At 52.3% G+C, this 60741-nt stretch overlaps 1 protein-coding gene across 3 annotated transcripts; it reads left to right on the top strand.

Annotated features, from left to right (window-relative positions):
- The first annotated feature begins 13909 nt into the window (after positions 1-13909).
- On the top strand, positions 13910-48032 carry SYNGR1 (synaptogyrin 1). Of its 3 annotated transcripts, none has more exons than XM_055254243.2 (4): positions 13910-14076; positions 36785-37022; positions 38521-38666; positions 42380-42509. In XM_055254243.2, the coding sequence occupies exons 1-4, from the start codon at positions 13978-13980 to the stop codon at positions 42494-42496; spliced, it is 600 nt and encodes a 199-aa protein (XP_055110218.1). In that variant the 5' UTR covers positions 13910-13977; the 3' UTR covers positions 42497-42509. The 3 variants fall into 3 exon arrangements, with proteins under 3 accessions (XP_055110218.1, XP_055110219.1, XP_055110217.1); XM_055254244.2 differs by lacking the exon at positions 42380-42509 and adding an exon at positions 40084-42213 and having other exon boundaries at positions 13913-14076; XM_055254242.2 differs by lacking the exon at positions 42380-42509 and adding an exon at positions 44167-48032 and having other exon boundaries at positions 13918-14076.
- The last annotated feature ends 12709 nt before the right edge of the window (positions 48033-60741 follow it).

The raw sequence follows: 60741 nt of genomic DNA, 5'->3' as shown, positions 1-60741 counted from the left end.
TCGGCCTCCCAAAGTGCTGGGATTACAAGCGTGAGCCACCGCGCCCGGCCAAGAAATAAAAATTTAAAAATTAACCAGGCACAGTGGCACGTGCCTATGATCCCAGCTACTCAGGTGGCTGAGACAAGAGGATTGATTGAGCCCAGGAGGTTGAGGCTGCAGTGAGCTGTGATAGCACCACTGCACTCCAGCCTGGGTGACAGAATAAGATGCGACTCTAAGAACAAAAAGAAAAAAAAAGTTAAAATGGAGAAAATTGTAAAGCCACAGTTTGGCTATCAGTTGTTCTTTCAAATAAAAATGATGTTACATTTGACTGGGCGCAGTGGCTCACACTTGTAATCCCAGATACTGTGCCTGTGGTCCCAGATACTTGGGAGGCTGAGGCAGGAGGATCACTTGAGCCCAGGGAGGTCGTGGCTACAGTGAGCTGTGATTGTGCCACTGCACTCCAGCCTGGGCAACAGAGCGAGACTCCATCTCAAAAAAACAAAAAAAACAGCCTGGCATGGTGGCATGTACCTGTAATCCCAGCTACTGAGGAGGCTGAGGCAGAAGAATCGCTTGAACCCGGGAGGTGGAGGTTGCAGTGAGCCGAGATTGTGCCACTGCACTCTAGTCTGGGTGACAGAGCAAGATCCATCTCAAAAAAAGACCCATTCCCAAGGTTGAGATTTAACTAATAATTTTTATTGTTATATCAAGGACATCACCTCCATTTAATTTTTAATTTTTCTTTTTTATTTTTTTAACACACAGGGCGTTGCTTTGTTGCCCAGGCTGGAGTGCAGTGGTGCAAACACAGCTGACAGCAGCCTCAAACCCTGAGCTCAAGCAATCCTTTCCACCTCAGCTTCCCAAGAAGCTGGGACTACAGGCGTGTGACACCATGCCCAGCTATTTTTTTTTTTTACTTTTAAAATTTTTTTGTAGAAATGGGAGTCTCACTATATTGCTTAGGCTGGTCTCGAATTCTTGGGCTTAAGCAATCCTCCTGCCTCGGCCTCCCAAAGTTGTGGGATTATAGATGTGACCACTGCAGCCAGCTTTAATTTCTAATATGGTAAGTATTGATAGCTCTTTGGGGATGCTCAATAATTTTTTTCTTCTTTTTTTTTTTTTGAGACAGGGTCTAGCACTGTCACCCAGACTGGAGTGCAATGGCATGATTTCAGTTCACTGCAACCTCTGCCTCTTGGGTTCAAGAGATTCTCCTGCCTCAGCCTCCTGAGTAGTAGCTGGGACTACAGGCACCTGCCACCACATCCGGCTAATTTTTTGTATTTTTAGTAGAGATAGGGTTTCACTAGGTTGGCCAGGCTGGTCTCGAACTCCTGACCTCGTGATCTGCCTGCCTCAGCCTCCCAAAATGCTGGGATTATAGGTGTGAGCCACCGTGCCCGGCAATAATTTTTTAAGGTATAAAAATGTCCAGAGACCAAAAAGCTCAAGAACCACTGCTTCAAATACATAAATGATATCAAACTATATTATTTCAAAATTACTTTTTAAAAAATTCAACACAGAGCATAAGCTCCATGAAGCAGAGGTTTTTCTTTTTGTTTTATTCATTGTGGAAACTAAGTCCCTAGAACAATGCCTGGAACATAGTGGGTGTTCAATAAATACTGATTAAATGAATAAAGAATTATATATTTGGGTCCATTCTGATACATGGACCTCAAACTCATTCTACTGTTCAGTATTCTATTATTCCCGAAGATGAAAAATCACAATAACAATTCTATTAATGAACATTAATGAACATTTGTTCATAATTTTTCATGGACGTTTTTATACACAGGTTAAGAGTTTCTCCAGGGTATATACCTAAGAATGAAACTGTAGTAAATAAATCTTCTGGCCAGGCATGGTGGCTCATGCCTGTAATCTCAGCACTTTGGGAGGCCGAGGCGGGTGGATCACAAGGTCAAGGGATCAAGACCATCCTGGACAACACGGTGAAACCCTGTCTCTACTAAAAATACAAAAATTAGCCAGGTGTGGGGGCGTGCGCCTGTAGTCCCAGCTACTCAGGAGGCTGAGGCAGAAGAATCGTTTGAACCTGGGAGGTGGAGGTTGCAGTGAGCCAAGATCACACCACTGCACTCCAGCCTGGGTGACAGAGCAAGACTCCATCTCACAAAAACAAAACAAAACAAAACAAAACAACACTAGTCTTCATGTTGTTCTTTTCTACCAGCAGAGTTTGAAAGCTTCTCTTGCTCTACAGCCTCAGAATCTAGCATTTTCACCCATATGGTGGATATAAAATGGTATCTCATGGTGGTTTTATTTTTTATTTGCCTGACTACTAATAAGATTGAACACTTCGTCATGTGTTTACTGGCCATTCTTAGGCCCTCTGTTCTGAAATGCCTGTTCATTGGCCAGGCGCGGTGGCTCATGCCTGTAATCCCAGCACTTTGGGAGGCCGAGGCAGGCAGATTACTTGAGGACTGGAGTTTGAGACCAGCCTGACCAATATGGTGAAACCCTGTCTCTATTAAAAATAAATAAATAAATACAAAAATTAGCCAGGCGTGGTGGCGGGCGCCTGTAGTCCCAGCTACTCAGGAGGCTGAGACAGGAGAATTGCCTGAACCCAGAGGCAGAGGTTGCAGTGAGCTGAGATCGGGCCACTGCACTCCAGCCTAGGCGACAGAGCAAGAGCCTGTCTTAACAACAACAACAAAAAGATTTGCACTCAATTTTGTGTCTTCTCTATTCTCTATCACGTGACCCTTCCTTATCCCCAAATCATAAAAATATTCTATTATTCCCTCTCCTCTCTCTCCTTTCCTTTCTCTCTTTCTTTGTTCACAGTAACGTATCTCAACGCATTACATCACTCTGATTACCCAGCTCATTCTTCAGCTCTATCCATCTTACTGTTTTCTCCTCCTATTGCATTCTTTATTTCAATGTTTATATTTTCCATTCTTAATATTTCTACTTGATTCTCTTTTATTATTTCATGTTCTTTTATTTATTTATTTAGAGACAGAGTCTTGCTCTGTTGCCCAGGCTGGAGCGCAATGGCGTGGTCTCAGCTCACTGCAACCTCCATCTCCTGGGTTCAAGCAATTCTCCTGCCTCAGCCTCCTGAATAGCTGGGACTACAGGTGCCCGCCACCATGCCCAGCTAATTTTTTTTATTTTGGTTTTATTTATTTATTTATTTTTTTGAGACAAAGTCTCACTCTGCTGCCCAGGCTGGAGTGCAGTGGCAGGATCTCGGCTCACTGCAACCTCTGCCTCCCAGGTTCAGGTGATTCTCCTGCCTCAGCCTCCCAAGTAGCTGGGATTACAGGTGCATGCCACCACACCCGGCTAATTTTTTGTATTTTTAGTAGCGACGGGGTTTCACCATGTTGGCCAAGCTGGTCTTGAACTCCTGACCTCAGGTAATCTGCCTGCCTCGGCCTCCCACAGTGCTGGGATTAGAGGCATGAGCCACTGTGCCTGGCCTTCTCTATTTGGAATGTTTTTAATGTTTCCATTGAGCATATTCATTCTGCAGGAATTTTGTAGATAATCTTTATTAAGCTGAGGATTTTTTTTAGCATAGTAAGAGCTTTTATATTGAGTGTACTGATTTTTCTATGTACTTTTACTGCATTTACTAAGATCATCATATAGTTTTTCCCTTCTAATCTATTCATATGATAAATTATATTTATAGATTTCCTAATAATGAACCAAACTGCATTTCTAGGATAAACCCAATTTGTTTATAATGTATTTTATTTTTATACATTCCAGGATTAAGTTTGTTAATATTTCCTCAGCATTGTTTGCACTGACATTCATGAGTGAGATTGGTCTGAACTTTTTCTTAAACTAAGATAAAACTAGGAAAATATTCCCTTTTTTTTTTTTTCTTTTGAGACAGGGGTCTCACTTTGTTGTTTAGGCTGGTTTCAAACTCCTGGGCTCAACTGATCCTCCCACCTCGGCCTCCCAAAGTGCTGGGATTATAGGCATCCACCATGCCATGCCAAGGCTATTAAAATTTCAAGGTACTAGGGAGCAACAGTTGTTAGGGAAGCTGTGCCTTCAGGGCTCACTCATTTGTCTGGGTTCATGCTTTCCTTCCTTTTTGTGCTTTTTGTTGTCCATTCATTTTTCTCCCCTAGCATTTAAAGTTTTCAGCTATCTAGACTTCCATATGGCTAGTCTTGTTCTTTTTTTTTCTTCATAAAGATTCTTTCTTTGAGGATTCCAAACATTTATTTTAGTCTTTTATCTTTCTATAAATTCATCTCATCTGCAGTTACTTCATTTTCTTTTCCTTTTTTCTTTTTCTTTTCTTTTTCTTTTTTTTTTTTTTTGAGACGGAGTTTTGCTCTATCGCCCAGGCTGGAGTGCAGTGGCACAATCTCGGCTCACTGCAAGCTCCGCTCCTGGGTTCACGCCATTCTCCTGCCTCAGCCTCTCCTAGTAGCTGGGACTACAGGCGCCCGCCACCACGCCCGGCTAATTTTTTGTATTTTTTAGTAGAGACGGGGTTTCACTGTGTTAACCAGGATGGCCTCGATCTCCTGACCTTGTGATCCACCCGCCTCGGCCTCCCAAAGTGCTGGGATTACAAGCGTGAGCCACCGCGCCCGGCCTTCTTTTTCTTTTCTTTTCTTCCTTTTTTTTTTTTTGAGGCGGAGTTTTACTCTGTCACCCAGGTTGGAGTCCAGTGGCGTGGTCTAGGCTCACTGCAACCTCGGCCTCCTGGGTTCAAGCGATTCTCCTGCCTCAGGCTTCCGAGTAGCTGGGACTGCAGGTGCCTGCCACCACACCCGCCTAATTTTTGTATTTTTAGTAGAGATGGGGTTTCATCATGTTGCCCAGGCTGGTCTCAAACTCCTGACCCCAGGTGATCCGCCTGCCTTGGCCTCCCAAAGTGCTGGGATTACAGGCGTGAGCCACCATGCCAGGCCTGCGGTTACTTCGTTTTCTGCTTGTTGTGATTGGTGAATTTGCTGCCTCTCAATTTCAACAAGGCTTCTGAAGTTTGGGTTGCAGCCTCATCTGCAATGGGAGGATTTTGTTTTTCTTTATCCTTTCCCTTCCCTGTGTGCTCACCCTCCCTCTCCAGCAGAGTTACTCCTGCTTCCACCCGGCTTCCAGAAACCCATCTCACAATGATGTCTAGGGCCCCTTCCCATAGATACACTGGGGACACTGCAGCCTCAGTGGCAGATTCAGAGGGAGGTTTCTTTCAGCATCCTGTGGGCCGCCGAAATCTGTCTTTCCCTCCCTGAACCAAGCACTTTGTCTAAGTCAGATTCCCAGGCAGAGATCCCCTGCAGTTTTATTTTTTGCTTCCATTCCCAATAGTGAAGCGCCACCCCTGTTGCTGGCTTCAGGCAGGAGGCTAACTTGGCTTCTGTCTCTTGTGGAGCATTTTAATCTCATTACCCTAAAAAAGCTGAAGATTTGGTGGCTGTGTGGACCCAGTGCCCAAGTGCCCATGGCTTCAGCCATTTCCCTGCTTTCACCTCCACAGAGTTGCTCATTTTTGAGCATGGCTTGGTCTGTTTAGTTTTGCCTTATGTTTTATCTGCAATTGCTTTGGGTAACACGCAGACGTTTCTGTTGACTTATTAGGCTTGTTATGTATTCCATTGCAAATGACAAATTAACACTTAGTGGCTCAAAACAACAGTCATTTTTTATATATATATATATATATATTTTTTTTTTTAAAGGCAGAGTCTCACTCTGTCACCTAGGCTGGAGTGCAGTGTCATGATCTTGGCTCACTGCAATCTCTGCCTCCCAGGTTCTAGCAATTCTCCTGTCTCAGCCTCCTGAGTAGCTGGGACTACAGGTCCCGCCACCATGCCCAGCTAATTTTTTGTATTTTTGGTAGAGACAGGGTTTCACCATATTGGCCAGACTGGTCTCAAACTCCTGACCTCAAATGACCCACTGGCCTCAGCCTCCCAAAGTGCTGGGATTACAGGCATGAGCCACCGTGCCCGGCCTGTATATTATATTACATGATATTCTATTCTATTATAGTCATGATGTGCTTCATCTGGGGAAGTCTCAGCTGGGTGATTCTTATTTTCAAAGTGGCATCAACTGAGGTCACTTTTTGGTATTCAGTTGGTTACACAAGTTAGTCTCGGGACCTCAAGATGCTGGTGGTGATGGCTAGAAGGCTGGAATCCCCTGGGCCTCTTGGCTAGAGTATTTACACGAGGTCTTGGTGGTCTCAAGATTTCTTTCATGACAGCTCAGGACTGAGAGTGTTCCAAGAGATGAAAATTTAAAGCAAATATTTTCTTAATGCCTGGGCCAGGAAAACGGCCCAAAGTTGCTCTGCTAATCAATCACAAGCCTCCCCATATTCAAAGAGAGCGGCTTCAAGGAATTTGTGGCCATATTTCACCTGCTACCCTTGCTTATTATTATCCCCCCGCCCCCGCCCAGGACTTTGAGATCCTTTAGGGCAGAGATCATGTGTAATGTCACTGTTGGATCCCAGGGATCTTCAACAACCTGGCTCACAGTGATGTCACATAGGCTTGCCGCCAACTACATCCTGTGTGTACTCCCTTCTTCCCTTCTTTGAAAAAAGAATAGGATTGCTGGGTCAAATGGCACATTCTTCAGTCAGTTGAAACACACTACCAAGCAGCTCTCCAACTGGGTATCTCTGGTCAATGTTTGTTATTATTATTTTTGTTTGTTTGTTTTTTTGAAAGGGAGTCTCGCTCTGTCGCCCAGGCTGGAGTGCAGTGGTACAATCTCGGCTCACTGCAACCTCCGCCCCCCAGGTTCAAGTGATTCTCTTGCCTCAGCCTCCCAAGTAGCTGGGACTAAGGTGCGCACCACCACACCCAGCTAATTTTTGTATTTTTAGTAGAGATGGGGTTTCACCATGTTGGCTAGGCTGGTCTTGAACTCCTGACCTCAGGTGATCCGCCCACCTCGGCTTCCCAAAGGGTTGGGATTACAGGCGTGAGCCATCATGCCCAGTCCCACTGGTCAATTTTTAAGATTATCTTCATGCTGGGTGTGGTAGCTTACTTCTCTAATCCCAGCACTTTGGGAGGCTGAAGAGGGCAAAACCCTTGAACTCAGGAATTCAAGACCAGCCTGGGCAACATGGCGAGACCCCATCTCTACAAAAAATAAAAAGAAAAAAATTAGCTGGGTGTAGTGGTACACACCTGTAGTCCCAGCTACTTGGGAGACAGAGGTGGGAGGATCACTAGAGCCTAGAAGGTTGAGGCTCCATTGAGCTGTGATAGCACCACTGCACTCCAGTCTGGGCGACATCGAGATATGGTCTCAAAAAACAAAATAAAAGAAAACAAAAAGATTATAATCATGCTGTGGCCCATGCACTAAAATACAGTGAATGCATCTCCCTTCTGTTCAGGCAACTCAAACTTCACATACAGAAAGCAGAACTAGCACCCTGGATGCCAAACCAGCCTCAAGAGGGCAGGAGAGAGGGAGCAAAGGCCCATTGCAGTTCAGCTGGGGCTAGGAATTTGAACTACCGGGCATGGTGCAGGCAGCTCTGTGTCTGCAAAAGCTTGTCCTGCAAAGACCAGCCTGACTTTCTCCTTTGGCCTCAACGCTAACACAGAACACATAAATCCAGATGGTAGAGGAGGATGTTTCTACAATTTGCAATGACATAAAGTATATTTATATACTTCGCAATGGTATAAAGTAGAGGTTCACGGGTGAGCCTGAGAACCTACCCACCATTCATAGCTTTGTGTTTCTAAGAAAATGCCTACATACCTTGTTATACTGTTACAGAAAAAATTATTCAACGATATGTGTTAAAGCATGATCAGAAAGACTCTACCCAAGACCATCGTTATAGACACAGGAACCACTGCAATGAAGTCTTGCAATGGGAGCGAGAGATTGGGCTTAACTCCAAACATGGCCAAGTGTGGGGGCCAGTGGATGGGAAATTACTAAGAGGAAGCATCAGTGGTAAGGCGGATTCTGGCTAAACTGACCTAACGGGATTCTTGCTGAAGACAAGCCTGGGTAATCAGACACCACCAGGAGTGGAGGATGAGAAACCTGATCAGATATGGAGGTGATCCCATGTGGAGGATGAGGGGTTCTTGCTAAACTGACTTAGGAGGGTTCCTTGCTAAAACTGGATTTTACAAGGAAGTGCATAGGGGGGCTTAATAGAAGATCCAGAAGCCTGACTAAAGTTTGGCAATGCAAAGAATCTTTGTCAGTACATACCCACCTTGAAAACCAGCCATGATGGTGCAGCTAATAACATTTACTGATCCCATTGTTTGTATCAGGCACCATTCTAAGCATCTCTTACGCATTCTCTCAGTTAATCTTGACAATAATCCTCCGAGGTAGGTACTATGCTTATTTCTGTTTTCCAGATGAGGGAATAGGCTCAGAAAAGTGAAGCCATTTGTCCAAGGTTACACAGTGAGTGAGGATAAGGAAAGCCAAGGCTTCTATCTGCCCCCCAAAATATTTGAATCTGAAATTCAGGATGCTAAACACCATGCTTTCTGAGATTTAATGTATTAGTACGATCAAATCTTAGGGGCAGAGGGTTAAGGACAGTCCAGTTATTCAGTCATATACCCCTATGACTAAGACAAAGCCTAATGTGGGGTGGACTTCGAATAAAGGTGTATTGAATTAATAAATGAAGGAGGCTGGGCGTGGTGGCTCACACCTGTAATCCCAGCACACTGGGAAGCCAAGGCGGGTGAATCATAAGGTCAGGAGCTCGAGACCAGTCTGGCCAACATAGTGAAACCCTGTCTCTACTAAAAATGCAAAAAATTAGCCAGGTGTGGTGGTGTGCGCCTGTAATCCCAACTACTCGGGAGGCTGAGGCAGGAGAATCGTGTGAACCTGCGAAGCAGAGGTTGCAGTGAGCTGAGATTGTGCCATTGCACTCCAGCCTGGGCGACAGTGTGAGACTGCATCTCAAAAAATAAATAAATAAATAAATAAATAAATAAATGGAGGAATATTGTCACTGAAAGACCAGTCTGAGCAACATAGTGAGACTTCATCTCTACAAAAAAAAAATTAAGTAAGCTCAGTGGCACGAGGGCACAAGTCTGTAGTCCCAGCTACTGGGGAAGCTGAGGCAGGAAGATGGCTTGAGCCCAGGAGTTCGAGGCTTCAGTGAGCTATGATTGCATCACTGCACCTAGCCTGGACAACAGAGCAAGACCCTGTCTCCAAAAAAAATGATGTAACTTAATGCAATGAAAATCACCTCTTGTATGGATAGTTCTTCAAGGTTTGTTTGTTTGTTTGTTTGGAGACAGAATCTCACTCAGTCACCCAGGCTGGAGTGCAGTGGCGCGATTTCGGCTTACTACAACCTGTGCCTCCCGGTCAGTTTAGGCGATTCTTGTGCCTCAGCCTTCTGAGTAGCTGGAATTATAGGCACACACCACCACGCCTGGCTAATTTTTGTATTTTTTGTAGAGATAGGGTTTCATCATGTTGGTGAGGCTAGTCTCCAACTCCTCAAGTGATTTACCTGCCTTGGCCTCCCAAAATGGTGGGATTACAGCATGAGCCACCGTGCCTGGCCTGTTCTGCAAGTTTTGATAAACAATTTTTTTTTTTTGAGACGGAGTCTTGCTCTGTCACCAGGCTGGAGTGCAGTGGCGCGATCTCAGCTCACTGCAACCTCTGCCTCCTGGGGTTCAAGTGATTCCCCTGTCTCAGCCTCTTGAGTAGCTGGGACTACAGGTGTACGCCACCATGCCTAGCTAATTTTTTTTTTTTTTTTTTTTTTGAGACGGAGTCTCACTCTGTCACCCGGGCTGGAATGCAGTGGTTCGATCTCGGCTGACTGCAACCTCCGCCTCCTGGGTTCAAGCGATTCTCCTGCCTCAGCCTCCCGAGTAGCTGGGATTACAGGCCAGGCTTGTCTTGAACTCTTGACCTTGTGATTCACCTGCCTCAGCCTCCCAAAGTGCTGGGATTAGAGGCTTGAGCCACCATGCCCGGCTGCTAATTTTTTGTATTTTAGTAGAGACGGGGTTTCACCATGTTGGCCAGGATGGTCTCAATCTCCTGACCTCGTGATCTGCTCACCTTGGCCTCCCAAAGTGCTGGGATTACAGTCATGAGCCACCGCGCCCAGCTGACAAACATTTTTTATTTTACTAATAAGACATGTTTTGTTAATAAAATAAATTAACAATTTTATTAATTGTGTAACTATTCCCATAAACAAGATATGGAATGATTCTATCATGCCTCCAAATTTCCCCGTGCCTCTTAGTAGTAAATCTCTGCCCACCAATCCCCCTGGCAACCACTGATCTTTTTTCTGTCCTTAACAGTTTTGCCTTTGCAAAAATGTCACATAAAGGGAATCCTGCAGTCTCTAGACATTTGAGTCTGGCATCTTTCACTTTGCATAATACATTTGAGGGTCACCCATATTATTGAGTGTATCCACTGTTCGTTGCTTTTTATTCCTGAGTAGTGTTTAATTCCTGAGTAGTGTTTAATTCCTGAGTAGTGTACCACAGTTTATACCCTCCCAACTTGAGGAGCATTTGGGTTGTTTCCAGGTTTGGGTTATTACAAATAAAACTGCTCCAAATATTTCTGTTCAGGGTTGGGCTCGGTGGCTCATGCCTGTAATCCCAACACTTTGGGAGGCCGAGGTGGGCAGATCACCTGAGGTCAGGAGTTCAAGACCAGCTTGGCCAACATGGTGAAACCCCATCTCTACTAAAAGTACAAAAATTAGCCAGGCATGGCAGCAGGCACCTGTAATCCCAGTTACTCATGAGGCTGAGGCAGGAGAATCACTTGAACCCAGGAAGCGGAGGTTGCAGTGAGCCAAGATCGTACCACTGCACTCCAGCCTGGGTGACAGAGCGAGACTCAGTCTCAAAAATAAATAAATAAATAAAAGAAATAAAACTTTTGTACAGGTTTTTCTGTGAGTAAACTTTTCACATTTTTTTTTTTTGAGACTGTTGCCCAGGCTGGAGTGCAGCAGTGCCATCTCGGCTTACTGCAACCTCCACCTCCTGGGTTCAAGTGATTCTCCTGCCTCAGCCTCCCGAGTAGCTGGGATTACAGGCACCCACCACCACGCCCGGCTAATTTTTTTTGTATTTTTAGTAGAGACGGAGTTTCTCCATGTTGGCCAGGCTGTTCTTGAACTCCTGACCTCAAGCGATCCACTGCCTCAGCCTCCCAAAGTGCTGGGATCACAGATGTGAGCCACCGTGCCCAGCCTAGCCATATTAATAGATGTGTAGAAGTATCTCATTCTAATTTTAATTTGTACTTCTCTCTCTCTCTCTTTTTTTAACAGAGTCTCACTCGGTTCCCCAGGCTGAAGTGCATTGGTGCAATCCTGGCTCACTGCAGCCTTGAATTCCTGGGCTCAAGCAATCCTCCAGCCTCAGCTTCCCAAGCAGCTGGGATCACAGGCACACACCACACTCAGCTCATATTTCTGACTAATGATGTTGAGCATCTTTTCTTTTCTTTCTTTCTTTCTTTTTTTTTTTTTTTTTTTTGAGACAGAGTCTTGCTCTGTCGCCCAGGCTGGAGTGCAGTGGCACGATCTCGGCTCACTGCAAACTCCGCCTCCTGGGTTCACGCCATTCTCCTGCCTCAGCCTCCCAAGTAGCTGCGACTACAGGCGCCCGCCACTACACCTGGCTTTTTTTTTTTTTTTTTGTATTTTTAGTAGAGATGGGGTTTCACCGTGTTAGCCAGGATGGTCTCAGTCTCCTGACCTCGTGATCCGCCCGTCTCGGCCTCCCAAAGTGCTGGGATTACAGGCGTGAGCCACCATGGATGTTGGGCATCTTTTTATGTGCTGAGTTGTATATCTTCCTTGGTGAGGTGTATAACTATTCAAATCTTTTGCCCATTTTTTAAAAAGTGGGTCCTCTCCTTATTATTGATTTTGAACGTTCTTTATTTGGGATGCAAGTTCTTTAGATCTATGCTTTGCAAATATTTTCTCCCAGACTATCGTTTGTCTTTTCATACATTCTTTTAACAATGTCTTTTAAAGAGCAGAAGTTCTTAATTTTGATAAAGTCCAGTTTATCAATTGTTTCTTTTATGAATCATGTTCTTCACGATTTCTTTTTTCTTTTTTCTTTGAGACGGAGTCTCGCTCTGTCATCAGGCTGGAGTGCTGTCGCACGATCTCAGCTCACTGCAACCTCCACCTCCTGGGTTCAAGTGATTCTTCTGCCTCAGCCTCCCGAGTAGCTGGGACTACAGGAGCATGCCACCACGCCTGGCTAATTTTTGTATTTTTAGTAGAGACGGGGTTTCACCATGTTGACCAGGATGGTCTCAATCACTTGACCTTGTGATCCACCCGCCTTGGCCTCCCAAAGTGCTGGGATTACAGGCATGAGCTACTGCGCTCGGGCTTCTCTTGTGCTTTCTTCCAAAAGTTTTGTTTTTGTTTTTTGTCTTTTTTTTTTTTTTTTTTTTTTTTGAGACGGAGTCTCGCTCTGTCGCCCAGGCTGGAGTGCAGTGGCGCAATCTCGGCTCACTGCAAGCTCCGCCTCCCAGGTTCACGCCATTCTCCTGCCTCAGCCTCTCCGAGTAGCTGGGACTACAGGCGCCTGACCTCGTGATCCGCCCGCCTCGGCCTCCCAAAGTGCTGGGATTACAAGCGTGAGCCACCGCGCCCGGCCAAAAGTTTTATATAGTCATAGTAGACACCTTATAAGTGTGCTGGATTAAATGCAAAAATGTATGTAAAGCCCTTAGCACAAGGCCTGGTAGAGACTAAACAATCAGCTGAGCCTAAGATGGACATTGACTATGTAATTTTTATAAGGAGCACCCTCAGGCCCAGCACACATTTCCTCCACACAGATGTTGTGTCCTGTCATCACAGAATGGCAGGATACCAGAGAAGCAAAAGCCTCCACCCATATCCTCATCCAACCTGCTCCTGGAACCAGTGAAGTCACTGCACACACAGAGAGGCCATAGAGCTACAGGGCAGCAGGAGAGCTAGCCCTAGAAGGTGGCCCTTCCCCTGCAGGGAGCACTCGTCCATCTAGCCTCCGATTCCATGAAACCTGGAGGTCTAGCCCAAGCTGTGATGGGGTGATGGGGACTAGGCTCTGTTTACTGAGCACCTACTGTATGCCAGGCCCTTGGGTAAGGCATTGAATAAGTTAGACAACACCTGCGCCTCGGGAGCTCACAGAATAGCAGCAGAAGAGGCCATGAACAAACGATTGCGTAATTAATTGCTAGATTCAGGAAAGGGGCAACGTTCTGGGGTAGGAGGGGATGGGGAAGAGGAAGTCTCAGCCGCCCCCTCTGTGCCAGGCCCCTCCAGGCTGGGGGTGGGAGGGTGCGCGGGCACAGGGACACACATGACGTCATCGTAAGAGGCAGGGGAAGGGTGGTCCTGGGAGGTGGGGGCTGCTCTGGAGGGCTGTAAGAGAGGGTCATTCACTCGTGGTTCATTCATTCATTTGAGAAATATTCATGCGGCGCCTACTGTGTACCAAGCACCCTCTAAGAAGGACGAACACGGCTCCTGCCCTCTCATTATATTTGGGGCCGACAAAGCGGCAGGAAACAGCTAAACAAATCAAGCATGAAGATGATTTCAGCAGAGCCGACGGCTCGGAGGGGCTGCGGCCGGGGCAGGGGACCGGGGATGCGGGGCAGGGACACGGCCCACACTTGCTGCACACGCACCGCCCTCCCCCCAACACTTTGCAAAGAGGTCACCGCACTGGCTGCGAGCGCGCCCTGCGCCCCGGGCCGCAGTACGCGCGCCCCCGCGCCCGAGGTCGCGCGCCGCCCAGCCCCCCGCCCGCGCCCCGCTAGCTGCGCCCGCCGCGCACGACGCCCCCTCGCGGGAGCCCTGGGCCGCCGGCCGCGCGCGCAGGGGAGGGGGCGGGGGCGCCGCGCACGCGCACGGGCCGGCGGCGCGCGCCGAGCGGGGGGCACCGCGCGGGTGCAGCCACGATGGAAGGGGGTGCGTACGGAGCGGGCAAAGCCGGGGGCGCCTTCGACCCCTACACCCTGGTCCGGCAGCCGCACACCATCCTGCGCGTCGTGTCTTGGGTAAGGACGGACTGGCCGGCGGCTCCGCCAGGCTGGGGTGGGGGTGTGGGCAAGGGCGGCGCGCCCGGACCGACCCCGACCCCAACGGGCCCCCGGCGGCGGTGCGGCGGTGGGCGAGGAGCTGTCCTGCCTGCGGGGCCCGCTGCCGCCGCTCCTCCTTCCCGGGCCCGGGGCGGGCGGGAGCCCTGGCGCTCGCGGGAGACGCCGCTCCGGCTCCCGGAGCCCTGGTTTCCTGGGGCCCCCGGTTCGTGCGCCCCCCTTCCCGCCCCGATTGCTGTGACCTCCAGGCCGCGGCTATGCAGCTAAAGGCTCGGATTGTGCGCGGCCACCAGGGCGGACTGGGGACCGTGGGGACGGAGCCGGGGTTTAATGTGGCCTTTTTTGGGGGGTGGATCAGGGCGTGGACCATCTCGCTGGGGTGCACGCCGCGCCTGCTATGGACGTTGGAGGAGGAGAGGGCAGGGTTCGTATTGCCTAGCCCGGCCCGTGTGGAGCGATGAGTCGGGAACTGAGTACCTCTCTTCCACGCGGGAACTACCTCTCCTTCTCTGCGTGACCTTGGGCTGGGAGCCACCCAGGAAATGTTCTCGAGAAATGAGGACTTCAGTTCCGAGGTGGGGAGTGCCATCTCCTCTCTCATGCCTCAGTTTCCCAATTTATAGACAAGGTGGGAGGAGCCTTCTGGAGGCCCCCTTGGGCTCTGACATTACATGAACCGGTAACACCCCTCCCACTCAGCATGCACCTGGATGCCCAAGGCGGGTGTCTGGGAGAAAGGTCTGCTCCCACAGTGAAGAGGCCAGGGTGGCCTCCAGCCTAGCTGGGGGGCAGGGCCCTCAGTGCAGAGGGCTGAGTGGGGCTCTTGTTCAGACAGGTGGTCAGGGGGAGGATGGGTCAGAGACAGTGAGCACAGAGGGAGGGGTTCAGGTGCCTTGAGTGGCACCCCATGGAAAGAAGCCCTGCTGAGGTCTGGAGAGGGGGTTTCTGGAGCTCCCTGGGGTTGGCTGGCTGTATCCCAGAAACTCCCACTCGAGGTTCTGGCCTCTGCAGGCCTGGGGCCCATTCCTGGTGGGCTTAGACTAGAAGGGCTTGGACTGGGGATGCTGGGCAGGGGCACTGTCAGGGACCCCAGAGGCTACCCCAAGGCCAGCTGTGACCTCAGCGTGCCCAAGCTTCCTCCTTTCCTTGGTTTTCAGGGTCTGGTTGGTAGGATGGCTTGGGTATGTATCCCTGGCATGCCAAAGATGACCCCATTTAAAGCCGTTTCTTCTCAAATGCCGTCAGGCGGGAGCTCTTTGAGGGCAGGAAAGCCCAGTTCCTTTAGCCCTTGTGTCAGTGCCTGCACAGAGCTGGGCACTCCAGCACATCTGTGTTTGTGGCTCTGAATTCATTTATCTGTGCCAATCTTCTGCTCCCCAGATGCCCCAACAGACCCTTGGCAAAGGTGGGAGCCCTGGGGGGCACCTGCCGGATCAGGCGGGTGGGCTGTGTTCACTGCTTCAGTCTGCCCACCCCTAGGCCTCTGGCCTGGAAGGGCGAAGCCACTGGCTTTGTGAGGGGGCATGGGCATTCTGTCTGCTTGGGTCATTTCTGCCTGTGATGCCTTCATTTAGCAAAGCTTTATTGAATCTGCTGGGCCCTGAGGGAAGGCAGCATGACTCAGAAGCAGCCCTTGTTCTCAGGAAGCAACAGTCCCACTGGGGAGTGAGCCAGGTGCCCCCAGGCAGAGGCCACAAGAGCCAGGAGAGGGGTCTCCCTGCTGTGGAATCAAATTTCATGGTGAAGGTGATGTCAGATTGGGCCTGGTGGGATGAGGGTTTATACATGTGCACATCCAGCGGAGAGGACGTGGAAAGCAGGAGGAAGGATCAGCCCCTCTGAGCACCCATGGGGTGCAAGACCACACACAGCTACCTAGCTGGTTCCCCAACACTAGAGGAAGCTGAGGCTCAGCGAGCGAGGCCAAGTGCCTGGCCCAAGGTCACTAAGCATGTAAGTGGCAGACGAGCATTTGAGCCTAGGTCTTCCTGTCTCCAAAGCATAGTTCTCCCCCTGGGGCAGGGAAGAGTCCAGAATCCTGGAATGTCAGGATTGGAAAGGACACAAAGTTTACCTGGACCAACCAATGCTCAAACGACCCCACGACCTCCCAGCCCTGCTCACACACGTGGATACAAGGCGCTCACTACCTTTGTCGAATCAAGAGGTGTCTGATACAGGCTGATTGACACCTTTAAAAGTAGCTTTTTTTCCTGATCAAAGTAATACCTGCCAATTATTGGAAAGTATAAAAGTTACATGTGATGGTTGCACGGTAGGAATGTACTTACCACCACTGAAATGGTGAAGATGGTAAATTGTATGTTACGTGTGTTTTACCACAACAGAAAAAGTTTGGTGGGGGGTGGTAATCATGTGATGCCACCACTTAGGGAGGGCTGCAGTGAATGTAGTGCTGTCTCCTTCTGGTCTTTTCGAAACTGTGTGGCGTGCTGAGCCATTTAAACACATCAGGAGCTGCGGGGGATGCAGCTGGCGCCTGCTGTTGGCCCTCACACCACAGGGCAGAGCAAGTGAAGCCTGAGCTCCAGGACCAGGGTGACCCGTTTATCCTGGTGTGCTGGAACTTCCTGCCTTTAGCATTCTGAGAGGCCCTCAGTCCAGACAAACAGGGACAATTAGTCACCCTGTCCAGGACTCCTGGACAACCCAGACCGCTACCACAGCCCTGGAGGGGCCCTACCAGCATGCACATGTGGACCTGTGATTGTTTTTTTCTTTTTTTGAGATGGGGTCTTGCTCTGTTGCCCAGGCTGGAGTACAATGGTGCCATCTCGGCTCATTGCAACCTCCATCTCCCAGGTTCAGCAACTCTACTGCTCCTGCCTCCCAAGTAGCTGGGATTACAGGCACACACCACCACGCTCAGCTAATTTTTGTATTTTTAGCAGAGATGGGGTTTCACCATGTTGGCCAGGCTGGTCTCAAATTCCTGACCTCAGGTGATCCACCTGCCTTGGCCTCCCAACGTGCTAGGATTACAGGCGTGAGCCACCGCACCTGGCATGGACCTGGGATTTTTGTAAAATTTGTAAAAGGGCCGGGCGCCGTGGCTCACGCTTGTAATCCCAGCACTTTGGGAGGCCGAGGCGGGCGGATCACGAGGTCAGGAGATCGAGACCGCAGTGAAACCCCGTCTCCACTAAAAATACAAAAAATTAGCCGGGCGTAGTGGCGGGCGCCTGTAATCCCAGCTACTCGGAGAGGCTGAGGCAGGAGAATGGCGTGAACCCGGGAGGCGGAGCTTGCAGTGAGCTGAGACTGCGCCACTGCACTCCAGCCTGGGCGACAGAGCGAGACTCTGTCTCAAAAAAAAAAAAAAAAATTGTAAAAGAAAGATTTTTTTTTTCTGATGCTTTTCCAAAAGAGGGCCCCCAAATCATGTAAGCTTCAGGGCCTCACCAACCTGGACCCATCCTGGAACCCAAGCCCTCCGAGCCCCTGGGTCAGCCTGCACAGAAGCAGGGCCTCCGGGACCTGGCTTGTCTCTTATTTTTTTAGAGACAGGATCTTGCTGTGTTGCCCAGGCTGGTCTCAGACTCCTGGACTCAAGTGATCCTCCCACCTCAGCCTTCTGAGTAGCTGGAACGACAAGGCGAGGCGTGGGCCACTGCATCCGGCATGGCTTGTCTCTTGACTAAGGCTTTCTCACCTCTTGGTGTCATCGCCCCAGTGGCAGATCAGCTGCCACTCCTGGCACCCCCAGGCCACAGTTGTGACTTTCAGTAAGTGTCCCCTCCCCACCCTCTGTGCCTCAGTCTTCCCACCCGAACTGGACTGGGCTGGGTCAGAAGTGCCTGATCTGTTGCGCAGTGACTGCCGCCTGTCAGTGACTCATTTCTTTGTTCTAAAGCCAGATGGGAAAAAAAGGAGTTACAGCAAGGAGCTAAACTGATTTAATAGAAAGGACCACCTTTTATTTGGAGTTTATATTCTTTTTTGCAGGGGTTAAAAGGGACTATAGGGAATGAATATCAGTGCTGGTAGATGAGTTTTTTTGTTTTTTTTTTTCTTTTGAGATGGAGCCTTTCTCTGTCGCCCAGGCTAGAGTGCAGTGGCGCAATCTTGGCTCACTGCAACCTCTGCCTCACGGTTTCAAGTGATTCTCCTGCCTCAGCCTCCAGAATAGCTGGGATTACAGGCACCCGCCACCATGCCCAGCCAGCTTTTTAATTTTTAGTGGAGACGGGGTTTCACCATCTTGGCCAGGCTGGTCTCAAACTCCTGACCTAGTGATCCACCTGCCTCAGCCTCCCTAAGTGCTGGGATTCCAGGCATGAGCCACCGCGCTGTCGGTGTTTCTTTAATTCTCTACTTTGACAAAATGAAAATGATAAAATGTTTGAAATGTTGCCATTTTCAGGGTTCATTTTTTAAGGGCTTTGGCCATAATACCACATGGTTTTGTAAGTGGGGTGGGTATCTTCCCCCCCGTTTTACAGATGACAGAATTGAGGCTCAGCCTGGAGAAATGACTTGTGCTAGCTCAAGGCCTGGGCTTGTCAGAGCCTTGGTTTGAACCTGGCCTGCCGGGCTCCATGTTCTGTGTACTCCCTGGGGGTTCCCTGCCTAGATCTCCATGGCACCAAGGGGTGGCCTGAGGGGGGTGGCTTTATTCCCCTGGTTTTATCCACCCACCCCCCACTCCACCCCCCATCATCCCAAGTGAACACTGAATAAAAAAGCTGAACTTGGCCAGGTGAGGTGGCTCATGCCTATAATCCCAGTACTTTGGGAGGCCAAGGCGGGCAGATCACTTGAGGTTAGGAGTTCAAGACCATCCTGGCCAATATGGTGAAACCCCATCTCTACTAAAATACAAAAATTAACTGAGCATGCTGGCGGTCGCCTGTTATCTCAGCTACTCAGGAGGCTGAGACAGGAGAATCGCTTGAACCCGGGAGGCGGAGATTTCAGTGAGCTGAGATCGCACCACTGTACTCCAGCCTGGGTGACAAGAGTGAAACTCCGTCTCAAATGAAAATAAATAAATAAATAGCTGAACATTTTTTGTAAACACAGCAGTTTCAAGATAAGACCCCTTACCTCCCCCAACCAACTTGCCATGTGCCAGCCATAGAGCCATAGGAAAATTCTGGGACCAGCAGTTCTGGGGGAAGAGGGTCCAGGGTAGAGACAGAACCTCTGGCCAGTTCTGATGTTCATTTGTTCATTCCACAAGTCCCCTGCTCAGTGCCAGCTGAGTGCTCAGTGCCACCCCAAGGCACCCTCGCTCCAGTGACGAGAACAGGATTGAGTGGGAAGCACCAACCCAGAGGCTCGGGTCACTACAAGAAGGAATTCCCAGGGGGTGGACCAGGAGAGGCTTGGATGACAGACTCACAAGCTGGACTTCCTCTGAGGGCAGTGGGAAGCTGGAGAGAGGGTCAAGGGTATTTCGGAAGCTCCTGTGGAAGCTTGGTTTGGAGAGGGCTCTGTGGCTGGAAATGTGTGTTCACATCCAGCCTGTCCTCTCCCAGTACCGGGCACAGCCCTGTCACCTAGACAGGAAGGTGGGCCCATGGCCCTCATTTGGCATTTATTGCTGACCACCCTGGAGTCTTTCTCACCTCTTCACCTCCTGTGGCCGGCTCCTCTGCCACTTCTTCTCTCTCAAATCTAGGACAGGGTCAGCTGCAAGGAGACTTCCGGGAGGTGATAGATTTCTGCTGTGTCTTGGGCACTTCCTCATGTCCAGGGACAGCCCAGGGGCGGCCTAGAGAGCCTGAGAAAGCCCAGGGCATCAGGAGCAGAGCCATCAGAGCGGGACCTTGGAAAACCCCTACCTCTTTCAGCCTCAGTTGCCTCATCTGTAACGTGGGATTGGAGGGCCTGGGTTTGGGGAGGCCTCGAGAGCTTATAAAAATGCAAGTTTTGGCCAGGTGCGGACGCTCACGCCTGTAAGCCCAGCACTTTGGGAGGCAGGGGCAGGTGGATCATCTGAGGTCAGGAGTTCGAGACCAGCCTGGCCAACATGGTGAAACCCTATCTCTACTAAAAATACAAAAAATTAGCCAGGCATGGTGGCACGCGCCTGTAGTCCCAGCTACTTGGGAGGCTGAGGCATGAGAATCACTTAAGCCCAAGAGGTGGAGGTTGCAGTAAGCCGAGATTACACCATTGCACTCCAGCCTGGGCTAAAAGAGTGAAACTCCATTTGAAAAAAAGAAAAGAAAAAGAAAGAAAGGAAAAGAAAATGCAAGTTATTTTTGTTTGTTTGTTTTTGAGACAGGGTCTCGCTCTGTCACCCAGGTTGGAATGCAGTGGCATGATCTCAGCTCACTGCAGCCTCCGCCTTCCAAATTCAAGTGATTCTCCTGCCTCAGACTCCTGAGTAGATGGGATTACAGGTGTCTGCCACCAAACCTGGCTAATTTTTATATTTTTAGTAGAGACGGGGTTTCATCATGTTGGCCAGGCTGGTCTCAAACTCCTAACCTCAAGTGATCCGCATGCCCGGCCTCCCAAAGTGCTGGGATTACAGGTGTGAGCCACCTCGCCTGGCCTGAATGCAAGTTTAAAAGGCCTGCCGTACCTCTGCTGTGGTGGGTTTTGTTATCCCCTCCTTAGATGAAAAGCTGAGGCCCAGAGAGGTTAACTGGAGTCGCTGGGATCAGCAACCATGGCCCCTCCTCCAGGGAGTCCCCAGCCACATGGGGAGTCCCACATGAGCAGTGCGCGCAAAGCTGTTGGGCGGGCCTCAGCCCCAGGGAGAAAAAACAGAGCCTGGGAGAGGAAGGGAAGAGAGGAGGAGAAGCCAGGAGGAGGAGGGAGGGAGGAAGGGAGAGGCAGATGGCAGGGCTGTTGGAGGGAGCCACACTTGGCACCCAGACCGGAAGAACCAGCTGTCAGGTGGGAGGGGAGGCAGGGTAGGCGCTGAGGAGTGCCTTGGCCTGGAGACCTGAGGCTGCGTTCTGCACCCTCTCTGCCAGTGATTGGCTGTGTGACTGGAGCAAGAGGCCCATGCTCTCCTGGCCTTGGTTTCCCCATCTGTCAAATGGGAAAAGGATAGTTGGATTGCTCTGGTGCTTCCCGACCTTTCCACCCTTGAAGAACCCCACTCTTGCTCCTAGTGGACTCCAGGTTGGGAACTTTGGACTCGTCAGTCTTTAAAGAAGTGATGTTGGGGCCAGGCGCGATGGCTCACGCCTGTAATCCCAGCAATTTGGGAGGCCGAGGTGGTTGACTCACTTGAGGTCAGGAGTTTGAGACCAGCCTGGCCAACACGGTGAAACCCTGCCTTTACTAAAAATACAAAAATTAGCCGGGTGTGGTGGTGTCTACGATTATGCTTGTAATCCCAGCTACTCTGGAGGCTGAGGCACGAGAATCACTTGAACCCAGGAGGCGGAGGTTGCAGTGAGCCAAGATCCCACCACTGCATTCCAGCCAGGGCAACAGATCAAGACTGTTTCAAAAAAAAAAAAAAAAAAGTGATGTTTGGAGCCATCCCCTCATGCTTTGTGGGGGCCTGCAGCAGAGGGGGCCCTGGGCCCCAGGTCTATGCATGGGAGCAGAGCAGACGGCATCAGCTGGAGCCTGGAAGGGCAGTCATGCCCTGTGTTTCTGGGAGAAACGTCCCTTCAGGGACGGAGTTTTGCTCATCTCCCCGCTGCTGGTGGAGCAGGGGCCAGGTGAAGGGAACCTGGAGAGAGGGGCGGCTGCGTAGCTGGGGCAGCCCCAAGCTGTCAGACCCAAGCTGCAGTCATGCAGGAGCTTTAACAAGCTGGGGCTCCTCCAGTACCTCACAGTCCCGGGGGCAAGAGTCCCTGAGCCTTCAGCCCCTCCCAGAATGTCCCTGACACCTTTTGTAAATTGCACCGTAACCTGGCCTCCCCCAGACCCTGCTTCCTGCAGCCTGCTCAGTGGGGGCTGCTTTATCCCTCAGACCCTCTCTCTGCTGGGCCTAGAGGTCGACAGGGTCCTTCTGGTTCCTGAGGCCCCTTCCAGGCCATTGTCCCCCAGCTTTGAATCTCACACCAGCACTGGGTCGCCCACTCCCCTTCATGATGAGCCGGCTCGAGGCCACTTTGCCCGTTCTTCAAAGATGCCCACCCAGGCCGGGCACGGTGGCTCACGCCTGTAATCCCAGCATTTTGGGAGGCCAAGGCGGGCGGATCACGAGGTCAGGATATCAAGACCATCCTGGCTAACACAGTGAAACCCCGTCTCTACTAAAAAAAAATACAAAAAAATTAGCTGGGCGTGGTGGCGGGCGCCTGTAGTCCAGCTACCCGGGAGGCTGAGGCAGGAGAATGGCATGAACCTGGGAGGCAGAGCTTGCAGTGAGCCAAGATTGCGCCACTGCACTCCAGCCTGGGCGACAAAGCGAGACTCTGTCTCAAAAAAAAAAATAAAAAGATGCCCACCCTAGCTCGGTGTCAGCCCTCTCCAGCACTACTCCTGCTCCAGTCCTGGTCATTGGAGTGTCTATTTCTGTGACCCTTTCCACACCTGGCCTCCTCTCCCCACATGGTCTTGTCTGCCAGCCTTAGCCAACTGTCACCAGCTGGACCCTAGCTAGGCCTGGCCGTGCCTTCCCAGTAGCCTCTCGCACTCCCTGATCCTCTTTCCAGGCGTCTCCTCCAACCCTCCTACCTTTCCACCTCCCTCTCTCTCCCCTGATCCTAGGTCCTTGGGCCTGGGGCCTCTGAACCACTGATCTTCCCCTGTGCACTGGCCCTCACCACCCCTTGGTCCCTCCTGTCGCCCTCCCCACCTCCTAGTGGCCACATGCTGCAGCGCCAGCCCTTCTGTGCATCACACTCGCCTGGCACAGCTCTGGTTAAATTCAGTCCTAGGCATCTTCACACCTGCCCCCCTCCTCTTAGACTATCTCCCCTGTTCTGGTGGCCCAGGCCAGCCTGGCTGCAGCCTCGTGAGCCTGTTTCTCTCACCTACTCAAGGACACACGTCCATCAGTTCTCTCTCCCTCTCTTTGTCTCCTCCACCCTCAGTGTCGCCCTCTCTACTCTTGGCTCTTCCGCATCAGCTTGCAAATGTGCGTGATTCCCCATCTCAGGAAGACACTCCCTCACCCATTTCTCTGGTCCTTCAGAAGAGTTGTCACCGTCTCCAGGGTTTCTTCTGCGGTCTCCCACACGCACTCCCCACAGGCTCTCTCTCCCCTCCTCGCCATCTTCTCCGGCTCATTCCTGACCTTCACATTGCCAGTCTCATGGCTGACTGTCATTGATGGATCTCTCAGCAGCGTCTGGCAGCCATGAGGGGTTTATGCATCCTCCCTTGAATCCAAACGGCCGCAGAATGTGGACACCCTCACCCCTCTCGTCCTCTCTTTAATATACATGGTGAGCACAGGCCGGATGAGGTGCCTGGTCTGTAGGGAGGGCTGACAGTCTAGTGGAGGGAAATGTGGCGGAAACCAGTTAAAATATGGAGGTGAGCACAGACCCCTAGAGAGGGACAGGCAGGTGACACCAGCGTTGAGTCAGCATTGAGAGGGCAGGAGCCAGCCAGGCAGAGAAGAGGGAAGAAGGAACAGCGAGGGCAAAGGCTGAACGGCCTGGCAGAGCAGAGACGAGGCTGTCGCCCCTGCTGAGGTGTATGCTTGGAGGGTGAGAACTGCATCTGTCATATCCCCAGGACTAGATTGGTTACAGGCATCTCCTAAGGGACCCAGCTATGGATGGATGTGGCGGGAACTGCACCGATGGGTCTTCCTTCTAGCCACTGTTCTTCAGGTGTCCCACCTGGCCTTTAGGGCCCTGCTCAAATATCACCTCCCTGTGAAGCCTTCCTGGATTCTCCCAAGCTTGCGCTCTCCTCCCTGCTTCCCTTGGGCTCTGTGGGGATGACTGACAGAAATCTCAAAGCAGGGAGCTTTCCCCTTCTGTGCCTTTCTTCTCTAGAAGGTGAGGCAGGGCCTGGGACCAGATTATTTCCCTGATGACCTGGAATTTGCACAGCAGGAGAGAAACCAAACAACCTCAGGCATGCAGGGATTGGCAGGGCAGGGGCAGGCACTGGGGTGAGGAAAAGCAGACAGAACTGGATGGTTAACCCCGCCCTTTTTTTTTTTTTTGAGACAAAGTCTTACTCTGTTGCCTAGGCTGGAGTACGGTGGCACGATCCCAACTCACTGGGTTGAACCTCCACCTCCTGGGTTCAACTGATTCTCCTGCCTCAGCCTCCCAAGTAGCTGAGATTACAGGCATCCACCACCATGCCTGGCTAATTTTTTTTGTATTTTTAGTAGAGATGGGGTCTCATCTCACCATGTTGGCCAGGCTGGTCTCGAACTCCTGACCTCAAGTCATCCACCCGCCTCTGCCTCCCAAAATGCTGGGATTACAGCCATGAGCCATCACACCCGGCCAATCCTGCCCTTCTTATCAACTGAGAGACCTCACAGAGCCTCAGTGGCCGCATCTATAAAATGGGTACAACAGTGCCTACCCCAGGAGTCTTGGGGCATGTAAATGAGGTCTAGCCCTGAAGGGCTCTGCAGTGTTTGGTTGGCATTTCCACCCCTTTCCAGGTGGGGATGTCGCTCCCCTCTCCCACCTCTTCCCTGCCTCTGAAAGGGCAGAGGTGATAAGACCTGGGGTGAAGAAGGCCCTGGGGGGTACAGGATTATGGGGATGGCAGTCCAGATACTTCTGCCACTGAGAGTAAGGCCAGTCAAGCGAGCCCTCTCTGAGTCTTCGTTTCCTCCCTTCTCTCCATTTTTTTTTTTTTTTTTTTTTGTAGAGACAAGGTCTCACTATGTTCCCCAGGCTGGTCTCAAACTCCTGGGTTCAAGTGATCCTCCTGCCGCGGCCACCTACATAGCTGGGATTACACTCGTGAGCCACCGTGCCCGGCCAATTTCCCCCTTTTTCATGAGGCTCCAAGGCCCCCTTGAGGTTACTCAACCAGAGGAGAAGAACATGGGGCATTCTGGAGAGAGGGAGCGGCCTGCAGATCACCCAGGCCCAGCCTCAGCACCTTGGGGAGGCAGGGGTCTGCTCGCCCAGGCCCTGCCCAGCGGAGTCCACTCCACCCCCACCACCGAGCACTTGCGGCGACAGCTTGCTGAGATTACATCTAATCCCCAGCCGGTCACTTCCAAGGCTGCACAACCTGGTGTGAGGCAGGGATGGGGGAGGGGACCGGAGCCCCACCTGCCCCACCCCCGCCTATTCCCCAGAGCGAGACTCTTCAGGAAGCCAAGGGGCTGCTCAACACCCATCATGTGTCTGTGAGGCTTCAGCCGTTTTCCTCACATGACCCTGGGGGGAGGCAAAGCCCTGTTGCTGTGAAGGGGGGCCCTTGGCAGCCTGACTCATTTCTCAAAGTGTGACCGCTCCCTTCTTCCCTCAGCCTTTCCCCAGGAGGCGGGATGGATGCCTGCACCAGGACAAGGGCAGGAAGGCTGGGTTCAGCTTGTGGGGAGAGGGCTCAGCAGCCCCCTTTTCAGAGAGTGAGCTCCCTGTGCACAGGGGTGTACAAGCGGAGGTGCCAGCCAAGGACGCTCAGGAGGGGATAATTCTCCTGCCCACCCCCCCATGCTGCCTGGGCCTCTCTGAGTATCAGACTTGCTGTCTACTCCCCTCGAAGCCTTTCCTGACCCTCTCCCTGGGTCTGGGGGAGAGACATACACCCAACAACTGAACCAACAAATAGGAAAGAAGTTATATTGTGATGTTACCAAGAAAATTAATTGAGGCACTGGAGAATACTTTAGATCTGGAGTCTGGTCTGGAGGGCTTCTCTGGGGAGGTGTCTTTTGTGTTGAGATGTGCATGTTGAGGAGCCAGCTGAAGGAAGATCTGGAGAAATATGGGCATCCCAGGCAGAGGAAAGAGCCGAGTGTGAACGCCCTGAGGCAGGGATGAACTCAGGAGGGCTTGCGAGGAGAGTGTTGGGAAGCTTCAGAGGAAGGCAGGAGCCCTGGGGTTTGGTGGGGGAAGGGCTTTACCTGGGCAGGGGGCGGTGGGTGAGCATCAGTCCAAGAGTCTAGAGCTGGGGGGTGACATGACCTGACTTGGGTTTAAGGGGATTGTCTGGCTGCTGTGAGGGGACAGAGTGTGAGGGTGCAAGTGGACATATGGGCTGCTGTCATTGTCTGGAGAGGGGTGACAGTGGCCTGCCCCAGGGTGGAGGGACTTGACAGTTTTGGGAGGAGGTTGAAGCAGCTGGCCCGAATGTCAGACTGGTTGGAGGGGTCGAGTATGAACCCAGGACTGGGGCCCAGCAGCTGGTGCTGGGGAGGCTGAGAGAGGTCACTGGGGAGGCTGAGAGAGCCTGGGGCACTGGAGGAAGGACTCATGGCCCAAGCAGGGGGACCTCAGGGCCATTCTAGGGTGATGGACTTTATCTTCAGCCAGCGGAGGGACTGTTGAGGTTTGGAGTGGGTGATATCGCCCTGGCTGCTGCCTGGGGACTGCCTGGAGGAGGCTGGAGAGGAGGCTGTGGTGGTGTCAGGCACCTGGACATGGGAAGGGGCCAGCTGCCTGGCTGCCTGCACCGCAGGGCAGGGACCAGGGCTCCCCCGAGCCGCCCAGCTCAGGGATGCTCCTGCGCAGGGCGAAGTAGATGGTTCCGTTTGGAGCTGGGAGGACAGAGTGCCGTGGGCTCCAGATGTCATCTCTCTGCAGCTTATCTGGGGAAAGCCAGCATTGTCTAAAGATGTTTAAAACCAGGCCTCTAGGAGGTTCCTGGCAGCGTAACAGTGATCTCAGCCACCCCCATGCTGGCTGGGCACAGCTCGCCCTGAGCCTTCGTTAGCCAACGCCCTGCAGTGGGTCCTAGGCACACCCTGGGTAGTCTGTCTGCAGAGGGGAGATACCATCTCCCCTTAAGTGAAGTGGGCCCAATGCCCTTTTGCACTGCGGGACACAGGGCTCAGAACCAGCTGGCGTGCCTCCTTGGTCTCATGTTGACCTTAGAGTTTGGGATTCTGGAATTCCATCCTTCATGGATAGGCAGCTGGACACCGAGGTCGTGGGTGAGCTGGAGGAGCAGGCCCGGATGTGAGGCAGGTTCCCCATTTACCTGCTGTGGGCCAGCCAGAGGCGGGGCCTCTCTGAGCCTTAGCCTCCCTGACTGTGAAATGCTCTAACTATAAGACTGCTTTGTGGGGATGATTTGCAGATTTTTATGGGGATTAAAAGAGATGATTTAGGTGCCTTCTTCCATTGGTGCCAGCTCCAGGGAGGCTGTGGGCTGGTTCAGGGTCTCAGGGTGGAAACAGACTTGTAAATAGGTCCCAGCCAGAAGTGCCCAAGGCTCAGGGTGGGAAAGAGTGACCGGGAAGTGGGATGTCCCTGAAGGTGTCTGGGAGTCACTATATCCCAGCAGCGTTCAGAGAGCGAAGAGGAGTTCGCTCCCATTGAAGATGAAGAAGGTAGGAAGGCAGGTGCAGAGTTGTCAGACAGCCTGAGGACACCACCCACCCTCAGCCCTCTGTGGTGGCTGCGCAGGGTGGGGAGGGGGACAGATGAGATCAGGGTAGGCCACAAAGGGCTTGGTGCTTCTAGGGTCTCTGTTTCTATGTGTCTCTGAATCTAGTAGCCAAGGATCCTGAAATCCAAGATTCTGAGATTCCTTCTGATTTGTTTTTCTGAGTTTGACATAGATCTCCACCAAGCGCCATCTGGAATCCGTTTTTAAAAAAGACTCAGGATTGGATTTTAAAGAGGGCGGAAAAAAACCAAAGAGGCTTGGCAGGTTTACGTTGGTGCCTTTTTTTTAGCGTTTGCTTTAGCTCGAGGGAAGCTTGTTTTCCCTCTGCTTGCTGGTGACCTGGGTCCTCCCTTGGCCATCACCCTCCATCCTCTCCTGTTTCTGGGCCTCTGGCTCTGCCTCTAAAGACCTGTCTCCCTTCCCCGCAGCAGATCCGCTTGTTGGATGAATTTTCCCCAGTGTCTCGGCTGCTGTGGCCAGTGTGGAATTTCATTCTGGTTCCATTTCCGGTTCTCCAGTGGCTCCTTGAGGCTGCTCTGTGTGCTCCTTGCTGTCTCTGCAGATCTGGCCTTAGCAAGTGACCCAGGGATGCTGCCTGGCACAGGGCACCAGCTTTGGATCCAGAGAGACTCAGGTTCAAGCCTCAACTCCACTCCTGCCCAGCTGCAAGACCTGGGCAGGTCCCTAGAAGCGGCTCTAAAATGGGAATGGGAATAAGAATATTGAGCTGGTGGAGTCAAGAGCATACATTTCTGGGCACACAGCAGGCCCTGGGCAAGTCTCTGTTCCTCCTCCCGTGTACTATGAGTGGCTGAGGAGCAGAAACCTGAGGCTTGTGTCGTGCTTTGGGGGAGCTCCCACTCGGGGTGGGGGACAGCTGCTAAATAGAGAAGTTAAACCCTTGACACAGAGGGCAGCTGACAGTCCTGCAGGGGGTTCAGGAGACTGTAAGGGACTGGTTCTGTGTCCTCAGTGATGTTCCTTCCCTTCCCCGAGCCTCAGTTTCCCCACTTGTGGACCAGCAGTCTGCAAGGGATGTGGCATTTGCAGGGGACGGCTCTGCTCCCCATTATCATCATTGAGCCTAAACCCCACGACTTCCTCCCCCATCTACTCTTTTCTTTTTTTCTTTTTCTTTTTTTTTTTTTCCCCACACCTGGCTAATTTTTGTATTTTTAGTAGAGACGGGATTTCATCATGTTGGTCAGGCTGGTCTCAAGCAATCTGCCCACCTCACCCTCCCAGCGTTGGGATTACAGGCGTGAGCCACCGCGCTCAGCCTCTTCTTTTTTTTTTTTTTTTTTGAGACAGGGTCTCCCTCTGTCCCCCAGGCTAGAGTATAGTGGTGCAATCAGAGCTCACTGCAACCTTCACCTCCTGGGCTCAAGCAATCCTCTGGCCTCAGCATCCTCTGCCTGGCTAATTTTTGTATTTTTAGTAGAGATGGGGTTTTACCATGTTGCCCAGGCTGGTCTCAAACTCCTGGGCTCACCCAGGAGTGATCACTCACCCTCAAGTGATTCACCTACCTAGGCTTCCCAAAGTGCTGGGATCACAGGCGTGAGCCACCATCCCCAGCTTCTTCACTCTTCCTCTCACTCCCCACGTCGGCTGTGTCTGCAGATTTTAGTGGCTCTACTTTCAAAATATATTCAGGCCGGGCATGGTGGCTCACGCTTGTAATCCCAGCACTTTGGGAGGCCAAGGCGGGCAGATTGCCTGAGGTCAGGAGTTCGAGACCAACCTGGCCAACATGGTGAAACCGCATCTCTACTAAAAATATAAAAATTAGCCAGATGTGGGAGCATACGGCTATAATCCCAGCTACTCAGGAGGCTGAGGCAGGAGAATCACTTGAACCCGGGAGGCGGAAGTTGCAGTGAGCCGAGATTGTGCCCCTGCACTCCAGTCTGGGCGACAGAGCGAGACTCCATCTCAAAAATATATATATATATATATATTCAGCACCCACCACTTCTCCCCATCTCCACTGCCTGCACCAGCCCCAGGCCCGTCCCTCACCTGGGTGCTGTCGTAGCTGCTGTCTGGGCTGCTTGTCTTCACCTTTGCCACCACAGTCTTTTCGCTCCATAGCAGCCGGCCTGATTCTTCTCAAACCTAAGTCGCATCAAATCACTCAGCTGCTCTTCAGCCTGCAGTGTCTCCTGAACTCGCCCTGGCCCTTGAGGCCAGCCCATCTTCTTCGCCAGCCTCGCCTCTTGGTGTCTCCCTCACTTGCTTGGCCCCCACCATGCGGGCCTCCATGCCGCTCCTGAACACACCCAGTTTATTTGCACCCAAGGCCTTGGCACCTGTGGCTGCTTCTTCCCTAGGCTCGGGTCCCTCACTGAGTCAGGCTTCTGCTCAAAGGTCACTGCATCAGAGGCCTCCCTGGGCCCCCAGTCCTCCTCCTCTTGCCCTGCTTCGTTCTTCATGACACTTGTCTCCCTCGGTGAGAACAGGGACCTCACACATCTTATTCCCAACTGTGTCCTCAGCCTCTTGCACAGGGCTGGTACATACTAGGTGCTCAGGAAATGTGGAGTAAAGGAACGGCTGATGTCAAGCCCCAGAAGAGGCCTCCCAGGCCCCAGGGCAGGGCAGGCAGCTCACTCACTCCACTCCAGCAAACAAACAGCAAAGTAGGTTGTAGCTCAGCCTGTAGCAGGCAGTAGGGACAGTCAGTCTTCCAGGGAAGAAAACATGGAAAGGGGCCTGGGGCGTGCAAAGTTGGGGAGGCAGGTGGTAGGGGGAGTGGAAGGAGGTGAGACCCCAGGAGCGGTGGGTGGGGCCAGCACATGAAGGGCCTTGACCCCAGCCCTAGAAGCTTGGGTTGTAGGCTGTGTGAGGTGGCTCACGCCTGTAACCCCAGCACTTTGGGAGGCCGAGGCGGGCGAATCACCTGAGATCAGGAGTTCAAGACCAGCCTGGCCAACATGGCACAACCCCGTCTCTGCTAAAAATACAAAAATTAGCTGGGTTTGGTGGCGCACGCCTGAAACCCCAGCTACTTGGGAGGCTGAGGCAGGAGAATCGCTTGAACCCAAGAGGCAAAGGTTGCAGTGAGCCGAGGTCACACGACTGCACTCCAGCCTGGGCAACAGAGTGAGACCCTGTCTCGAAAAACCACAACAACAACAAAAAAGTCCCCACCACAGCCCACCAGGCCTTGTCCCGCTGCCTATCCCATGTACTTAGTTCCCGGGTCACTGCTCCAGTCATATTCCTTCCCACCTCACCGTACAAAACCTTTTTCTGCCTTCGGCCTTTGCACTTCCTGTTCTTGTGCCTGGAACATGCTTCCCCCAGATCTTTGCAGGCCTGGCTCATTCTTGTCTCCACCCAGAAGCCCTGCTTCAGGGCCCTTTTCCCTGGCCACCACTGCTCCCTCCCGGCATTTGCCAGGGACCGCCATTGCCTTTGTGATCTGTTCCACGAGTTTAGTGGCAGTCTAGCCTTCTGGAGCTGCTTACTCCAGGCCACGTGCCCTTCCTTGCATGCATGACCTCACTGATTCCTCACAATGCATCGTTGGTTTCGGTGCTATTGTTGCCCCCACTTGACAGGTGCAGAAACTGAGGCTCAAGAGATTAAGTCAGTGGCCTTAGGTCACCCCACTGGTCAAGTGGCCACACTGGGATTCAGCGGGCCCCAGGTCATCTGACTCAGAGTCCTGCTCCCCACGCAATCGGCTCCCACAGCAGGGTCTCTTGGACTGAATTACCGCCTGGTTCCCCTCCCAGCGCAGTGCCAGGTGCCGAGAAACTTGTGACCTGTGATGAATGCCTGATCGAGGCGGGTGTCTGCTGGGGCCATAGGGCCCCGCCTGGTCCCTCGGACGCTGTTTTGCTCTTGCTCTGCACCCTCCTGGGGACACATCCTCTCCAGCACTTTCCTCCTGGCCTCTCTGAGGACTCCCTGCCTCTGTCTCCCAAGAGAGCCCAGTCTTAATGGTTCCTCCTCTGCTGTCCCCAGGGCCCAGGCTTCTGCCTGCCTGTTTCCCCTCCCACCTCCTCTCTGTCTTCAGGGAGCCTGATATTGTTCTGTTTTTGGAAGGAGATCCACACTTATTTTCAGCGCTGGCAGCAGTGGAGTCTCCTCCAGCCCCCGGGAGCACGTGTCTGTTAGTAAGTGTTCGAGAGGGGCCTTCCTGGTGTGATTCCTCTTTTCTGGGCCCTCTAGAGAGGAAATGAACATTATGAAGCCCCTATGGGGCTTCCAAAGCTCTGCTCTGGGTACTTGCTCTAATTCTCCCATCAGCCCCAGAGAGGATGTTAATTTTTACAGAGGACCAATCTGAGGCTCGGAGAGGCTAAGTCACTTGCCTGAGGCTACCCAGCATAAGCAGCAGGCCTTGGATTTGAATTGGCAGGTCTGTATGATTCCTCAGTGTCTGAAGTCTCCTTCTGATCAGGAGGCTTTTCCGTTCTGGTTTGGTGGCATCTGGTGACATCCAGGACTGGGCCTCAGATTCCCAACCTGACAGTTTTCTGGTGGGAGCCTTGGACTTGTTGCAGTACACCAGTGCAAGGGGTTGTGTGACTAGCAGTCCCTGGAGTTGTGCAGTCCACGGCCCAAGCAGCTGGCCATGTACTGCACATCTCCCAGTGTTCAGAGTCTGTCTTGCTTGTCTTGGTTTGTTAGTAGCTCAGGAGCCCCTTTGACAATGGCTCTGAAGTCCTGACTTCAAAGGTGCTCCCCACTGTGCCTCTGAGCACCAGACTTGAGACTGAATCGAGCCGCCTGATGCCCAGTCACACTGAGGCTACCTTCCCGGCCTTCCTCCCTGCTGGTCCTCTGCCTGATCCCTTGGGTCTCTGGGAGTAAATTCCACCCCTTCTTCAGGGCCCACCTCCAGAGGCTGAGAGTCAGCTTGGTCAGGTGGAAAAGAACACAGGTCTGGGAATCAGGAGACCTGGGTTCAACTTCAGCCTCTGCTGCTGACAACAGTGCCACCTTCTCTTCCTGAGCCTTAGTTTTTCTACTCTGCCAATTGGGAACAGTACAAATAGCCCTCTCCACTCGAGGGGTGATGGTGAGGCTGCAGAGCCTGTGGGAGGCAGAGCTGTGGGCCCCGATGCCCTCACAGGTCTGAAGTCTCATGGTCATGGGGTCTTCCCAAATCAGGACTGGCAAATGGTGGCTCACAGACACCACTGCCCACCTCTGTGCCCATGGCTGAACCAGAACACAGCTTCAGAATCCTTTCTTTTTTTTACTGTGGCCATATTAGCATAACATACCATTTTAATGTTGTATAATTCAGTGTACTTTTTTTCTTTTTTTATAATTTATAATTTATTTATTGTAGAGATGGGGTTTTGCTATGTTGCCCAGGCTGGTCTCAAACTCCCAGGCTCAAGCAATCCTCCCACCTCAGTCCCCCAAGTAGCTGGGACCACAGGTGCATGCCAGCATACTCAGCTAATTTTTTTTTTTTTTTGATACGGAGTCTCACTCTGTCATCCAGGCTGGAGTGCAGTGGTGAATCTCGGCTCACTGCAACGTCCACCTCCCGGGTTCAAGCGATTCTCCTGCCTCAGCCTGCCGAGTAGCTGGGACCACAGGCACATGCCACCATGCCCGGTTAATTTTCTTTATTTTTAGTGGAGATGGGGTTTCACTGTGTTAGCCAGGATGGTCTCAATCTCCTGACCTCATGATCCACCCGCCTCGGCCTCCCAAAGTACTGGGATTACAGGTGTGAGCCACCGCACCTGGCCCATACCCAGCTAATTTTGGTGTTTTTTGTAGAGATGCGGTTTTACAATGTTGCCCATGCTGGTTGTTCCTTTTTATGGCTGAAAAATTGTCCAATTTATGGATGTACCACACTTTGTGCCCCCATTCATCTGCTGCGCACATTTAGGTCAGAATCCCCCTTAACACACAACATCCTAACCCAGAGGTCTCTAACCATTTTTTTTTTTTTTTTTTTGAGACAGAGTTTCACTCTTGTTGCCCAGGCTGGAGTGCAATGGCATGATCTTGGCTCACCACAACTTCTGCCCCCTGGGTTCAAGTGATTCTCCTGCCTCAGCCTTCCAAGTAGCTGGGATTACAGTCATGCACCACTACACCCGGCTCATTTTGTATTTTTTTAGTAGAGACGGGGTTTCTCCATGTCGGTCAGGCTAGTCCCGAACTCCTGACCTCAGGTGATCTGCCTGCCTTGGCCTCCCAAAGTGCTGGGATTACAGGCATGAGCCACCGTGCCTGGCCTCATTTTTTTTTTTTTTTTTTTTTTTTTGAGACAATGTCTCGCTCTGTCACCCAGGCTGGAGTGCAATGACACGATCTCAGCTCACTGCAACCTCTACCTCCCAGGTTCAAGCCATTCTCCTGTCACAGGCTTCCAAGTAGCTGGGATTACAGGTGTGTGCCACCATGCCCAGCTAATTTTTTGTATTTTTAGTGTAGAGACAGGGTTTCACCGTGTTGGCCAGGCTAGTCTCAAACTCCTGACCTCAAGTGATCTACCCATCTTGGTCTCCCAAAGTGCTGGGATTACAGGTGTGAGCCACCGCACCCGGCCGGTCTCTAAACTTTTAATCATGCTCCTTTCAGGAAAAATGTTTGCACCAATCCTCCCATTCAATGTAGATTTATTGGTTTTATATATGCTACTACTGTACTAATATATCCTGTGCATTATAAAATCCATGTAAACTATAGGCATCTTACAGAGATAAGATAATATTAAGAATGCTTCTCATATTTTTTCCCATACCTGTCCTGGAATCATTACCCATCCTGGGCATCAGCCAGGAAGAAAGTGTGTTCAACTGACATTGAAATTGTAGTTTCTGAGGCTGGGCATGGTGGCTGACTCCTATAATCCCAGCAATTTGGGAGGCCGAGGTGGGCAGATCACCTGAGGTCGGGAGTTTGAGACCAGCCTGACCAACATGGATAAACCCCATCTCTACTAAAAATACAAAATTAGCCAGGTGTGGTGGCACATGCCTGTAATCCCAGCTACTCGGGAGGCTGAGGCAGGAGAATCGCTTGAACCCAGGAGGCAGAGGTTATGGTGAACTGAGATTGCACCATTGCACTCCAGCCTGGGCAACAAGAGTGAAAGTCCACCTCAAAAAAAAAAAAAAAGAAAAGAAAAGAAATTATAGTTTCTGGCCGGGCATGGTGGCTCACGCCTGTAATCCCAGCACTTTGGGAGGCTTGGGGCTGGTGGATCACTTGAGGTTAGAAGTTTGAAACCAGCCTGACCAACACGGCAAAACTCCGTCTCTACTAAAAATACAAAAAATTAGCCAGGCATGGTGGGAAACGCCTATAGTCCCAGCTACTCAGGAGGCTGAGGCTGGTCTTGAACTCCTGGACTCAAGTGATCCTCCTTTCTCAGCCTCCTAAAGTGCTGGGATTACACACGGGAGACACCATGCCCAGCCAAAAAGCGTGAACTTTAGAGTCAGGTACCCTGGGTTTGAAGCCACACAACTGACCAGTTGTGTGACTTTGGGTATGTTAACAATAGCTGAGCCCTAACTGTCTTATCTGCAAAATGCTGATGGTGCAGGATGTATTGGCAAGCTATTGCTGCATAACAAATTGCCCTACAACGTAAGGCTTATAACAAGAAATATTTGTTATCTGACAGTTTCTGTGGGTGAGGAATCTGCTAAGCTTGGTGCCACTGCCTCAGGGTCTCTCACAGGGCTATAATCACATTATCAAGTAGGGCTGTGGTTTCATCTGAAGGCTCAATTGAGGGTAGATCCATTCTTTTTTTTTTTTTTTTTTTTTTTTTTTTTTGAGATGGAGTCTCACTCTGTTGCCCAAGCTGGAGTGCAGTGGCATGATCTTGGCACACTGCAACCTCCACCTCCTGGGTTCAAGCAATTCTCCTGCCTCAGCCCCCCAAGTAGCTGGGACCACAGGTGCGTGCCACCACACCCAGATAATGTTTTGTATTTTTAGTAGAGACAGGATTTCACCATGTTAGCCAGGATGGTCTTGATCTCCTGACCTTATGATTTGCCCACCTTGGCCTCCCAAAGTGCTGGGATTACAGGCGTGAGCCACCGCGCACCACGCCCAGCCCTTTTTTTTTTTTTTTTTTTTTTTTTTTTTTTGAGATGGAGTTTCGCTCTGTCACCCAGGCTGGAATGCAATGGCACAATCTCAGCTCACTGCAACCTCTGCCCAGGCCCAGCAAACGGTTCTCCTGGGCTCAAGCAATTCTCCTGCCTCAGCCTCCCAAGTAGCTGGATGACAGGCATGTGCTACCACACCCAGCTACTTTTTGTATTTTTAGTAGAGACGGGGTTTCTCCATGTTGGCTAGGCTGGTCCCGAACTCCTGACCTCGTGATCCACCCGCCTGCGCCTCCCAAAGTGCTGGGATTACAGGTGTGAGCCACCATGCCCGGCCCGAGAGTTTTTTGTTTTGTTTTGTTTTGTTTTTTTGAGACAGAGCCTCTCTGTGTCACCCAGGCTGGAGTGCAGTGGCATGATCACAGTTCACTACAACCTCCGCCTCCTGGGCTCAAGAGATCCTCCCCCTCATCTTCCCTGGTACCTGAGACTACAGGCACGCACCACCATACCTGGGTAATTTTTGTATTTTTAGTAGAGGCGGGGTTTTGCCATGTTGCCCAGGCTGGTATCCAACTGCTGAGCTCAAGTGATTCTCCTACCTTGGCCTCCCAAAGTGCTGGGATTACAGGCATGAGCCACTGCCCCCAGCCCACTGTTATTTTTTCATTCATCACTCCATCCACTTGCCAGGCCTGGGTAGGGACCTGAGATCCCAGACTAGCCCACAGCTCTGCAGAGGGAAGGAGAACACAAGATGGGGCCCGGCACATGCCAGCATCTGGAGGAGTCAGCCTGGGGGTGGGGGCTGGGCAGGTCCACAGCCCAGGAGGGCCTGTGGCTCCTTGTTCTTTGAGAGTCGGTCCAGTCCCAGGATATCTTGGTGTCAGGGCCCAGGAAGACCTTTAGGACCTGGCTGAGGGGTGTTGGAAGGGGCCACATCTATGGTCAGAGAGTCCTCAGTGCCTGTGGCTGAGGAAGGAAGTGAATGACCCCCACCTGCGCTGTGTGACCCACACAATTGCCCTCCCTCTCTGGGGGCCCCCCTCTGAAATGCCTGCTTAACCTGGGTCTTGTAGCTCACGGAGGGCCAGGCAGCAGGTGAGGGTGGCAGCCTCCCTGTCTCCTGGGTGGTGTGAGGCAGGGGTCTGCCCAGGTCTAAGGTGTGGCCCCACCCCCGACAGCTGTTCTCCATAGTGGTGTTCGGCTCCATCGTGAACGAGGGCTACCTCAACAGCGCCTCCGAGGGGGAGGAGTTCTGCATCTACAACCGCAACCCCAACGCCTGCAGCTATGGCGTGGCCGTGGGCGTGCTCGCCTTCCTCACCTGCCTGCTGTACCTGGCCCTGGACGTGTACTTCCCGCAGATCAGCAGCGTCAAGGACCGCAAGAAAGCCGTCCTGTCCGACATCGGTGTCTCGGGTGAGCCCCCACCCAACGGGTACCCCCTGCACAGAGTCTGCAGAGGGCTGTCCCGGCCATAGGAGGCGGCTGCCACCCTTCTTCCCATTTTCCAGATGAGGAAATGAGGTGCAGGCGGGTGGAGGGACAGACTCAGGGTCACATGGCTGGCTGCAGGAAGGATGGGACCAGGACAGGGCCTGGGACCCCAAAATAACCCATGCTGCCCACAGGCAGGGGAGCATGGATGGGATTCTAGTTCCTTCTAGTCTAAGGGACCCATGGATGGCACTGGGCATGTGCCAGCCCCCGTGGGTTGGCCCATGTTTCAGTGGCCTCTTCTGTGCCACCTCCCTGGGGCAGCCTCATGAGGACTAAGCAAGGTGGTGACTGGGTGCCCAGTGCACAGCAGGGGCCCTGGAGCCTCAGCCTCCCCACGCCTCCCAGCCAGACCTTGGCAGGACCAGGGCCTGGACCTGTGGAGCCAACCTGACCTGCTGCCCTTTGCGCTTCAGAAGCAGCCTTTGGCAGAGGCACTCTGACCTCTGCCCTGTGAGTTCCAGGGATCTGATTGGTGGATGCTCTCAGTCACGGGTCTGAACCCGAGGCTTCAGCCTCGCTGTTCTGAGGCTTGGGTCCCCGGACTGGGACCAACCCCTAGTTCTAAGCCTGGAGCTCTCAGGATAAGCCAGGCTGAAGACAGGTCATGAGGCCTAGTTTTAGAAGGAACTAGAACTAAATGAATGGTTCTCAAACTTCCACAGAGCCTCAGGGTTCCCTGGCAGTGCCTCTGGGAGGTGGGCTGGGCCCCAGCTGGGAACCCCACCTGCTTGGCAGATGCACGCCTTGTCCTGAGCAGGTCTGGGCTTCTCTGGGAGACCTGGGCACTCACAGGAGATTGTGTGGTCATGAGGCTCCCACTGCTGATGCCCCCAGGCTCGGCTCTCAGTGGGCCCCTTGCTAAACCTGGGGCTCTGTGGGGTCGCAGCACGTTAAAAGTCAAAGCCCAGACTCACCCAGCCAAGCTGCCATCCTTGCCCCAGCCTCATCCTCCTCCCCACACCTCATTTGTCTGGCAGCCTGGGGGTTGGGGTCTTCCTGCCTGCAGAGCTGCAAGCATCAGGGGTGGACTGGGGGGGCCCACGTCAGGGGTGTGGCTGGAGATGGGGGTTTGGCAGAGGCTGCAGAAATTTGGCCTGAGTTGATTGCCTTCTCTCTCTGTCTCTCCCTCCATCCTCCCCTCTCACTGCGCGTGGCTCTCCTCTGACTGGCCCTGACCCTGCCCTGTCTGTGGCCTCCTCCCCCCTGTATCTGGCTGGCTTCCCTCTTCTCGCCTGGATCTTCTCTTGGCTTCCCTCTCTCTTCCCCTATCCCCTTTGCCTCTCCCTTTGGGGGTGGGGGAGCATGGGAGATGCGCTCTTGAATGTCCCCCTGTTCCTTGGCTTCCCCATTTTCTCCCCACTCACCCTCTCCCCCATGTATGGCACTGCCCGTTCTGCCTGGCCCTGGGACCCCCCAGCCTTCTGGGCTTTCCTCTGGTTCGTGGGATTCTGCTACCTGGCCAACCAGTGGCAGGTCTCCAAGCCCAAGGACAACCCGCTGAACGAAGGGACAGACGCAGCCCGGGCCGCCATCGCCTTCTCCTTTTTCTCCATCTTCACCTGGGTGAGTACAGCCACTGCCCACCAGCCCACACTTGCCCCCTTTCCCCACTGAGCCCCTGGACGGGTGGCCTTTCGCTAGCCTGGGACCCACTCTGCCTCTGGGAGCCCACACTACCCTCGCTCCCTCTTCTGCCTGCCTGTCTCTGCGGCGCTCACAGTGGTGCTGCCTCCCTCAGCAAGGAGGCTGCAGCCCTTGGGGGCAGCACGGTCACTGGAGATGGCAGACCCTCACTGTGGTGCAGAGCAGCCTTCCTGGGGGTCACGAACCACCCCCCCGAACCACTCTGGGTGAATGGTGTTTATTATCCCCTTTCACAGATGAGAAAGCAGAGGCCTAGACAGGAAGGTGAGGCTTACCGGGTTTGAGGCTGGGAAGGAGCCCTGCCTAGGAGTCAGGAGACCTGGTTCCAATCGGGGCTGCCTCTAATTTTCCTAGCCTCTGTCTTCCCATCCGTAAAATGAGGGGGTAGAATTTGGGGGAGACAGGTGTCGACATCAGATGCGCATGGGCCAGGCAGGGCCTGAGAGCTGTGAGCGGGCCGGGTGACACATGCGTGCCTATCCTAAGAGGGTACCTCTGCTCAGCTGCCAAGAAGGAATAGGGACCTAGAGAAGGCAGAAGTCTGAATTTTTACATGAAATCTGCTCTTGATATGTTGGAAGTTTATTCAGGTTTAAACAATATATTGTGTGTGTCAAACAAAGCATGTCTCTGGGCCCAGCAGGCCCTGGGCTGGCAGGCTGGAGGGCCAGGTGGCACAACAGCTCGGCTGGCCCCTCTTTCCCACTGGTCTGGGTCATCTCTGTTTCTTCTCTCCTAGTCACCCTTCTGCAGAGATCTAGGGTCACATCACCTCCATAGCCCCATCCCAAGAGCCCTCCCCATAACCCACAGCTGCCTCCCCTCTGGGCCGGCCAGCAGTTCTGGGCCCAGCCTCCTGCAAGGAGACTCTTGAGGCTACATACAGGCCACCAGCTGTCCCTGTTTCCCCCATCCTCCTGGGTTTGCCCCGGGTTGACGTCTTTTTCTTTTTGAGGGCCCCTGGATATCCATTTTTGGGGGGTACACCCATCTCCCCAACAGTATTAGAAGATAGTGTTTGGGCGGGGAGACCCGTGGTTCGGGCCCTAGTGGGCCAGCCTTGGCTGCTCCAGCCCTCGGTGTCCTCAAGACTGGGTAGGAAGAACAGGTGACCCCAGGGGATCTCAGTCCAGAGAAGGTGCCCCAGGAGTGGGGACCACCCAGCCTACAGGGAGGAGTTTAGGGGCGGGGCTCACAGAGGAGTAGTGGATGATTTCTAGCCATGGGTCTGAAGTACCTGACCAACAGGTGCCTGCCCGGCCCCCTGAAGCCAGCCTCCCTCCTGGCACCTCTGCAGCTCTTCCCCACCGGCCTCACCCCTGCTCTTTCCTGGCAGAGCCTGACCGCAGCCCTGGCCGTGCGGAGATTCAAGGACCTAAGCTTCCAGGAGGAGTACAGCACGCTGTTCCCCGCCTCGGCACAGCCGTAGGCCTCCCCAGCTTGCAGAGGCCGGCAGCCCTGTATCACCCCTGGCGGTGAGGTGGCAGGAGCAGCCTAGTGCCAGAAATGTCCAAGATGCCAGGGCATGCAGGGCAGTGGAAGGCTGGCTTGAGGAACCGATTCAGGTTCTCCACTGACTCATTCATTCCTTCACTGCCTCCTTCGTTGATTCTTCATGCGTTCATTCATTCAGTAAACATTTATTGAGCAGCTGTTTTGTGCCTAGTGATGAATTAGGTGGGGTCCTTGGCTCCAGGAGCCCACAGGCTGGGGAGGAGAAAACAAATACATCAATATCTCTTCCAAATGGACAGCCGTGGACAGTTACCAGGTTGGTAGTGGCCCCATACATGGGCTGTCTGGAGGCGTTCATGGTCCCCGTTGCTGAGCTGTGGGTGCAGAGCAATAGCCTCTCCCTTCACAGCGGTGTGAAGAGTGACCTCACTGTCCTCAGGGTGCGCATCCTGGCCAAGGATGTCAGAGGACTCCTGGTCTGGCTCTGTCCTCATGTGCTGTGTGACCCTGACAAACCCCTGCACCTCTCTCAGCCTCAGTCCACTTACCTGAACTGAGGGGTGATAATGGACAAACCTCTCAAGGCTGTTGTGCCAATGAAACAAAGGCCAGCACAAGGCTTAGCACAAGCATGCTCAATAAATGTCAGCTCTTTTGTTCATTCATTCATTCATTCATTCATTCATTCATTCTTCTCTCCAGAGAGTCAAGGGCACCTCCAGAATCTCTACTTTGAGAGTAATTCTCATTTGATGAATCCTTGTTCCTCCAAAGGATTTTGGTCTCTGGTTCTACACAGGTTTCCTCCTTGGGGCCCCCAGCTGCCTGGGCAGGAACACACCCATTCCTCCACTCTCTGCTGGAGTTGAGCATGCTGGTGGAGCACAGACAGTTCCCCAAAGCAACGCCTCAACCCTGTGAGGGCCTGAGCACACCAAGAGTGAGCTTCCTGGCACTGGAGGCATCCCAGTGCAGACGCAAACTGCCTGCTGCACGCTGGAGATGCTGCAGAGAGGGCACCTACACTGAGAAAGTGGGGCCAGGGGACCACCAGGTCCCTGGGCTCTCAGCAGAACTCCCATCCTCTCTCTGCAGCCCAGGCCAGCGGGGGCCCAGGCCTCTCCTTTGCTCCTGTCTTGTGGCCCCTTAAACTGGTTGCCCAAATGAAGCTTTGACTTAGTGAGGGCAGAGAGCTGACCACAGAGACAGTATGAGTGCCTACAGCCAGAGGCTTCTCCCTAGAAGGATCAGTAGGGGTCATCTGCTCCAGCCCTCTGCCTCTGTACAGGAAACCAGCCTGGATAGTAGAGCCAGGGAGCTGGGGGAGAACCGAGTCTACAGACATTGCTCTCCAGGTTCATTCAGTCAGTCCCCGTGGGCTGGCCAGGGCTCAAGTGTACCCTCAGGAGACTCTTCACCTCCCCTGCTTCTTCAGGCTCTGGAGTCCGAGCCCCCAGCAGCCAGGACCTCATGCCAACATAGTAGGAAACCCCAGAGGGCCACACCTTATCCCTTAGCCCAATTTCTTTAGACCTGGTCTGTCTTTCCCAAGGCGCTGGCACTTTGCTTTAAATGCCCACCTTCCAGAAAGTGCTTCCCCTCAGAACTTTGGTCAGTGAGTACAATCAAAAGGTAATGCCCTAGCTGGGCGTGGTGGCTCATGCCTGTGATCCCAGCACTTTGGGTGGCCAAGGCGGGCGGATCACCTGAGGTCAGGAGTTTGAGACCGGCCTGGCCAACATGGCAAAACCCCGTCTCTATTAAAAATACAAAAATTAGCTTGGTGTAGTGGTGGGTGCCTGTAATCCCAGCTACTTGGGAGGCTGAGGTAGGAGAATCACTTGAACCCGGGAGGCAGAGGTTGCAGTGAGCCGAGATTGCGCCATTGTACCCCATCCTGGGTGACAGAGCGAGACTCTGTCTCAAAAAAAAAAAAAAGAAAAAAAAGGAAATGCCCAGTCACTAGGTTTCTGGAACTTTGTGGAATAAAACACTAGGTATATTCACTCTCTACCTCTTCACTAAGTGGCTCTTTTAGGTTGTTGGTTGACTTAGTGCCTTGTCAGGGGCTAATCAAAGGGAAGGAGGTGAGGGTGCCCTGACCTGGGAAGGGGTAGGACCCCATGTTTAGGGATGGGTTCTAGCAGTAACTCTGCCATGGGCACTTCCTTTTCTAGGCCTCCGTCTTCCCAGCCCTAAAACAGGGGTCTGGAGAGTATCGGCACATTCCCATCACAGGCAGATTCCCCGGGCCAGGAAAGTTTCTGGAGAAGGCTTTTGCAATAAACGTCTAAGCTGCTTTTCTAATGACAAGTTTGATTTACTTAAACTTTGACTTAGCTCAGTGTGGTCAGTGTCATTGTCCTTAATAACAATGTAATTGCTTTTATTGAAAAATAACTTCCTAACCATGCATGTGTGCTGTAGACAAGTCTTTCCCAATCTGAGATCTGTGAAAAAAAACGGGGGGGGCTTCAGGCTAGGCGCGGTCACATTGAATAGTCAGGGCTCTGCCAAGTCGGATGATCCTGAAACTTGTTTTACTCTATTTAACTCAGTTTCTCACTTAGAATTAGGCTCAGCAGCAGGTGACAGAAATCCCGAATAAAAGTGATTTCAACAAAGTCCAAGGCTGTGGAAGTGGTCCAGGGCTGGCATACTGGCTCCAGAGGTCTTCGGTGACCCAGGCATCTTTCCTTTTCTTTTAGGGACAGGGTCTCACTCTGCTGCCCAGGCTGGATCATAGCTCACTGCAGCTTCGAACCCATAGGCTCAGGCAATCTCCCCACCTCAGCCTCCTGAGTAGCTGGGACTACAGGCCAGCACCACTATGCCCGGCTAATTTGGTTTTTGTGGATTTTTTTGGTAGAGATGGGGTCTTGCTATGTTGCCCAAGCTGGCCTTTTTTTGTTTTTTTTTTTGAGACAGTCTCACTCTGTCGCCCAGGCTGGAGTGCAGTGGCACTGTCTCAGGATGCTGCAACCTCCGCCTCCTGGGTTCAAGCGATTCTCCTGCCTCACCTCCCTAGTAGCTGGGATTACAGGTGATGCCACCATGCCCAGCTAATTTTTTCTATTTTCAGTAGAGATGGGGTTTCACCATGTTGGCCAGGCTGGTCTTGAACTCTTGACCTCAAGTAATCTGCCCATCTTGGCCTCTCAAAGTGCTGGGATTGCAGGCATGAGTTGTCGCGCCTGGCCTCTCCTGCTTTCAAGAAGAAGATCAGATTGTTATTGTGCCTGCTGTTTTTCAAGTGCCTTTAACTCAACGTAGTCAGTATGCCAGAGATGCATATTCTAGCCCAGGCTGGTCTTGATCTCCTGGCCTCAAGCGATCCTCCCACCTTGGCCTATCAAAGTTGTGGGATTACAGGCATGAGCGGCGGTGCCTGGCCCCCAGGCATCTTTCATTCCTACAGGCTTGGCTCATGGTCTTCGTGGCAACTAGAGCTGTAGCCATCACATCTGCGTTCCAGGCATCAGGTCAGAGGGTGGGACAAAGAACATGAGGGTACCCCATTGGCCGAAACATAGTCACATGGCCATGCCTAGCTGCAAGAGAGACAAAAGAGTGGCTCTTAGGAGATGCCAACAGTCCTTTGTCCCACTGAGAAGCTTTTTTTAAGGAGGTTGTTGTGAGCCTTTGAGCCATCTTAACACTCCATAATGGAGATCTAGAACTTTTGGTAGCCCAGACTGACCTCTGGGATTGGGAGACGGGGCAGGTGACTTCTGGGGTACTTTCTGGCTGGATGATATGGTTCTCGGCATTTCCGGGCGTGGCTGTGAGAACAGCCTGCCTTCTCCACAGCCAAGCTTGGTCTCATGTTTGGTGCTTTGAGGATCTTTAACCCTCTCCTGCCTGTGTCCTGTGAACTAACCGCCACTAACCCAGTGCTCTTGTCTGTCTCTCCCCTAACCACCCCCTCCCGCCTGTCCTTGTCCTCGCCGGCCTCCGTCCCCAGGCGGGCCAGGCTGTGCTGGCCTTCCAGCGGTACCAGATTGGCGCCGACTCGGCCCTCTTCTCCCAGGACTACATGGACCCCAGCCAGGACTCCAGCATGCCTTACGCGCCCTACGTGGAGCCCAACACTGGGCCGGATCCCGCCGGTATGGGCGGCACCTACCAGCAGCCGGCCAACGCCTTCGACACCGAGCCCCAGGGCTACCAGTCGCAGGGCTACTGAGCCACAGTGACCGCCTGCCCCCGCCTCCTCCCCCATCTGTCCCCTCCCTCCACATCCAGCCCCTGCTCCCGCCCAGGCTGCCCTGCCCAGAGCCTCATCAGCCTCTGCCTTGTCCCACTGAGGTCCAGGGTAGCTCGGGGCAGGGGTGGGGCAGTCCAGTGTTGGGGACTGTCTACGTGTGTGCAAGTGTATCCCAGGGCATATGCCCCACAGGGGCCTAGAGGGTGGGGGCCAGGGGTATTTGCATTCATACATTGTGTCATCAAGCATTCCTTGGGCGCCTACTGGGCATCCGGCCTGTGCTGGGCATGGGTGATGAAATTGGCAGAAATGGCCACCGGAAAGGGGGAGCGATGAGCTGTGGAGGAAGCCCTGGTGGTACCAGAGGCCAGAATGGTGGGAAAGACAGACCCAGATAATGCTGGGAAGTGTGGCTACACCGTGGCTTGGTCATAGGGTGAGTGTGAACACCCACAGGACACTGGGGGCTGTCACCCTGCTCTGGCAGTCCTGCTAAGAGTGTCAGGGCCATCTCCACTTTATGGTTGAGGAAACTGAGGTCTAGAGAGGTCAAGATTACTTGCCCAGAATCACTCAGGCAGCTAGTGATAGAGGTGGGGCCAAGCCCAGGCTGCCCAACTGCAGACCACGTGCTCTTCCCTGGCCACCCACCTCCTCCCATCCCCACGCTTGGGGCTTCCCTGCTCAGTGTTACTGTCATTCTGGGAGGCCTTGGGGCCCTCAGCCCCTTGAGACACCCTGATTCTGCTGCAAGCCAAGGGCCTGTTCTGCCCCAGCTGTTCCTCCTCCCCTGGGGACAGCCCCACCTCCGGGTCCCTCCACCTACATCCCCCCTGGTCCTACCCCTGGCCTTCGGCCTCCTCCAAGAGGGCTCGCCCCGGGTGCTGCTCTGTGCTCTGCGTGTCCCACAGACGCTTGTTCCAGGGGGCTCCAGCAAACCCCTTCGTGGTCTCTCAAAGGACTGATCGCTGTCCTTGCCTCTAGGAGGGCTCACTAAGCCCTTACCTAGGGCTGGGTGGACAACAAGGCACAGATGAGGGTGTGACTGGCCCGAGGTCACGGTGAGTGAGTGGCAAAGCTGGCCCTGATGCCCGGGTTTCTTGGCCCCAGCTGCCCAGCAGGTGCCTCGATTCCCTGCCCTTGTGACCTCCCAGGAAACAGAACTGATCTGGGACACTATGTCACCTCTCCTCTCATCTGGGGTCAGTCAGGGTTCGGAGGCTGCAGCAGCCAAGCACATGAGAGGTGTTTCCTTGGCCTTCCAGAAGGCCCACTGTGGAGCCAGCCTCCCTATGGGAGGCAGAGCAGCAAGGACAGGGCTTTGGAATCAGCCAAGTCAGCTCCTCGGCTGCAGCCATGGAGAGACACTGCCCCCAGGATGACACAGGCAAGAGCCCCGGAGGCATGGGAGGCCCGGGGAAGACCACGGGCTGTAGGGGAGAGGGTGGCAGGTGACCCAAAGGCACAAAGGGGCCTGAGGAGGTCATAATCTCTTCTGAGTGGGGGCAGGTTGATTCTTGCACAAGGTGGGCTCTTCACTGAGCCATAAGGGACAGGAAGGTGTGGGAGAGTGCTGGGGGCCCATCCCCCTGTCCACCCAGTGTCCACTGGCCCATCCCTCAGGGAGCAGAGCAGAGCAGGTGGTGGACAGGCCTAGTGCTGGGTGTTTCCACCACCATCCCCCCATCCCCCCTCCAAGAATCCTAAGAGGCAGGCAATCCCTCACCTGCTTACTCACTCAGCAGTTATCCGGCCCCTATGCTGGGGATACCAAGGGCATGGGTGGTCTCTGCTTCGATGGCCCTAAAGCCGGGCCAGAGTTAAGGGAAAGAGGAGGAAGTCCTAAGCAGAGAAGTAACACCATTGTCCCCATTTAACAGAGGGAAACTGAGGCCCAGCAAGCATAGGCAAGTTGGCAATGGAACACAGATCGAAACTCAGGTCTGTCCAAGTCCTCCCAAGGGACAGCAGTGATGGAGAGGACCCCAGCCAGCTGAGTGACAGCTAGTTGTTGCTGACTTCATTTTCCAATCCGGGGAAGGGGCTCTGTCCACAGTGCCCGCCCCCCCCAGGTGGCCCAAATGGGACCAGCATGGGGACAGGTTATCTGTTGGCCTGAAGAGTGAAACCTGTACCAGGCCAAAGGCGAGGGTGTGAGTGAGTGCGGGAGTGTTTATGGCAGCGTGAAGTTCTGTGCCCACCACAAGAGACTGTGAGATGTTCTGACCCTCACCTACTGTCTACCAAAAGCCTGTCCTGCTGATGGGCACTAGGAGACCTCAGGGTACTGCCCATCTGTTTCTCCTTGGGCGCCAGCCAGCTGCTGGTGATCCTCAGCCAGAGGGCAGGGTACCAGGTAAGCTTAACTCCATCCTGGGTGTTTGTTACAGGCCCTGTCTGCCACCCTAGGCAGGGAAAGTTGTCAAGACTCCTGCCAGGACTGGGGGGTGCTGAGTCATCTCACGAAGAATCCCTCACTCTTCCCGGGTTCAGCCCAGAAGCCCTCCCAGGCATGATGTTCCCCATCAGGCTGGGCTCTGGCAGGGACCTGCCCAGGATGGAGAGAGGGTGAGAGATGGAGGGCGGGATTTGGATGGGACCCAGGGCTCCTGACTCTGCCCTGGAAGGTTCATGGGGAAGCTTGCTCCTTCTATTGGCAGAGGACAGCCCCTGGGGGACCCCAGGCCCAACTCTGTCTGGTATCCCTTTTCCTCCCAGCTGCCCTCCCCTGCTCCCAAAGCTTTCCTTGGAGAAGGGCCCTCCTGCAGCTGGACCCTGCAGGGTGGCTCCCTCCTCCCCATCAAGCACAAGGGAGGGCCCAGGAAAAAAGGTTTCACATAAGTGTAGAGTCGCAAGGACGCTTAGAGTTGGCAGAGTCTGGAGTAGGGAGACAGTGACTTGTTCAAGGTCAAGCACAGAGGGAGAGATTCAGGAGTCAGGTCTTCTGCCTTCTGAGTTGACTCATCCTGGGCAGTCAGACTGTCCTGCCTGCACGGCTCTTGATCCACCTGGGAGTGTCGCAGTTGAGGGGCTAATTCCCAGGGGACTGACGTTAGTTCCCTACTCCATCCTTCCCTGGTGATTCTTGATCTTCAAAACCTCGGGGATCCCAGGTTTCCCCATGTAACTGAGAGCCCCTGCCTGTTAGCCCTAGAAGACCCCTAACCTTGGCCCAAGACCCCTTTGGTTCTCTAAGGAGCACGAAAGGGGGGATGCCCCTCCCAGGAGTTTATGGGAGAAGGGATTGGGCCGGCTGCCTCCCAGCGATGCACTTGACCTGACACTCCCCATGTCCTGGTGCGCACAACCCTTGTCGGTGCCCCGGCCCCTCCCGCAGCGTTACTGCCTGTGTATAGTATAAATATATATATTTTCTATATATAAGATGTATAATATAAGGCTCCACAAATATATCTGTGTGTGTGTGTGCGCGCGTGTGTGTGCGGTGAAGGGCGGTCCCCATCCTGGGCCCCCACTCTAGGCCCCCCCACCACCTGGCTAAGTCTCGAGTGAATCCAGTGGCCCCGTGGCACCCTCCTTTATGACATCCATCCATCTGTGGTGAACCAAGTGAAGGTGGTGACTTCTGGTGACATAGTAATAAAGTGAAGACTCAGAACCCACCAGCGATTGCAAGCGTGTCACCGTGTTTCTTTGTTCTTCATTCTGCATTTGGCTTGGATGCTCCATCCCGTTTGTCTCCTTAGACAGGCCATGTCTTACTTGGTTATTATTGTTTGTTAATTTTTCATTACACAATGAACCTATGAACATATTATCTCTTTAAAAAGTAAAATTGGCCGGGTGCAGTGGCTCATGCCCGTAATCCCAACATTTTGGGAGGCCAAGGTGGGTGGATCACCTGAGGTTAGGAGTTCGAGACCAGCCTGACCGACATGGTGAAAACCTGTCTCTACTAAAGATACCAAAAAAAAAAAAAAATTAGCTGGGTGTGGTGGTGGGTGCCTGTAATCCCAGCTACTTGGGAGGCTGAGGCAAGAGAATCACTTGAACCTGGGAGGCAGAGGTTGCAGTGAGCCAAGATCGTGCCGTTGCACTCCAGCCTGGGCATCAAGAGCAAAAATCCGTCTAAGAAAAAAAAAAAAAAAAAGGAAAATCATTACAGTTGAAGCCAGAGTCTCTTACCTTACATGTGCACATGTCCACATACATGCCCCATCACCATTTCCTATCCTGGTGCCTTCCCCAACCCCCAGGAGTAAACAAGATTAGGTGCTTGGCCTCATTCCTTCCAGACCATTTCCATGCTTTTACATACACATGTTTTACAAGACATGGTTTTTTAATTTACTGGCCTTCAGCTGGGTGCCATGGCTCATGCCTGTAATACCAGCACTTTGGGAGGCCAAGGTGGGAGGATTGCTTGAGCCTAGGAATTCGAGACCAGCCTGGTCAACATAGTGAGACCCGGTGTCTAAACAAAACAAAACAAAAAATTAACCCGGGTACAGTGGCTCACACCTATAATCCTAGCACTTTGGGCAGCCTAGGCGGGCAGATCACGAGGTCAAGAGATCGAGACCATCCTGGCCAACATGGTAAAACCCCGTCTGTACTAAAAAGACAAAATTAGCTGGGTGTGGCTGGGCGCGGTGGCTCACACCTGCAAACCCAGCACTTTGGGAGGCCGAGGCGGGCGGATCACCTGAGGTCAGGAGTTCAAAACGAGCCTGACCAAAGTAGAGAAACCCTGTCTCTACTAAAAATACAAAAATTAGCCGGGTGTGGTGGTGCATGCCTGTAATCCCAGCTACTCGGGAGGCTGAGGCAGGAGAATAGCTTGAACCACGGAGGTGGAGGTTGAGGTGAGCAAGATGGCGCCATTGCACTCCAGACTGGGCAACAAGAGCGAAACTCTGTCTCCAAAAAAAAAAAAAAATTAGCCAGGTGTGGCGATGGGCGCCTATAGTCCCAGCTACTTGGGAGGCTGAGGCAGAAGAATCGCTTGAACTCAGGAGGAAGAGGTTGCAGTGAGCTGAGAGCTGAGATCGCGCCACTGCACTCCAGCCTGCGACAGAGCGAGACTCTGTCTCAAAAAAAAAAAAAAAAAAAATTCCCATGAGAAAGGGCTCTGGAGCCCAGGCCGGGTGGGAGGAGCAAGTGGGCGTGGCCTGGGCATGGCCCGTCGGTTAAGGCACTGGCCCTGCCCACTCTCGGGAGAGGGGCGGGCGAGAGAGATGCTAAGCCAATCGGATTGCGGTCATCGGGGGTGGGCGGAGTCGGCAGGAAGTCGGAGGAGTAGCCGGTTCGGAGGGAAGGAGCGCGGCGGGGCGGGTGAGGGACTCCGGGGCTCCGTTCCAGGACACCCAGGTTCTGACCCCGTTTAGGAGGCCGGGGCTGCCTGCAACCCGAGGAGCCCGAGCGACCCTGAAGGCCGACCCTGAAGCCGCTGCTCTGCGAGAGGAGCCGACCCTTGGAGGACAGCGGGGTCGGGTTCCAAACCGGGGCTGCTGGGGCTGGTCAGGCCGCCCGCTCTGCTTGACCCCTCTCACCTGATGGCCCCCCTCTCCAGTCTTCAAGGAGGTGAAACGTCATTGTGGTCCGCAGAGGGCAGGCCGCGTGTGCAGAGTCGCTGTCATCCCTTAGCGGCCACTCCCGCCTCCCTGTCCACTTCCGGTCTTCGTCCTTGCGGTTCAGGTGTTCGCTCCACTCTGCGGCACCAAAGGCCCGTCACGTGCCTCCCCTGCCCAGAGACCCCAAACACCGAAACTGTCATCCGAAGGCCCCGCACCTGCCGCCTGTCGGACGCTGAAGAACGACTCCCAGGTGGAGAGGACAGCACCCCAAAAGGGATGGGGGATGGACTGGGGCGTCTGAGCCCCGTGGAGTATGTCAGCCTTTCAGAGCGGCCCGCTCCACGCTGCGATGTGGTCCTTAAGAAATTAGGGCCAGGCACGGCGGCTCATGCTGTAATCCCAGCACTTTGGGAGCCAAGGAGGGCGGATCACCTGAGGTCAGGAGTTCGAGACCAACCTGGCCAACATGGTAAAATCCTGACTCTACTAGAAATACAAAAATTAACTGGGCTTGGTGGCAGGCGCCTGTAATCCCAGCTACTCGGGAGTCTGAGGCAGGAGAATTGCTTGAACCCGGGAGGCGGAGGTTGCAGTGAGCGGAGATGGAACACCACTGCACTCCAGCCTGGGCGACAGAGAAAGACTCCGTCTCAAAAAAAAAAAAAAAAGTTAGGGCCAGGCGCGGTGGCTCACGCCTGTAGTCCCAACACTTTGGGAGGCTGAAGCTGGAGAACAGCATCTCTACTAAAAATACAAAATTTAGCTGGGCGTGGTGGTGGGTGCCTGTAATCCCAGCTACTCGGAAGTCTGAGGCAGGAGAATCGTGTGAACCCAGGAGGCATAGGTTGCAGTGAGCAGAGAGCGTTCCACTGCACTCCAGCCTGGGTGACAGGCTGAGCACTCCCTCAGCCTGGAGCGAGACTCCACCTAAAAATAAATTAATAAATAAGTTAGGGCCGGGCGTGGTAGCTCACGCCTGTAATCCCAGCACTTTGGGAGGCTGAACTGGATGGCTCAATGAGGCCAGAAGTTTGAGGACAGTGTCTCTACTAAAAATACAAAAATTAACCAGGCATGGTGGCCTGAGCCTGTGGTCCCAGCTACTTGGGAGGCTGAGTGGAGAGGATCTCTTGAGCCCAGGAAGTCGAGGGTGCAGTGAGCCATGATCACCACCACTGCAATCCAGCCTGGGTGACAGAGTGAGACCCTTTCTCAAAAAAAAAAAAAAAGTTATAATGTAATGAAATGGCCTTCATTGGACTTAAGGGAAGTCATTAAACCCTGAAAGGGTTTTAACTGACTCAGGACAATTCAGAGAAATATGAAAACTATTTCAAAGAAATACTAGGTTTCAGAATCAGGGCTGCTGCATGATTTGCAGGGCCCAGTACAACATGAAAGTGCAGGGCCTCTTGTTCAAAAAGCAATATTTAAAAATAGCGTAATTTTTGACCGGGTGCAGTGGCTCTCGCCTCTAATCCCAGCACTCTGGGAGACTGTGGCGGGCAGATCACTTGAGACCCAGAGTTCGAGACGAGCCTGGCCCACATGGCAAAACCCCATCTCTACAAAAAATACCAAAAAAAAAAAAAAAAAAAAAAAATTAGCCGGGCATGGTGGCACGTGCCTGTAATTCCAGCTCCTCAGGAGGCTGAGGCAGGAGAATTGCTTGGACCCGGGAGGTGGAGGTTGCAGTGAGCCGAGATCACGCCACTGCACTCCAGCCTGGGTGACAGAGAGAGACTCTGTCTCAAAAAAATAATAATAATAAATAGAAATAGAAATAAAAATACTAAAATATAAAGCGCTTTACTTATAAAATATTACATATAAAATATAATAGGAGTAAGAGTAACACATGAGTAACAGCATAAATTTAAGATTATAAAAAATAATATTTTGGGGCTGAGCGAGGTGGTTCACGCTGTAATCCCAACACTTTGAGAGGCTGAGACGGGTGGATCACCTGAGGTATGAAATTCAAGACAAGCCTGGCCAATGTGATGAAACCCCATCTGTACTAAAAATACAAAAATCAGCCAGGTGTGGTGGCGGGCACCTGTAATCCCAGCTACTCAAGAGGGTGAGGCAGGAGAATCGCTTGAACCTGGGAAGCAGAGGTTGCAGTGAACCAAGATCATGCCGTTGCACTCCAGCTTGGGCGACAAAAGCGAGATTCCCGCTCAAATAATAATAATAACAATAATAGGCTGGGTGTGGTGGCTCACGCTGTAATCTCGGCACTTTGGGAGGCCGAGGTGGGTGGATTGCCTGAGGTCAGGAGTTCGAGACCAGCCTGACCAATGTGGTGAAACCTCCTGTCTACTAAAAATACAAAAAAAAAAAAAAAAATTAGCTGAACTTGGTGGTGTGTGCCTGTAATCCCAGCTACTCGGGAGGCTGAGGCAGAGGAATTGCTTGAACCAGGGAGGTGGAGGTTGCAGTTAGCCGAGATCGCGCCACTGCACTGCAGCCTGGGTGACAGGGCAAGACTCCCTTTCAAAAAATAACATAGTATGGCTCACGCTTGTAATCCCAGCACTTTGGGAGGCCGAGGCGGGCGGATCACGAGGTCAAGTGATCGAGACCACGGTGAAACCCCGTCTCTACTAAAACTACAAAAAATTAGCCGGGCGTGGTGGCGGGCGCCTGTAGTCCCAGCTACTCGGAGAGGCTGAGGCAGGAGAATGGCGTGAACCCGGGAGGCGGAGCTTGCAGTGAGCCGAGATTGCGCCACTGCACTCCAGCCTGGGTGACAGAGCGAGACTCCGTCTCAAAAAAAAAAAAAAAAAAAAAAAAAAAAAAAAAAAAAATAACATAGTAATAATAATATTTTGATGTCATTTTATATAATACAAAAATAATGGCTTACTAATATGATTTCTTGATTGGTCATATGATTTTTTGGCTCATTCTTTTTGCAAGTTCATTTATTATATTATTGAAATTTATACTTATGACAACTTCATTTTCCATTGAAAGCTACAACAGCCACTTTTGGCAAAGGGAAGATTACAAATAATTTCTTATACTTTTTATTTTGAGAAGGCTCCTTCTGCCAAGGCAATTGTCGCTGTAGCTGCTGAGAGTATTTTATATGCTGTCACAGTAGGAGAAATTCATGATTTTAAAGAATTTTTAAAAATTATTTAGCTCTTCATATTGGCCAGGCGCGGTGGCTCACACCTGTAATCCCAGCACTTTGGGAAACTGGGGCAGGTGGATCACCTGAGGCCAGGAGTTCCAGACCAGCCTGGCCAACATGGCGAAACCCCATCTCTATTAAAAATACAAAAATTACCCAGGCCTGATGGTGTGCACCTGTAATCCCAGCTACTCAGGAGACTGAGGCAGGAGAATCGCTTGAACCCAGGAGGCAGAGGTTGCAGTGGGCCAAGATTGCACCACTGCACTCCAACCTGGGCGACAGAGTGAGACTCCATTTCAAAATAAAAAAAAAAAGACTTAACTATTCGTATATATCAGTTTCATATGTGTCTGATTTAATTTTAAATGTAAACTTATACAACGATGTTTTAATGTTTTCTTTGACATTTTCTATAACTTGTGAAGGTTGTACAAGAAACTGAAAGTTACTTCATGATTTCTATATAATTTTAATGATCTGTTTATGCATTTGATTGCTGGGTCTTCGATTACAAGGAAAACTTAGCTTTAAAACTGCCTTCAGAGTAAGCTTCACATAAAATAGAATTATTTTCTGTAGAATATTTCTAAGACTGTGGATATTTGCAATATTGCAGCAGACTTTTTTGTTTTTTGTTTTTGTTTGTTTGTTGAGACTGAATCTTGCTCTGTTGTCCAGGCTAGAGTGAAATGACATGATCTCGCCTCCCTGCAACCTCCACCTCCCAGGTTTAAGCAATGCTCGTGCCTCAGCCTCCCAAGTACTGGGATTACAGGCATGAGCCGTTGTGCCTGGCCTGCAGCAATTTTCAAAACCAGAGATTCTTTTTTTTTTCCTAGCATCCCCATGGATGCCAGGGCGAAAACCAAAAATTCTAAAACTCTTTGAAGAATCCTAACAGCTCCCTGATGTGCTTTATTGCGACATCCATGTGTATGTTTCCACGTTGTAATAACTTACTGACAAGGTTTATTGCCTGACTACTGGCAGTACCTGTCCCAGCATTTAGGCTGTGAGCTATATTTGTGCAGATGTTACAGGCACGGGCTGTTCCACGTGGAGTCTCTTCTCCCACCACAGAGCCCGTAATGGCATGGAGCTGTGACACCCCCACCAGTTTCTTCTGCTGCTGCCACCAATCTGGGCACAGATCCTGGCCCCCACTGTCCCCACACAGCCCCACAGTGTCGCAAACTGTCCAGCCATGTGGGTGCACACAAGGTGGCCAGGCCAATTGCTAGGTAACTCTGCTGCTCACCGCCTGTCATCCTTGCTGGTCTGAGCCTGCTGGTGCATATGCTTCTTTGTCCCACTGGACTTCCTTTATAAAACACAAGTTCAAATATAAAATGATGAAGAATTTCAAGATGTTGAAATTCAAACAGAAATTAATGCAGAGCATTCAACCAAATGCTAGGCCTATTTTGAGAGCAGGGTGCTGTGCGACTGTACGGGTCCCATGCCCATGGGTGCAGTCCTGCTCAGCACACTGATTCTGGCCCCTCTCCATCTCCCCTTTATTTTATTCTGAATCTTTTTTCTTCTTCTTTTAGTCTCCTTGTCAATTAGATAGCTACACTTGACTATGGGCCTGAACTATGCTGCGTACTTTGTAAAGCATTGTCTAGTTCACTTCTTTTCTTTTTTCTTTCCTTTTCTTTTCTTTTTTTTTTTTTTTGAGTTGGAGTCTCGCTCTGTGGCCCAGGCTGGAGTGCAGTGGCGCGATCTCGGCTCACTGCAAGTTCCGCCTCCTGGGTTCACGCCATTCTCCTGCCTCAGCCTCCCAAGTAGCTGGGACTACAGGCGCCTGCCACCACACTCGGCTAATTTTATTTTTGTATTTTTAGTAGAGATGGGATTTCACCGTGTTAGCCAGGATGGTCTCGATCTCCTGAACTTGTGATCCGCCCACCTCGGCCTCCCAAAGTGCTGGGATTACAGGCGTGAGCCACCGTGCCCAGCCTCCTTTTCTTTTCTTTCTTTTTTTTTTTTTGGTGGTTGTTGTTGTTGTTGTTGTTGTTGTTTTGAGACAGCGTCTCGCTCTGTCACCCAGGCTGGAGTACAATGGCGCAATCCAGGCTGGAGTGCAGTGGCGCAGTCTCAGCTCACTGCAACCTCCTCCTTCCAAGTTCAAACGATTCTCCTGCCTCAGCCTCCCGAGTAGCTGGGATTACAGGCATGTGCCACCACGCCCGGCTAATTTTTGTATTTTTAGTAGAGACAGGGTTTTCCATATTGGCCAGGCTCGTTTCGAACTCCTGACCTCCCGTGATCTGCCCCCCTCGGCCTTCCAAAGTGCTGGGATGACAGTGCAAGGCATGAGCCACCGCGCCCGGCCTTGTTCACTTCTTTCAACACCTGTGATAGGGGCACTAAGATGCTCCCATTTTACAGATGAGGAGCTGGGCCAGAGAGAAGTGGCCCAGCACAGTTATACTTGTGCAGGGCCTGACTTGACCAGTAGTGAGTCCAGCTTTAAAACCCATCGTCTTAGCTTCTTTGCTGCCTTTTGTTAAACTATTTTTATACATTTGCAGTCACTCACATAATCCTTAAAGCCTGTTTTTGATGTGAAAGTTCCCCCAGCTGTGCATGCTTCTGGATCAGCAAAGGCTTCGGCTTTGGTTACCCATCTGTTCTCCGTGCTTATCCAGCGCTGGGGTCTTCCCAAACCCTGTCCCAATTATGTGACCTAGAAATGTGACTTCAAATGTTTGAGAGATCTCATGAAAAATTGAATGCGCTTTTCCTCAAGGTTTTTCAAAAATTACATCGCTGGACGGGATGGCTGACTTCTGTAATCCCAGCACTTTGGGAGGCTGAGGTGGGCAGATCGTTTGAACTCGGGAGGCAGAGCTTGCAGGAAACCAAGATCACAGCGCTGCACTCCAGCCTGGGTGACAGAGTGAGACCCTGTCTCAAAAAAAAAAAAAAAAAAAGTTACATCAATTGAACAGTAGCAGCGATTGTGCCCTCATTGTCAATGTGGAGGACTCCCAGGTTCATCCTCCGTCCACACTTGCTTCCTTGGTGGCTCATCTGGTCTCACAGCTTTAAATATCCGCTGTATTCTGACCATTCTCAAGTGTGTACACCCCCCAGGTCAGCTACTCATATATCCAACTGCCTTTACTCTGAGATATCTGGTTGACATCTCCCATGAAGACCCCAGGGATCTGCCTTGCTACTTCTCTCATCCCATAGCTTGCCACCCTCCCCTGTGCTTCAGCCACGCTGACCTCCTTGCTGTTCCTAGAACATACCTAGCACATTCCTGCCTCAGGGCCTTTGCACTTGCTATCACCGCTGCCTGAAATGCTCTCCCTGCTCCACCCCAGATCTCTGGAGGAGATCTGAAACCTTTGCAATGGGTTCATCCCTGGTCATGCCTTTTAAAAAGGCACCCCCGACCAGGCACAGTGGCTCATATTTGTTTTTGTTTTGAGACGACGTCTTGCTCTGTCGCCCAGGCTGGAGCACAGTGGCAGGATCTTGGCTCACTGCAAGCTCCACCTCCCGGGTTCACGCCATTCTCCTGCCTCAGCCTCCTGAGTAGCTGGGACTGCAGGCGCCCACTACCACGCCCGGCTAATTTTTTGTATTTTTTAGTAGAGACGGGGTTTCGCTGTGTTAGCCAGGATGGTCTTGATCTCCCAACCTCGTGATCCACCCGCCTTGGGCTCCCAAAGTGCTAGGATTACAGGCGTGAGCCACCACGCCCAGCCAAGTGGCTCATATTTGTAATCCTAGCACTTTGGGAGGCTGAGGCAGTCAGATCAGTTGAGCCCAGGAGTTTGAGACCAGCCTGGGCAACATGGCAAAACCCTGTCTCTACAAAAAACAAAATGGAAAATTAGCCACGTGTGGTGGCACACCTGTAGTCCCAGCTACTCGGGAGATTGAAGTGGGAGAATCACCTGAGCCTGGGAGGTCGAGGCTTCATTGAGCTGTGGTTGTGTCACTGCACTCCAGCCTGGGTGACAGAGTGAGACCCTGTCTCAAAAAAAAAAAAAAAAACAGTAGCCAGGCGTGATGTTGTGTGCATGTAATCCCAGCTACTTGGGAGGCTGAGGCAGGAGACTCACTTGAACCCAGGAGGTGGAGGTTGCGGTGAGCCGAGATCGTGCCATTGCACTCCAGCCTGGGTGACAAGAACAAAACTCCATCTCAAAAAAAAAAAAAAAAAAAAAGGCAGCCCACCTCCACCTTGTTTTCCTCCATAGCACTTGCCACCAGCTGACATACTTACTAGTTTATTTATTACCTATCTCTCCTCACCGAATGTGGAAGTCTCATAAGGGCAGTGCTCTTGTCCCTGCTTACCTGGCATGTACTAAGTGCTCTACTGAGGATTGTCGAATTAATACATGAATCTTCCCACCAAATCTCCTCCTTTCTCTGTACTCATCATCTAAGTAAAAGGCACCATCATCTCCCAGTCACCCCCCTGGGTATTATCCCAGATTTGTTCCTCTTTTCAAAAACCCAAGCATACACCGGATCTTGTTGACTTAACATCCTAAATATTTCTCAAACCATCCCTTCTGTCACTGCCTTGGTTCTCCCCTTCCACAGCAGATGCCTCAAATGCATAGAGTAACATGCTGCTTTGCACACTGTGAATGTTTCAGCATCCTCTCTGCCCCCTGCGCTCTCTGTCTACCTGCCAGGCCCAGACCTGGCCCTCCTCTCGTGGCCCTGTCTCGGCAGACCCTCCACCACTGGGCCGACGGCCTGGGCCAGGAGCCTGGGAGTCATCTTCCACTCCCCTTTCTTCTGCTTCCAATCAACTGCCAGAGTCTTCCTACTTGACCTGTTTGGATATTTTTGAAAACTGTCCGTTTCTTTTATCCTCATGGCCACCATCCTGGTCCGGGCCACCTCCTTCTCTTATCTGGGTTATCCCAGCAGGCTCCTAATACTGGTCTCCCTGCTTCCTGTCTGACTCAGTGGGATCCCTCTGAAACACAAATATGAATCATGTGACTCTCCCACTTAAATGAGTCCCTACCCTTACAAGATAAAGCCAATTGCTTCTGTTGCACCCATATCCCTCCCTGATTTGTCCTCCTCAGCTTCGGCCACAGTCAATTTCTGCCTTTGCCAGATCCCCCCTCTCTTTGATCATGCGATCCCTTGGCCTGAGATGCACTTTCTATCTTCTCTGCCTGCTCAATCCTTCTGCCCTCCTAGACCCAGCTGGAAGGTCACCTCCCCTGTGAAGTCTTCCCTAACTCCCCCAGCAGAATTAACTGCCCCCTCTCTTGGGCTTCTGGCTCCACTCAGTTTGTCCCAGGGCTGATGAGCAAGGATATCTTGGTGAAGGTGATAACTGGCCGAAAAGCAGCTGGGGCGCCCAATGGCGTGGCCTTCAGAAGCACCCTCTGTGTTTTTGGAACTGTTACCAGCATCCCAAGGTGAAATGGTAGAAACATATGGCATGAGCATGGGGAAACGGGTCTGGGGAAGGGAAGAGAAGCCACATATTTGGAGCAGATTCTGTTTCTGTGCTAAAGGCTTGGAAGATGTTACTTTATTTAATCTTCGTAACATCCCTGGGAGGTAGGGGTTTTAAAAACAAAGACAGTGGTGGCCGGGTGTGGTGGCTCATGCCTGTAATCCCAGCACTTTGGGAGGCCAAGCAGGAATCTTTTTTTTTTTTTTTTGAGACACAGTCTAACTCTGTTGCTAGGCTGGAGTGCATTGGCGTGATCTTGGCTCACTGCAACCTCCGCCTCCCAGTCTCACTCTGTCGCCCAGGCTGGAGTACGGTGGCGCAATCTTGGCTCACTGCAACCTCTGCCTCCCGGGTTCAAGCGATTCTCCTGCCTCAGCCTCCCAAGTAGCTGAGACTACAGGCACATGCCACCGCACTCGGCTAATTTTTTGTATTTTTAGTAGAGATGAGGTTTCACCATGTTGGCCAGGATGGTCTTGATCTCCTGACCTCGTGATCCGCCCACCTCGGCCTCCCAAAGTGCTGGGATTACAGGCATGAGCAACCGTGCCCGGCCCAGGAGGATCTTTTGAGCTCAGGTGTTTGACACCAGCCTGGGCAACATGGTGTTAGCCTGTCTCTACAAAAATACAAAAATTAGCTGGGCGTGGTGGCACATGCTGTAGTCCCAGCTACCCAGGAGACTGAGGTGGGAGAATCACTTGAGCCCAGAAGCTTGAGGCTGCAATGAGCCATGATTGTGCCACCGCACTCCAGCCTGGACAATACAGTGAGATCCTGTTTTGTTTTTTTTTTAAATGGTGGGGGTCAGGGAGAGATGGCTTGCAAATGAATGTTTGTTTAATTTTATAAAAAGCAGGCAGGTGCCGGGTGCGATGGCTCACGCCTGTAATCTCAGCACTTTGGGAGGCCAAGGCAGGCGGATCATCTGAGGTCGGGAGTTCAAGAGCAGCCTGACCAACATGGAGAAACCCCATCTCTACTAAAAATACAAAATTAGCCAGGCGTGGTGGCGCATGCCTGTAATCCCAGCTACTTGAGAGGCTGAGGCAGGAGAATCGCTTGAACCTGGGAGTCAAACATCTCTCTACCAATGGGACCCTGTCAATGGCTTGCTTAGAAGGCAACAACTTCCCTCTGTCCTCCAGTTGAATAAACTCCTGCCTAGGGCCCATTTGGTCAGAGCCTGTCCCTGCAGCCCCTTTATCTCTCTCCTCCATCTCTGTGCAAGCCACAGTGGGCTCCTGTGACAAGTGTGCTTTTTTTTTTTTTTTTTTTTTGAGACAGAGTCTCACTCTGTTGCCCAGGCTGGAGTGCAGTGGAGTGATCTCGGCTCACTCAATGCAACCTCCGCCTCCCAGGTTCAAGCAATTCTCCTGCTTCAGCCTCCCAAGTAGCTGGGATTAGAGGCGTGCACCACCGTGCCCGGCTAATTTTTTTGTAGTTTTAGTAGAGATGGGGTTTCACCATGTTGGTTGGGCTCATCTCAAACTCCTGACCTCAGGTGATCCACTGGCCTGGGCCTCCCAAAGTGCTGGGATTACAGGCATGAGCCACGGTGCCCGGCCAACAAGCGTGCTTTTTGAATTCACAGGCACCCTTTCCTTGGGACTTCCGCATTAGGTGTCCTATCCACCTGGCCTGGTCTTCACTATTGCCAGCTAACACCTCACCCCCATGCCACCATCCACAAACTTCTCTTCCTAGCATTTAGTACCACTTGGAATGTCTTTTTTTTTTTTTGAGATGGAGTCTCGCTCTGTCACCCAAGCTGGAGTGCAGCGGCGCGATCTCGGCTCACTGCAAACTCCGCCTCCCGGGTTCACGCCATTCTCCTGCCTTAGCCTCCCAAGGAGCTGGGACTACAGGCGCCCACCACTATGCCCGGCTACTTTCTTGTATTTTTAGTAGAGACGGGGTTTCACCGTGTTAACCAGGATGGTCTCGATCTCCTCACCTCGTGATCCACCCGCCTCGGCCTCCCAAAGTGCTGGGATTACAGGCATGAGCCACCGCGCCCGCCCCGGCGGAATGTCTTATATACATAAATGTTGTCCTCTCCAATTAAAATGTTAACATTTTAGGATGGGCGGGGTGGCTCACACTTGTAATCCCACCACTTTGGGAGGCCCAGGGAGAAGAATCGTTTTAGGCCAGGAGTTTGAGACCAGCCTGGCCAACATAGCGGT

Source organism: Symphalangus syndactylus, chromosome 18 (genome assembly GCF_028878055.3).
Source record: "Symphalangus syndactylus isolate Jambi chromosome 18, NHGRI_mSymSyn1-v2.1_pri, whole genome shotgun sequence".
Taxonomy (NCBI): Eukaryota; Metazoa; Chordata; class Mammalia; order Primates; family Hylobatidae; genus Symphalangus; species Symphalangus syndactylus.
Note: the sequence above shows the minus strand (reverse complement) of the source record. Positions and strands in the feature narration are given on the sequence as shown.

What these genes read in the sequence shown, in the direction of transcription:
- SYNGR1 (XM_055254242.2), top strand. Translation starts at nt 13,978, where the DNA reads ATGGAAGGGGGTGCGTACGGAGCGGGCAAAGCCGGGGGCGCCTTCGAC. An exon ending in TCCTGCGCGTCGTGTCTTGG is followed by an intron (nt 14,077 to 36,784) that starts GTAAGGACGGAC and finishes CACCCCCGACAG; the next exon opens with CTGTTCTCCATAGTGGTGTT. An exon ending in GTCCGACATCGGTGTCTCGG is followed by an intron (nt 37,023 to 38,520) that starts GTGAGCCCCCAC and finishes GGGACCCCCCAG; the next exon opens with CCTTCTGGGCTTTCCTCTGG.